Source organism: Saccostrea echinata, unplaced genomic scaffold (assembly GCF_033153115.1).
Source record: "Saccostrea echinata isolate AGI-Se365-2 ecotype Australia unplaced genomic scaffold, CSIRO_AGI_Sech_v1 ptg000003l, whole genome shotgun sequence".
Classification (NCBI taxonomy): Eukaryota; Metazoa; Mollusca; class Bivalvia; order Ostreida; family Ostreidae; genus Saccostrea; species Saccostrea echinata.
Window position 1 is genome coordinate 6,361,371 of NW_026889752.1, and position 72,089 is coordinate 6,433,459.

Genomic DNA, 72,089 nt, shown 5'->3' on the forward strand with positions numbered 1-72,089 from the left:
TAGATGTGTACCACCTTGGTAAAATGTTCAGTTTCTGAAAATATAACAAACTCTTACATCATCTTTTCCAATTTTTTCTTCTACCACTCCTTAGAAGCAAATTGTGCTGTAAGGCACAATATATTTGAAGTAGGGGACAAAATAAAAGTTATTTTATGTTTATTGTAGAACAACACAGTATACATTTAAAATTTTAAGTTCATGGAAGCAATAAAAACAATATTCCCACTGTCTAAAAATTGCAATTCATTTATAGTCAGTGCCAATTCAACTTAACCAAATTATAATTGATAATAAATGGAATCACAAAATGTCCCATAACAACTTTCAGAATTTTTTGAAATGGTGTAATGATGGAATAATCAGATTAATAGTTTTACAATTCATGTCCCATATTCACTGCCTTTTCACTTGTTTGATAAATTTATGTCCACAAAGTCAACTAAATAGAATGGTGTTTGCATGAAAAAGTGAAGCTTTTTTCTTGACCACCAGCAAAGTTTCTTTCAACAAGTTCACTTTCTTGAAAAACTGTTTTTTTGTAAGTTTTCACCATTACATTATACTGTCCATGCCCTCTACTTTTAGGAATCAAGAACATTTCTCTTTTTTTATAAAAAAAAAAAAATCATTTTCCAAACAGAATTTTCTTTGAATCATCATTCTCGGACATCACCGTAGATTGCCCCAGTCCTTTGGATGAGACCATATAAACCCAGTTCCAGTGTCGCAGAAGGTGCTGGCACGAAAAAGATTTCTCCCTGCTTAAAGGCCTAAGTGTCGCGTACAGGTCTAAATTTGCAGCCCTTCACCGGCAAGTGTTGGTGTCTCCATATGAATAAAAGATTCGCATGTGGGGTGTTGAAACAACAAACTGCAGACTGTTCATAGCACTCCATTTCTATGAAGTACCCTCATGTTCTTCCACAAAGAGCTATAATAAAGATAAAAGTACATTATACAAAGAAGCTAAGATTTATTCATTGATCATCTTATTTTTTTCTTTTTTAAATCCTGCAAAACTTAATTTGGGAAAAACACAGATAATGATTTATAGACTTCTGTTGATAAAATCTGGTGTATTTAATTGAATTGAGATCTTATTTGCAAGGGTATTAATGGATTCAAGTACTTAAAATAAAATTCTACATACCATGACAATTATACAAATTAGTTTACACAAATTTGTACCACTATGATGAATAATGCAATTCATCAAACAATGAAAAGAATATGTAGTGTAAAAGTTTTAAAATGAATGTATTTTCATGCATAGATCCTCTCCCATATATGCTATTGTGTTATGTATGATAATTATTTTTTAGCTACTTGAAAGTGAAATTTTTTCTGGTACATACACAAATTTATCTGCACATGTTTTTATAAAATTTAAGAACCTCCGCATTAAAAATATTTAATCCAGATTCGTTTAATGCTGTGAATAATAGAAAATCAATTATTTGGTTTAATTATTAGGTTTTGTTCAATACACCTCTATGATTATTTTATCAAAGGCACTGCGACTTTTATTTCTGGCTTCCGTCAATTTAGAGGAAATTCGGATTGTGAATTACTTTAATAGTACGTGTATGCACATAAAACCCAATAAAAATCATAGTAAATAGTTACACCAAACATCATACTTTTATTGTATTATAAAACTTATTTTTCTTGACCAAGTTTACTACTTACCCCTTTATCACCAATTTCAATAACATCAAGCCGTGGCGAGGCCTCAGCAGTGGACTTCATTATCCAGAGGACGTTTGGTGATAAGCTGATTCAGATTGAAAAATATCGCGGGATTATTGCTATTAAATTAATTTAATATTTATCTTAAGATTGTATTGAATAATTTAACCGCAAGAAATACATTATTCGTATTTGTTCCCGACTGAAAAAAGAATAGCTACCTGCTGTTTCGTTTTGTGAAAAACGAATCTGTATTATTAGTAAACCAGCATAATCCTGATTTTAAGTAGGTCAATGCTGGTTTTTAAATCTAGGTCAATGCTAGCTATGCTAATTCTATCCTTTGCTTGCTGATTCTGAACCTGGTAATGCTGTTTTTTTAAATGTTGATGCTAGCTCGATCCTGATGCTACTAATACTTATGCTGATGCTGGTTTATGTAACAAAATTAGTTCCCTGCACTGTACGAAAATTGGATCATTATTTTTCATCATTTGAAAAAATTTATTTCTTTTTTATGCAACAAATTAGAAATTCGAAAATCATATTGAATTTGTTGAATTGTAATTTTTAATAATGAAAAAAAATTAGATTTAGACATATATTTTATAGCTCATAATCACAATTCAACGTTAAAGTAAACAAGTTAAAGATATTGGAGCATTTAACCATTATCAATTCGACGTACTTGATTAATCTTATCACAATAAGAACAACAGAAACGCATTTAAAGATGTGAATAATGTTATTAAATTGTTGAAAAGCTAATGAAAAGCCGATGAAAAAATCGGTGAATTACGACCGAAAGGTAATTGAAAGACGACGGAAAGGTCACATAAAGATGATTAAAAGGTCACTGAAAGACGACTGAAATGTATTTGATGAATAATGACTGAAATATATCTGAATTGTGCCGAACAGGTAACTGAAAGGTCACTGAAACGTACCTGCCATTCAGTAACTGAATGGCCTCTAAAAAGTAACTGAAAACCGTCTTTCCGCTTTAACTAAAAGGTCCTGTTTCTTCCTGTGCTTGTCTTCAACATGTTCAATGTACATAAAACTACCTCTGGTAGCTGTTTTCTTTCTTTCTTTTCTTGGCGCTGATCCTGCTTGCCATTTTTCTTCAAAAACCGATTTTTTTTTAGAATTGGTATACAAACAAGTATTTTTTTTTAAATAAAGCTTGTAGTCTTTAGCAACTACCTTAAACAGTAAACTGGCATTCGAATATCAGGCTGCATTATTTCTAAATAGTTCTTGGCTTTGTGTATCGTCAACAATTTTTTTAAAGGGAACAGCAATTGATACAGGCACAATGGGGGGGGGGGGGGGATGCTGGCAGAATTCAGAAATAAATATCCTGTCCTCAAATATGTTGAAAATGAATAATCTGTCTTTGACTAACAAAAAATGAAGAAAATGAATAAACTGCACCCTCCTCACATGAAATAGAGTTTTGGAGTTTATTTTCCTTTCTTTCCTTCTTACCATAGAAAAGACAGAGCAGAAACAAAGAAAAAAAGAATAAATATAAATTCTAATGTTTGCATTCAATTTCTGTTAACCATGAAAATTAAGAAACACTTTTTAATACCTGCTTTAAAAAATAAAAGTGTCATTTTCCTATTCCCTTTCGTTCGTTTTGTCATTTTTTTTAAAGATAGAAAACTTGAGAATATAATGTCTTATGAAAAATACATCACCAAAAAATTATCTCCCTTGCCTTGAACAACATTTCAACCAATGAAATAATTGAACATTTTCACTTTATGCATTTAGATATTTCAATTGACACTCAGTCATTCTGTCAAAAGTATTGATACTCGTTAGGTGTAAATGCCTCAGGGCCTGTTAATATTATATTACGCAGCTCTGTTAAGGCTGCATAAAGGGGGCGGGGCCTAATTTATATGGGAAAAGTGTACTGTGACATCACACAAATATAGCAATTCCTCACAATAACATAAAATGAAATAATCTGCGAATCTAAACTGCATAAGAGTAATGAAATACATCAAAACTTACCACTGCATTCATTTTTGTTGCTAGTTAAATCCCACACAGCAAGATATAAACAAGTCACTGATCGTAATGCACTTGTCGACATGACGTCATCGTGGTAAAGTTTGACGCATTTTATGTGCAGTGAGAGGCGGATCAAGTAATTTTTTCACAGTGAAAAATGCATTTTATTATTAAACAGACTATTAGTTGCAAATCTTAGGTAGACCATTAATACAAATCTGAAACGTGTGTTTAGTGCCATTACTTAAAAAATATCGAGAGAATGTATTGTATTAATTCTACCGTGTTTTTGTCTACAGGGTGTGCATGTTTCACGCCGAGGTGCCTCATTAATAGCCATTCTCTGTGAGCATTTAAACTCTTATATAGGGAGTGTGGCACGCTAGGTCTTGGATTTTTATGAAACTTGGCACACATTCCTATAATGATGTATGAAACTAAAATTCATAATAAAATGGTTGCTATGGTCCATGGTTACCATGGCAACCAACATACATTTTTCATGGCCTAAAAAATGCTAAATTTTGATGAAAAATGACCATTTTTGACTAATTAAAAGTCTTTAATACAACAAGATATTTACATGACTTTATCTTTTTGTCAAAATACATTATTTTTATAGTTCTTTAGATAATTTCTAGTATTTGAATAACTTAACCTCATAGAAAAAATATCCCCCCTTTTTAAGTATGATTTTTCTAAGGAAAAATTGTAGATTTTAGGCTCTTTTGAAAAGCCTGGTATAAATTTTTGCGGACATACTGGAAAAAATAAATACATTGGTTTGAAAGTCCATATATAGTTGTAATATAAACTGCAAAGAACCACTTGGTATTCATATCTTGTTTTCATGTTACCATGGTTACAAACTAATGCTTTTTTTAAGAATTCCAGACAAGGGCAATAGGTATCTACTATCAGTTTCCATATAAATACCTGAGTATTTTAAAATGGATTAAAACCAAATTTGTACATGTAGTACACAATAGCAAAAACAAAGAAAAAAATCGATTTTCATAACAAAAGGTCAAAGGTCAAGGTCAAAATGGCTCGATTTAGATGGAAAAGTAAGGAAACTAAGCACATTTTTTCAATGCCATAACTAATACTTGTGTTTTAAACAACATAATTATGAATAAACAAAATTACAGTTCTGGTTGACAATACATGTAACTAGCATCACATGAATTGGTAAATACGGACAGAAGGTCAAAGTTCAAGGACACAATGGTATATAAAATTTGCCTTTTTGTCCCCTGCTTTCACTTAAAGTGGGGGATATTTATTTAGGTCTGTCTGACGTCTATCCGTCTGTCAGTCTATCATTCTGCAACACTTTCGTTTCTGCACGATGTCTCGTGAAGCCTTTGAGTCTTTGCAATGAAAGTTTATATAACAACTCCCTGTGGCCTAAGGAAGATCCCCATTGATTTTAAGGTCAAAGGTAAAGGTCATGAATTCATAAATTCTGTCTGTTTTAACACTTTATTTCCGCGCAATATCTCAAAAACTTCGAGCTTTTGCAATGAAATTTTACACTGAAACTCCTTATGGCCTAAAGAAGACCACTATTGATTTCGAGTTCAAAAGGTCAAAAATTTATACATTCTGTTTGTGTGTAAAATTTTCATTTCCGTGCGATATCTCAAGAAGCTTTTAAGCTTTTGCAATGAAATTTTATATCACAACTCCCTTTGGTCCCGCCTGCAACTCTTAAAGTATCCCGTCCCCCCAACCGCACCATCCTCCGACCCCACCCCTCAAGATCCGTACATGCTATTTTTTCCTTAAGCAGGGGACACAGCTTCTCCGAATTAGCTTTTTAGTATAGCATTTAACTTTGAGTCCTTGAAAATATTGAAAATAATTTGTCCCTGCCTTCTTCCTATGGTTTTCATTTTTTAAAATGAACATGATAAAGTAACCAATGACCAGGACTTACTCTATCCCTTCCAGGAACCATGTAAAAACACTTACCCCACATAAATTGGTAAGAGTCATAATTGTAAGAAAAACACGGATGATTGACAGATTCCTTGTGAAACATTAAGCGTATATATATATATATATATATATATATATATATATATATATATATATATATATATATATATATATATATATATGTATATGTATATGTATATATATATATATATATATATATATATATATATATATATATATATATATATATATATATATATGTATATATATATATATATATATATATATATATATATATGAAAGAAAGCGGTTCATTCATAAGTGATTAACCCAACCCGCCCCCATTCCCGAGTTTAGATTTTTTGTGTTTAATTTTATGATCTTTTTTCTTTGGGTAGAAAGGGGTGGGGGGCTTGTCGAAATTTATTTATGTTTTCATTATCAATAAAATTCAGCTACACAGATTTACTATTAATTTTACTGCTGCAAGGTTCAATCTACATTTTTCTTAGTCTAGAGAAATGATAAACTTGATAAAAATGATAACTTTAAATATGATTCAGACAATTTGTATTTCTATGCAAACACCCCCCCCCCCCCCTTTAAAAAAAATTGAAAGTATAATTTTCACTGGTCGAAAGGAATCAATTACAAAACAAAACATTTTCATTACTGACCTTAACAATTTTTTTTAATTCTTTTTTTTTTTGGATAAAGACCATTAATTCCCTTAAAGAAAATACTTGGATCAGGAACATTATCAATTTCTTTGTAAATATTTTCAAAGTCATTAAATAAAAAGTTCAAATCTGAAATATACACAGATAACTTTTCTCTCTTTTTTTCTGAATCAGATACAGATTAGGGCAAACAGTAGTATTAAAAAGATTGAGTTTTCTGTTACATCCCTCACTAAAACAGGGTTTTTAGGTGTGGATTGTTTTCTACATGTAGCCTTTAAATAGAGATAAAATATACTTTTACGTTCTTTAATTTTAGGGTGAGGGTGTAAAGAGTATCAGTTTATATTTTAAATGTAGCAAATCCTATCAAGTGAAAACACTCATCATATAAAAATTGTAAATTACGAATGACATAAATTCTGTTTAAAACTGCATAATATAACTGCGTTGACTATTGGTTAAGGGAAGACCATTTGATTCAGAAGGGGGGGGGGGGGCGGAAAATTTTTTTCCGAGTCAGATTATTTATTTTCATGGAATTGAAGGACAGATTATTTATTTCCAATATGATCCAGGACAGATTATGCATTTTTTGCTTCACTGAAAAAAGTCTGAAAATAAAATAAACAATCGACCCCGCCCCAAGGGAATGGGGGGGGGGGGGGGCGTAGGCATTTGTTTCGGGAATAATTTTTTTTATTATTTTTTTATAATAATAATACTTATTATAATACGGGTTAAAAATTATTACCGAAACAAGTGCCTTTGGGTTGGAGGTTGTAGCACTTATCAAAGATGGATTATTTATTTTCCTGCCAGTTGAGGACAGATTATTTATTTCCAACATTTTCAAGAACGGACTTTAGTTTCTAAAATCTGTAACCCCCCCCCCCCCCCCCCGCATCAAATGGTCATCCCTTTAATGACAGACATCAACTTACATACATCATTCAATATTCAACTTCAACTTCCAGTTCTGTACAAACATGTAAATGTAGCTTGACTTTAATTATTTAGGTAAAATCAATAGCCTAGTTCTCTCACATTATAATTCAGTTTTTTTTTTCACATTTGTTTTAAAAAGGCACTGACTTTCCAAGGCTGTATTCATTATAATATATCACTCTGACTGAGACATTGTACCTCTTCTTACAACCAATTCAATATAATTCTGATATCTCAAGTTTATCTTTTATCTCCATTTTAAAACTCCTAAGACCTTGAGGCTTAGGCTTCAATATCATGAATGAATCAGAGCTGATTTCCTGTACCATGTGGGTTTTTTTACATTTCGCCACTGTTCACTCATCAAAATTATTCTTTTGCATGCAGGAAATAAACAAAGAGGTTAAAATTTGTATGCACATTAAATAAACAGAAAAAAACACTTGATTTTACTTGAAATCCAGGATACATGTTGATAATGTAAACAACTTCCAGTCAGTTTTGTCCAATGATTTTTTTATCTCTCGCACTAAAGAGCTCACAATTATCAAAGGGAGATAATTCAATTTTTAAATGAATGTCTGCTATTTTAATCATAGATTTCTTATATTTATAGACTGAATACCAACAATGTTTTTAAATGCCTTTTAAAATCAGATGTCATACTTTTTATTTCTGTGAGTAACATGAATTGAAGTAGCCGCATTTCATTGATTGACATTCCCAAAAATTGCATTTTTTCAGAAAAAATCAACTTTAGACACCGTTTCCATGGTAACTACTCAACATTCATATGATCTAACAATATTTTTTGGAGTAGTTTATGAGGTGGTAAATTCTAGCCAAATTTGAAAAAAATCTGTGACTATGCATGCCACAAAAGTTTAAGTGGTTACAGAGAATGGCTATTAAATCGCCTTTTCGCAAGGGCATACACTTAATAGATCTTGACCATTTTTTGAATACACATAACGGAAATATTCCTTAACTTGAAAAGTGCTGCTGCTTTCCTGAAGTCGATAGCATAGCTTAATAAATACATAAAATACTTGGTGAAGGTCACACATATTTCGACATTAGCAAGATAACTTGAAATTTAAACTAATAAAATGCGAATTCTATTTAAAGCAGCAGCACTTTCCATAAACTACAAGTTATGTAGAAACAATCTATTACTTTAATTTTCAATTTTAAGTAGGGTATGCCCTTGCGATATTGAAATTTGTTTGTGACCTACATACAGTACACATTACATGCATTTATCACGTGACTATCAAATAACGTGACCAAACCAAATTCAGTACAGAGCGGGGTATACAATGTTATTTCAGGAAATGTTAAAGTCATAAGATAATATAGTACCTTTACAAAATTAAAATTCATTTTAAAAAGGTATGTATTTATACAGGTTTATATTCTGTTGATTTCTTCGAAGTACGCCTTAACAGTGCTGCGTAATAACTTTGTTTATATAATTATTTAGCAACGTCTTTTATGTTCATTCTATCAAAGAAACACACCTGTCCATCAATCAATTCAGCCAGTGTCATAATTCAATTATTGCTTACTCTCTATCTAACAAAAAGCTATGTCCATTATACCTTCTTCCTTATATCTTTGGAATCCCGATGCTCAATCGGCCACATCCAACTCGGTTAAGACCTAATTTTGACTCGTTAAGCTATTGTTGAAATTCATGTCGATTGTTATTCGTGTTACACATGTGTTACACATGTGTCCTATTATCTCTGTTCTTTAATAATATATATAAATGAATTATTTTATTCATATGCCTAAGATGTCACGGGAATGATATCATATTGTAGTGTCTATATGTTAACTTGTATTTATCATTTACTATACTTTTACAATGCAATCTCGAATGCAATCTCGAATTTCCTCGATGAAACGAACTCATTTACAATCATCCGTACTATAAACGGAGAAGACCCTGAAGCAGACTCACCTTAAAGTTACCAAGACATCATTCTTTGACTTTATTTCAACATATGGTGTATGCACAACCTTATAATTACTCCTAAACACTACTTTTGTGCGAGTGTAAACTTTCTGCACTGCAACTCAAACATGGCGCCAATGCGTGCGGTACCGTACGTTTCGCGCGTGGTATAATTCGCATCTACCAACTCAATGGTATAAAACAGGCGAACAAACAGACAAACGACAGTAGTGTTTCGCTGCTCAACCATGTATGGAGCCACAAAACCCCATCAGAATGGTAATCATCCCATTATACATTTTGTGCTCTCCATTTAAGGTTGGGTAAGTCTTATGCCATTTTATACCCAGTGCTTTTGGGTCCCCATCAATTTTCCTAAGTATAGTTTCATGGGTCAAATACCCATAGCAAAGTTCTTCAGTTTTACTGTTTATATTTGCCCATATCATAATAAATTTATGATTGTTTAATTATTTTATTTAATTCAAATAAATTTATAAAGAGACCCACAAACAATATTTGTAACGTAATCCATCAAGCGGGTAAAAGAATATCCAAAAACAACAGCTATACCAAAAAAAAAAAAAAACAAAAACAAAAAAACGTTACTATCGTCTATAATAAAATCGGAAATCTGATTACCAGTTCTTGTATTTTATATTGGAAGACCATAGGGAATACGGCACCTTCCCCATTTTCTTTGTATTACGGCCCACAGCGCCGCTACTTTATTACTCACCAACATTCCTTCGTCCCCGTTTGCGCTAAAACAGTGGATAGAGTCCAATAATTTCTTTAATAACTATAACTAAAATCTGACGGGTAATAATTGGTGAAAGAATCGTTCTCATTTGTGTTGTATTTTTCACTACGCCAGCGAGGTATTCTACCCATAAGTTTAATTTCCTCAAATATCAACGATAGTATTTATTTTCGACCAGCATAGACATCAACAAATTCTATATGGCTGTAACAAACCTTCTACAAACTTTCCGCCATCAGTGTGTTTGATCTGTGGACAGTAAGGACATTAAACCAAAAAGAGCCAAGGTCCTGCTAAAAAGTCAAAATGAACAAAATTACGTGGTGCACGCAGAACTTAGCTTTTCTCCAACCAAAAACAATGTCTTAGAGAGCTGTCATTCCATAGTCTTAAAGAAGCTGCTTTTCACAAATGTGTGGACGTAACTTCATCCCTCCGCTGTGAAATTTCAAGGACAAAACAACGGCTTAAAAACTCAAATATCCGGATCAAAGAACTGCTTCAGAGACTGCAAACCACCGAGCAAAACTTGTAATCAGCAGAGAAACAGCTCGAATCTGTCCAACAACCCTGTTCTTTTAAAGTTTCACAAGTAGAAACGAACCTTCAGACCGTACAGAAAGCCACACAAGAATTACAACGAGAAATATTTGACCTTCGCATTGACCTGAACAACGCCAATAAGAACAATACACTGGCCCCAGACCGTGTATTAGTACTTTCTACCAAGAACCAAAAGCAATCCGAGGAATTCCAGAATCTGACAACACAGCTTCACGCCACAGACCAGAACATGTCAAGGCAACAGACCAGAACATGTCAAGGCAACAGACCGGAACATGTCAAGGCAAAGGGATCGGATAACGAACAAGACACAGAAATCAGATGTCTCCGCTTCAAAATTGATACTCAAGATCTAGAAATCAATTCCTTTTGATTCGCAATCAAATCTCATTTTCCAGAGACTGAAAATCTACGCAATCAAGTCGAAGACCAGAACCAAGAAATCGAAAGTTTAGAGTACACTTTTGAATGCGAGAGACAAAACGGACATGGTCCTTACCCCATTGCCATGTACAACAACTTCCACGGACGGTACCAATATCAACAGTTCTCGTCATCTTAATTTATTAGATCTTCCTTTCTTAAAGACGAGGACACGAGGACGTGTTTTTTCCCGAAGGCAAAAGATATTATCACCGACCTAAATAAACATTTTTGAATCAAAATAATTTTTTTATATATAACACTAAATTTGGACGTTTATCTGTGAAATTCTTCATCTGTTTTTATTATGTGCTTCTTACTCAATTAATTGTGTCAAACTATATTTATCTCACTCCGTTCAAGCAGAATTAAGAAATTCCAATTGACACCCAGTCACTCTTTCAAAAGTATTGATACTCGTTACATGTAAATGCCCCAGGACCTGTTAACCTAATATCAATTACTTTGTTTATATAACTATTAAGCAATGTCTTTTAAGTCCATTCTATCAAAGAAACACACCTGTCCATCTATTAATTCAGCCAGTATCATAATTCAATTATTCTTTACTCTCTATCTAACAAAAAGGTATGCCCATTATACCTTCTTCAGTTTGGAGGCCCGATGCTCTACCGGCCACATCGAACTCGGTTAAGACTAATCTTGACTCGTTAAGCTATTGTTGAAATCCATTTCGATTGTTTTTTACCATCATCTATGATAAATTCGGAAACGTGATTTTACCAATTCTTTGACTTTATATTGGAAGACCATAGGGAACACGACACCTTCCCCATTTTCTTTGCATTATGGCCCACAGGGCCACTACTTTTATATTACCTGCCAACATCCCTTCTTCCCTGTTTCCGCAGCGGATATAGTCCAAGAATTACTTTAATAACTTTAACCAAAATCTGACTTGTAATAAATACTTCAACTCTGTATACCATCTTCCAAAGAAAACGGTTTACATCTGATAAGGCTGCTTTGACAACTTTAGTGAAAAGTACAATGCATTGGCCCCACCAGTCGTTTACATTCCAAGCTTGTTAGATTGTTTCGATATATGTTTTTTGTTTGGGTTAGTTGGGTTAGTTGGCAACTATGAATCAATATGGTTTCACATATTTGTTTTTGGAAGAAATGATCAAGAATTCACCATGGATCAGACAAATGGTAAATTGAATCGGGAAAATATTTCATCTTTATAGCGGTGGCCTTAAAACACACAAAATAATTATAAATGAGTGACATGAACGTATTTTTATGCTTCATTTAAAATTTTAGCTACCTTTTTTTGATTTCATTAACTTTATTGATCAATCAAATATATTTTATATGTATCATATCGCTTTGGATAGGCCTTACGATTTCTTTGTTCATGAGGATTATTTTCGTCCAAAGCAAGGCATACATGTATGTTTTGAGCATGGTTAACTCATATTATATATAATGCAATTTCTTATCTCTCTCTCTCTCTCTCTTTAAATATCGTTTAATAAAAGTTGGATACATATACATGAGGATGATTACAGAAAGGTAATATAGAAAATTATATAAATAGCATTTTTTTTTAGGGTAACAGTTGAAATTGAAACCCCAAGGGAAACCATTGTCCACCGACGCGTCAGTTATTATACTGAATGTCTACTGATTTAGGAAGTCAGCATAAAAAAATCGGAGATAGTCTTTAAGTTCACGTTTAGAAAGCTTTCAAACTCCTTATTTCATGCACAGTCATAAAAATGGATGAAATGTGTTTCACCAACAAGTCTATGTTATATCAGAATCTTAATAATTGGCCATAAAGTATAATGATACCTGTAATGAGCGTATTACACTGTAATGCTCGAAAGTCTCATGAAACAGTACAAATTTTAAACAGAGCAAGGCATGGATTTCTAAAAAAAAAAAAAAAAAATCAGAGGGAGGTCAGATGCCATGGAGGACTGAGCATCCTCCTCTCACTACTCCTGTGGGCCTTAGTTCTTCGGTAAGTGAAAAAATCTAGTCAATTCAGTATTAAATTAATGGGCTTACACTTACATTGAAAGTTAAGCGTCCAAATTCGACCAAACGGCATACTGTTATGGCAAACAAGGTAAACATATCTTGCAAATTGTTGGCGTCTAACGTGGCGTAAGGGATTCTACGTTGCGAGTCATCTTAGAAGTAAAGACAACATATGCAGCTGATTATGGTTTAATTATATATACTGCTAAATTGATTATTTGATTGAATTTTTGATTAGGAAAGTTGAACGGTAGAAAATTTGAAGTCATTATGTTTATCAAAAAGATACTTATTTGTCGTCCATGTCTTTCTCATTTGAATTAACGGATATGAAACAAAACCAGGGTGATTCTTTCGACTTCAAAAGGACATATCAAATTAAAATTAAAAAAAAAATGAATAAAGCTATTATTTATGAATAATACGTCATTGATATAAGTATTTACGGAGTTGAAGGCCACAGCAAGAGATTTGATCTTTTCACATAAAAATTGAGTAAAGTTTGCTACCAGGTCCAGGACTGCTAACAATTGGACAAAATTACAGACTATGAAAACTCCAAAGAATATTTTGTAAATCTGGTCTCCAGAAAATACATCCTGATTGTCAAGTTCAGAGTACTTGTACAAAGTAATAAAAAGATGTTTTTGAAAAATAGGTATGCAGATAATCAATGACAAGATAAGGGAATTTGCTTGATCTGTTCCTCTTGGGAAAAATACAACCTTTTATGTCAAATTCCTAGTCTTTAGTTATTGTTGGCAGTGGTTGCATAAAGTGTTACACAGTCATGCCTTTTGATGAATTTTTTTTTTATTTTTGTAATATTTTGTGATTCCCACAATGAAAGAAACACAGTTCCTATGTATTCCACAACCAACATTTATTATGTAATTCTTTTCCAATATTTATTGATAGATATTGAACGATACATCTAGGGATGGACACTACCACACTTGCTTCGGATGCTTGATCTGACCTAGATTTTCCACAGGAGTGAAAAGATTTTAGAGCAGGTCCATTCCCAAGTAACTATAAGCCCTACCTTGACCAAACTTTCATGAATGATGCATCTAGGGATGTACACTAACCAACCTGCTTCGGTTCCTGGATCCGATCTAGATTTTCCACATGAGTAAATTTTAGTCATATTTTAACGTAATTAGCATGGATGATTTATCTAGGGATAGACACATTTAGACTTGCTTTGGATTCTGAATCTGACCTCTATCTTCCAGATGAGTGACCAGGGTATTTTTTTTTTGAGTAGCTTTATAATATTGTCGTCTTATGATTAAACTTGCATGAAAACTCCCAAGCTAGCTTTGGATGTTTGAACTGACCAAAGTTTTCTTAAGTAGTAAACAGGTTAAAAGTTTTTTTTTTTGAGTAGGTCTATTTTCAAGTAACTATAAGTCCTACTTAAACCAAACTTGGATGGACATTGATCCACTAACTTGAAAAAAAATAATATGATGTGAAAATTGCATTACTTATAGATAACATTCGTAATCTTTGATTACCTATGTTTTTCAATAATGATGGGATGAAAGGTGAAGGGTCACAATCAATATTAAATCTACTGAACACAGAAAAAATCTAATTCTTTGAATCATTGGGGTTCTTTGCGAAAAAAAAGAAAAGAAAATACGTGGTCAACATTTGATGTTCTTTTCGCCCGATTAGGTTGGATAACTTACAAAAATATTTTTTTCTTAATGTTTAAAATATAAGTATGCTGAATGATATGACAGAACCTTTAATAAATTTCATGGAAATGTAATTCCTCTGAAAATATAATTGAATATTGATTTGAAAATATAGTTTACCATTACAATTATTTGTTCTGTAGAGTGCATTTTCTGTAAATTTGAATCTTAATATAATTTTTGTAAAGACTAAAGCTAAGAATTTTTAAAACATTTTTATTTAGTTTAAAGGATACGCGGCTAGGATAAGGCTGTCCGATAAAAATCACAGTGCACCAGCCGTTGTTACCTGTACGTCTCAGAACTACCAAGATATGACGTCATAATAGAATATCACGTCGTCACTGAAAACTTGAGTAGTCATGACTGGGAAAGTGTCATAAATTTTACATTCCTTCCCATGGCATGTAGATTTTATTTCGACGTTGATGTTTAAATCAGGTGCGCGGCTAGGATAAGGCTATCCGTAACATATCAAACTGTTCCAACTGTAGTAACTTCTCTGAACTACCAAGATATGACGTCATAATTAAGGAATGTTTTTAAGTTTAGTGTGAATTATTGGTGTGTAAATCACACAGACTTGTCACGTAGGCATATTTCATGAAGCGCGCGTTAAAAACATTCCTTAATTATGACGTCATATCTTGGTAGTTCAGAAACATTCCTTATATTTACATTTTACACGACTAAAAGCATCAAAAATATACTCATTGTTTGAATTATTCGCTGCCCTATATCGTTACATTTTTATTAACGTCTCTGTAGCCTCATTGTGACGTCACTTAAGCGCGAGTTTCACCGTGTATTTCTACGCGTGAGTATACACAAAAATGACTTTCAAATCAATTTCACAGTTGGCTTAGTAGAAAAACACAGCAAATGTAAATATTAGCATATGACGTCAAGTCACTACATACTTGAGCTGACATGACGGGGAAAGTGTCATAACTTTTACATTCCTTTCACATAACATGTAAAGATTTTAAGCTTTGTTGTTTGATTCAAGCGTCTGGATTGTTCTTTAAGCCTAAGTTTGCTGTTAAGATGTTGAACATTTGCAATTTAATATCGTTATTCCTTTAACTTGTCCGATATACATATATTCAAGCAATAACAATAGTTTGACTGAGAAACGCTCCCACTTTAAAGGACAGAAATCATAAATCGTGTACATATTTGACCGGTACAAGTGATTGATAAGGATAAATTGAAGATATTCTGTGTGAATCTACTAGAGAAGTATGTCCTGTAAATGAATTTTGCTGGGGGATTATATGTAATTTATCCTATTTTATATAATATAAATTGCGATAAAGATTGGAAAATGACCCCTTGTATATGGGTAAGTTGAATTTCTCGTTGAATATTTTCTAAAGAAATAAAATTCAGACGTGCCCCCAGCACTTTCTATGTACCAAAGATCACAATGAATTGACTTATGTGACAATTTTTTTCTCAATAATGTTGTTTTGCTCTTGTGCCGATGCGATTTTTGTGCAACATTAAGGATTTTAACAGTGTCCGTCACGTGATCAACAAAGTCATGTGACATCACAGAAATGCACTATTATACGAGGGGCGTTCAATAAATAATGTCACCAATCAGAATCCGTAAAACACGGTGCTCAATTTATCTTTAGATTTTTTTTTTTCAGGCATGATTTGGTTCATAATCTATTTATGGCCGTTTATCTGACCACGTTTCATCATCGAATACTCCCTTGGGATACTGATATATAACCCCTACTCGAGACACTGTATGAAAATATGACTGGTAAGTCATCTTCCAATAAGGCTGAAATTAGAGGCTACATTTAAGCATGTGTTGGACTGGGTAAAGACTCAAAGGAAATTTTCAAAGAATTACGTGATGTGTATGGTAACAAGTGTATGTCACTGAGACAAGTTTACAGGTGGGTGAGCAAATTTAAAAACGGCCAAACAGACCTAAAGGATAAGCAACGTCCTGGACCACCTTGAACGGCATCAACTGATGCAATACTTGCAAAAATAACCAATATCATCACTAATGATGGCCGATTAACCATTAAACAGATAGCAAATTTAGTAGGAATTTCATCGGGGACAGTCTTTTCAATTTTAAAGAAACACCTTGGCCTCCGAAAGGTTAGTGCACGATGGATACCCCATCTTTTAACAGAAAAACAAAAACAATTGCGTGTTGAAATGTCTAAGAAATTACTTAAGGTATGTCACTCGTCAGCCTTTTAGAAAAGTTCAGTCAGAACCTCTTACTTAAAAACTATTTATCACAATTCAATCTTTATAACATATTTCAATTAAACAATCTAATATGTTCAACATTCAATTAAAAAACTGCTCAAAAATTCATAAAGAAGCAAGATTTGTAAGGGACTATTTCTTGTGATGGAAGGATATTAAGCAGAAAATTCTGCAAATCTACACATTTATTAAATTTAATATCTTGGAACTTTAGCATCACATACTTTAACTCAGGGAATATTTTCCGTTATGATATGCCTGGAATATTAAATATAGGTCTCAATTTATATTTTTATAACAAAATTTACACCTTCGCTCAACAAACTTTGCCAAAAAATGAAGATATATTAAAGAAGCCGAGATAAAATTTACACAGTTTTTTGCCAGAAAATCCATATTTTGACCAATATTTCAAAATTTACATCACTGACCCCAACTTTTTCTTTCATTATTTTAAACTACTCGATGCTTTTGACCGATCAGCACTTAAGTCGTAAAAAGTTTGATACAAGAAAATATTCTATTGCCTATTTAGATTTTTAATACCCCAAAAATGAGACTTTTTTAGTGCAAAAAGGTCACACAATAATTTACGCGCATTAATTTGCATGATTTGTTCAATGATAAATATTATTCAAACTATTTTATGTAAAATAAGATTATGTTTATTGCCATGGTTACATCTGATAAAATATGATAACGGTTAAAGTGATTAACCAACGAGTTACAATTTAAGTGCAAAAAGGTCAACTTAATTGTACCGTAGCTCAGTTAGATGCACACTGACCCCCTATTTTCTCAGCGATTTTGAGTCATACTATATGAGTAATTATCCAAAATATACTTCTCAAAAAAACCTTGATATAACAAATTTCACGAGTGACATACCTTAAAATCTACAAAAACTGCGATGACGACGTTTTTCGGAAATAGTTACAGGTGATGAAACATGGATACATTATTTTGAACCTCAGAGGAAAATTGATAACAAGATGTGGTTAACTAAAAAGGCAAAACGCCCTGTTATCGCAAAACGATGTCAAAGTACTAAGAAAGTATTACATGCAATTTTCTTTAATAGTGAAGGTCATGTAGTTCAGGTTGCTGTTCCAAAAGGCAGGTCAATCACTGGACAAGTATATAAAAATCATGTGCTAAAGAAAGTTAAGAAATACTTCGAAAGGAAGAGACCAAAGTCTGGAATTCGCAACATTCGACTTCTTCATGACAACGCCCCAGCACATAAATCCCACATTGTGAGATCATTTTTGGAAAAAGAAAAGGTTCAGGTTTTACCCCCACCCTCCCTATTCACCCAATTTGTCTCCCTGTGGCTTTTTTCTTTTTCCCAAATTGAAAAAGCACTTGTCAGGAAGAAGATATGCTTCAAAAAATGCTTTTAGTTCTGCTATTTATCAGTTCATGAATACCATACCCCCCCCCCCCCCAAAAAAAAAAAACAAAAAAAAAAACATTATATGAATGCATTCAAAGCCTGGATAAAACGGTTGAAATTATGTGTGTTTGTCAATGGAGAGTATTTTGAAGGGAACCATTAAAAAAATATGAAAAAATATTTTTTGTGTTATTTTTTTTTTTAACAGCGGTGACATTATTTATTGAACGCCCCTCGTAACACCTGATTACACTCTCATCACAAGTTGACTGCAAATTCATGCATAGATTACAAATTGAAAATAAAATCTAACTCAAAATAAAATGTATATCTTAATGCATATTAAGCCTTCGGACAGCCTTAACATAGCTGCGTGTCTGAATTGTTGGTTTAAGTTTCTATGTGCTGTTATGATGATGGTGATTATTTGCAATACAATATCGTTATTCCTTTCTCTTTATGATAATGTACGTTTTCAAACAATAACAAAAAATGAATATGAAACGCTCCCCCTTACACGTTAGAATTTATAAATAATGCATATATTAGACTGGCACAAGTGATTAATAGATAAACTGAAGATGTTCTATGTGAATCTACTAGAGAAGTGTGTCTTCTAACTGAATTTTGCTGAGGAATCGTGTGTAATTTATCCTATTTTGTATAAATTGCGATGAAGAGTGGAAAATGTCCCCTTGTATGTGGGCAAGTTGAATTTCTCTTGAAATATTTTCTTCAGAAGTAAAACTCAAGACTTGCCCCCAGCACTTTATATATACCCAAGAATACGTTTAATTGACTTTTGTAACAAACTGTTCTCAATAATTTTGTTTTTCACTTGTGCTGATGGGAATTCTGTGCAACAATTAGGAAAAATTACAAGTGTCCGTCTCGTGATCAACAGAGTCATGTGACATCGCAGCTAGGTTAAGGACGCCCATGAAATATACGCCGTAATATATTCAGGGAAAATGAATACAATTTTAATATTTTTTTAAACAGCATTAGTTTTGATAAATGTGATTTGTGGTGTTTGCACTTGTATATATCGGGTTTCTGCTGAGTGCGGTCAAAGTGACATCGCTTACATCAGCTGTTTGTCACGTGACAGTTTTAAAATTAGAACATATATGCACTACTTTAAAGATCGTAAAAGTTCAACGATATACGGTCATTTTTCGGCTATAAAATTTATTCTGTTTTCTTTAAGACAAATTCCTTAACACGAAAAGTGCTGGGAGCAACTTCCTCATGCTCGGGAATCGTTTAAAATTTAGCCGTCTTTCTATAAACTCCAGTCAAAAATGTAATTCGCATTGGAATAATGGTACATTACGGAATAAATCAACAATGCACAACCAGCTCCCAGCACTTTTCAGAATAGTAGGAATAATAGCTACAAGTGTTTAAAAAATCAGAATTTATAGTGAAGCGGATATCGTTGAACTTTTGATATTTTCGAGGGGCTGGACCTGTCATTCTAGCACGTTACTGCACAAATTTGCTCCCTGTGACTTTATATAAAGTCTACACATTATCAATTTAGTTTAAAGATGAAATGTGGATTAATATATTTCAGAATATGTCTCTCTGTTGGTCCGAATACGCGTGTTTCGTATTTATTTTTATTTTTACAAGCTACGATAAAAGCTTGATCCACGCCTCAAGTACAGAGAAACTGCGTGTCAAACTAAGAAATGACGTCATCTAAATAAGTACAGCGAGATCAAGCTGGCTTTCATTCTACCTACGCTAAGTGCTATTATGGCAAGATAAGCTGCACATCCATTTATCTTTATAATATTTATGATAAACGAAAGTATTTAGTGTGTTTTAAAAAGAACATATAGTATTTATTCATCGAGATTCATTTGTATTGTTTTAACGTGACGTCATAATACCTTTACCGAACCTCTGCATAGGCTGACGTATATATGGGAGTCCTTAACCTAGCTGCGATCATAGATTTGCTTTTTCACAATTATACCTTATTAAACTCTCTTCACAAATTTACTGCACATGTATACATAGATTATAAATTGAAATCCAAATCTAGCTCAAAAGATAATAGCGTATTTCTATTTTTTGAATATATATAAAGGGAATATTCCTTAGCTTGAAAAATTCTGCTGCTTTCTTGAAATCGAAAAATGACTTATCAAATTCATAAGATACTTTGTAAAGGTCACACGTATTTCAACATTAGCCCAAATACTTGAAATTTTAACTAGTAAAATGCTGGTTCTATTTATAGTAGCAGCACGTTCTAGAAAGTACAAAATATGAAGAGACAATTAATCACTGAAATTTTAAATTTGAACTACGGTATGTCCCTTGCGATATTGAAATTTGTTTATGACCTCCATGCAATACACATTATATGCATTCATCCCTTGACTGTCCTATGATGGGACTGATCTTAATTCAATACAGAGTGGGGTATATTATGTTATTTCAATAAGTATTAAATTCATATGATAATAGAACAGCTTTACAAGAATAAATTCAGTTTAAAAAGGTCGCGTTTTTTGCTCGTCTATATCCCGTTGATTTCTTCATAGTAGGCCTTAACAGTGCTGCGCGCGTTTTCTTGGACAACCTCGTATGTGTATTCAAATGATGACATTATTTTGATCTATATTTTTTTTCCAGAGAGAGAGAGAGAATGAAAGAGAAAGAGCTAACATGTAGAAACTTGATGTTGAAGGTTCCGAGTTTGTTATAGTACAGTAAATCAATGTGAATTACATCAACATTAAAGTGATCGTTGAGTATAATTCTAAGCACAATGAAGTGCCGACAAAGAAAAGAAAGTTTAATAAGTGATTGATTGCTTTAAGGGTTTAGAGCTCGAAAGAAAAAGTGTACATAAAACCAAAATTTTAAGGCCAATGTAAACGCATCCTAAAAATTCTACTTAGACCATTTCTACCTTTTTTGTCTCATTTGATATCTCTTTAATTTAAAAAAAAAAATAATTTGTCCGCTTTTCCGTTGAGAATCACATACAATATTTATTTCAGATCCATGCAAATGTCATCCTTTTTCTTCTGTATTGATTACATCACGTCGCTGGAAACTTCAAATATTTAGAGCACGCAAATTTTGTAAACAGTGAACGATAACCTTATATTACATCATTTAGCATCCACATACATGGGGAAATGAGCTTTAAAAAATTACTTCGTGCCTTCATATTTTTGCTGATATATGATTAAATACTTATAAAAAAACCAAGTAATTGCAAGGGTATTTTTTATTCTATATATGGTACTGATTATATATATTGAGCTTGGATATTAATTAGTACTAAGACTAAAATCAACTCATTTATCAACTTACAGCTTTGTTTAATTCGGAATTCAAAAGGGCATAATAACGGATACTGAAAACATGGGACACCTACCTTGCAGTTGCTCAAAATATATGAACGTTTCTATTAAAATACGTCCTTGAAAATATGTGCGAAATGCACCGAAATGAAATAAGAGGAAGACGGATATTTTCCAATGGCAATAATCACATAATGATGAAATTTGGATAAATTTTTGCAATGATATTATTTCCATGTGACTTTAGACGTGATAGAAGATAGGGCGGGTAAGAGATTGGCAAAGTATGAATTCATCTTTTGTGATTGATATAAATGAAAGGATAAAATATGTATAAAAGGATATGAAACTTCCATTTTTCCAGAGAGTAGTTTGTCGACAAATAGAATAAGATGAGAAAAAAAATTGAAACAGTAAGGGAAATTTGTTTTTGATTTGTTTTGAGCAAAATTACTTATAAATCATAAATTATTAGGAAAAGAAGAGGCTTGTCCATATTCAAAGCAATATTAAACGTCATTTCCAGCCCAACACAATAAACATTAATAACTTTGGTAGAAATAAACATTTTTTAAATGCTAATGAAATTTAAGCTCATATTTGAATTAATAGATTGATGTGACAATTCGCATTTACTTTTCCAAATGCCCAACCTCCAACCCCCCCAACCCCCCCCCCCCCCGAAAAAAAAATACGTTTTTGAAAGATAGATGAAAGGGGACTTTTTAAATCCCATTTGCTCTCCTATAATCTGACCCTGTCGACCTCTGAATATATACTTTTTAAACTACACTTTAGGGATGTTTTGAACACTTATCTAGCTAATTTTGTTTCCTATCATAAATATATAACGATTAATTGAGAACTCCACCCATTAAACAAAGGAAACATTTTTTCTTTGGATTAAGAAGAAACAATTATATAGGATATAAGATACAAGAACAAAAAAAAAAAAAAAAAAACAGTAATGAGATGACAAATTAAAAAAAAAAAAAAAAGCTGGAGGTAGGCCTACTGTGAGCATTGAGCTCACAAAATGATACCCCTGCCTCCCATATGATTATGATGGCGAAGTCCATGTTTTGCTCATGGAGATCTGAAATAGGTATCAGATCAAAAAGAAAAAAATAAGAGGTGCATTATGTTATAAAGAATCTATGAAAGTATCATTAAATTTTATTCAGTGGTATAGGAGGAGTTGCGGATAAGAGATGAGTACCCCTCAGTATTATAGAGAGAATGGCAGTGTTCATATATATATATATATATATATATATATATATATATCCGATCAAAAGGTAAAATAGGAGATGCACAATGACAGTATGTAACAAAGATTCTGTGAAAGTCTCATTAAATTTCATTCAGGGGTATAAGAGGCGTTGCGGATAAAGAGATGGGTACCCCAAAGCGTAACAGACGGACGGACAGAAGGACAGACGGACGTACAGACAGACCGATGTACAGACAGATGGACGGATGCACGGACACCCCCATCACTATATACCCCCTCTTTTTCGAACGGGAAGTATGATGAATAGAACTTTATATTCATTTTTTTTTATTCATTGCTAAGACTTTTAAAAACTTGCTGTAAAGCAATACAGGCATATATATATATATATATATATATATATATATATATATATATATATATATATATATATATATATATATATATATTCTTTAAAAGTAAATATGCAATCAGTATTAAGATACTCATAAAAATACATGTATGAATCATACTTACAAATTGGTATAAGATAAAAGAAACGTTTTATTAGTTACATGTGTATTATTTCTATTTACAAAAAGAAGATCGTAGCCAAAGTTGTGTCGGAAATGGTGAATTTTATAAAAAGTAATTGTAAAAAAGTGCATTTCAGAAATATCCATAAAGAAATTACTCGTCATGAAATCAAATTTTAAATCATATTTTAAAAAGTATTATTTTGAATTTGCTCATAAAACATTGATAAAATTCTTGTGAAATGTTCGTCGCACGGCTGTGTATCATATATATTTATACACATTGCAGGTTTATTTTTAGGTTACTTTCATGTTGAGGAACACGCTTGCCTATTTTTAGGAGTAGTTCGATTGTAGGGCATGCTCTTTACTATCAAATAAACTTGGAAATATAAACTCCAATCCATATGCCTTTCATTTTAAATATCCCAACACAATTTTGCTAATGTAAAAAAAATATACAGTTTGCCGCATTGTTATTTGTTTCAATTTTCCCTGTATGCAGATTTTTTTTTATTCTTCTATCGCAATTTTGTGACGACCCTTTAAAACGATTATATGCATAAACATGAAATACATTTGATACCTGATCAAGAACTTTATATTCGGTAGAAAAATACTTCCAACACTTTTTAGATACTAGTATTCCGATAGAATTGATATATTACACGATTAAAATAGGGTTCTCGTTTAAAATGCATCTTTTCCGATTGAAAAAGGGGCTTCTAAATATTTTTGTTCCTGTAAATAACAATGGAATAAAACATAGCTAAATGAAATTTTGTCTTTAACATATCTATGACAAAAAGTATGTCATTGTTTCTTTTATCTTACACAAAATACCAAGAGACTAATCACTTAAAATATTTAGATGTAGTACCTAATTCGACTTATAAAAATGTTACAGATTTACAAACACTTTGCACAACATAAAAAGTCAAACTATATTCAAATTTCCACCTTTGCCTGTACATATCTGCATAACCGAAACATTAGAATTTATTTTTAAAAAACACAATCTATTACAATCATGTATTATCACGAACTATTTTTGTTATTATCTTTAAAATTCAACAGAACTTCCATTAACAAATATCATATCGACAAAAACTCTGTTTTATGCATACATCAGTTGTCCTTTTTTACAATACATAAGCAATAAAATTGAGAAGAAAATGTTAATGTAAACACAGTTTGACGTAATTGAAAAACATTTGAAGAAAACATCAAGCAAATAAATAAATAATAAAAAAAATCTATTTTTAACACATCGAAAATTCTTTGACAACAAATTATTCAAGCTTGTTTATATACTATTGAAACTTCCACAGAAAACGTATAAACGCAGGTCGCACGACGACGGACGAAAACAGATAGCAATAGGCCACCTGAGTAAACTCAGGTGATCTAATGAAGTTCGTTAAAATAATTTTTTTTATATTTTTTTCAAAAGTTTTTTTATGAATCCATCGAAATACTTAAGTTCATTACAACAATTGTTTATGAATAATTTTAAAAAAGCAAATGATACATGTACATTGAAGGCATGGTAACGTTCAATAAGTGATGATCTACGGCGTTCTGAATGTGAATTTAAGCACACTTAAAAATGAATGATACTAAAATTCAGATGTATATCAGGTGGCTTACTAATGAGATTTCACAGGATGAAAAGCCAGGTTTCCCAAATTTGGAAACCCGATGGAAACATATGGGAATCGTGACATCAGTAGTTTCCATATAGTTTCCATTTTATGGAAACCACATAGTGGTTTCCACGTATATTCCCGATATGGAAACAATCAACCTATGGTTTCCCGTAAGTTTCCCAATATGGGAAACCGTGGAAACATGCAGTAGTTGTTTCCATGTAGATTCCCGATATGGAAGTAATCAACCTGTAGTTTCCAGCATGTTTCCCAGATATGGGAAACACGTACATGTATGCTGTGGTTTACACCTATTTTCCCGATAATAGACATTTTGGAAACGTGTATCAAAAGAATAATTTTAAAAAACTCTTTGTGTAATTCTGTGTAATAAAATTGAGAATTCTGTCACCGTAAACCCAAATTAAATAATTTTTAACATTTTAGTCTCGGTAAAACTCATTAAGACACGTGGATTGGAATTAATAGAGAAAATTTAATACAACATTTATTTTAAATTTGAAAAATCAGTGTAAACTGGTCAGATAAAATTCAATCATTGCGCTGACCCTTGTAATCGCGGGCACCTGTTCTCACGTGCCACAGGTGGAGACACGTGTCGCGAAGACACCTGCGACTGTATATTTCTTGTATATTCTATGTTATTTGAGAGGATTTTTTACCTAAGGGGAACAATAGGTTGTGGTCAAGCATGTACATACACATAGTCTCCGCAAACTCAGTTTAAATCTAGGTGATAATTGTTGGCCATTGATTTGATTTCAAAAAAATAATTTAAATTATCAATGAGATCACAAAATATTGATAAAATAAGCTACATTAACTTTAAGATGTTCAATGAGAGAAGGAAAAAAAGAATTGTATTTCAATTTTCATTACTGATTAAAAAAGAAAATTTCCTAACCGTTTAAAAATCATATTATACTTTTCTATCGGTCTAGAATAAATCTAAATTCTCGTTATGTGTTAAATAATAATTCTTTTTTAAAGAAATTTGTAAGTGAATAGATAAATGAAATTAATTTTTTTAATCGGTAATTAACGATCGTCCTTGTTTGACATCAATGTAAACTTCAGATATTGAAAACATAGAAAGAATGATTAATTATCAATTTTAATGTGTTGCCTGTAAGAAATTGATAAGATAAAACAGCAGAATAATATTAATGAGTGTTAACTAAATAACTTATATTTTTTATATCTGTACACAGACCCTGATGTAGTAAATGTCTTCTTCGCATGAAATAACAATAATGTTGGTCTTAAATGCATACATGCACGTATATTTAATTTAGCCATTTTGTACACAAAGACCAATGCTGGCTCTAAATGAAGAAAATTCTATGATATTTATTTAAATGATTGAATAACGTCTTCTGAAGAACTGCATGCTAAGGCAATTCATTGAAGAAAACCCCCCCAATAATTTATTAATTGTTTTACGCGTAGATGCTTAGCGAAAATATTCTTTTAAATCGTGTTAAGCAGAAGGTTACCCCTACAAATTTAAGCCCCCTCCCCTTCTTCAAAAAATGGAGAGAAAATAGTTTCTTTCGATATATAGGTATTATATACTGATGTGGTGATTGTCAATACTACTACGTGTACAAACATTTCTTTATATACGCCGTCCATTTCTTGATTTTTATACGCCGACATGTAACATTACTTATTTAAAGAAAAAAAAAACCTGCACTTAAAACTGTCTAATCAATAATTCTGGGCTTATTTTTATCATGTGTTTCAAGTCTGTAGCAACAGGTTTCAGGTCTGTAGCAACAGTTTCAAAATGGGTGGTGGGGGGGGGGTGGACTTCCAAAAAAATCTGACGAGCCCCCCCAAAAATCATTCAATTTCACCCCCTGCCCCCCCCCCCCTCGCATTCTACGGGCCGGTGTTTTTCAAATTAAAATACTGCAAGTTTTCCCTACCTTTGCTTAGATATTGGTTCGTTTTTTTCACCTTGTGTTTACTCTCCTTTTTTATAAATCAGTTTTCAAATTAAATGTGAAAAATTCTGGTACATTAAAACGGTGTGCTCGTGAGAAATTTTTTAACTAAAGGCAAAGATGTTTCAAGTAAAATATAGCAAATAGGAAAAAGTCCAGCAATTTGTCCACTGATTCTTATTGATAACTGAGTGAGGCTCAAAATCGAAACCAAAAAAGGAAGGGGTTCAATAAAGTATCTAATTAAAAGCCGAACAAGAGAAAAAAAATCAAATCTTTATTATTCTTGAACCGTCCTTGGAGGTAATTAAATTATTTTATCTTCATTTTCACAAGTGTATACTAGTCTAACATACCCTAATTCCTTTTACTAAACAGCAATTTTTGACGCCGAACTTTTCCATCATCACTAAAAATAAAATAGTGTTCTGTATACATGTCATGTAGTTCATTTGCATGCCAAATGCCCATCGAAATTTACGGCAGACTTCAAAGGACAACACATTCTTGTCACAATATAATAAACAGCTGATAAAGAGTCATATTATGTTTATTTTGAGGGTCACAACAGGAAATAAGCTTTGTTTCCTATACTGCAAAAAATATGATTAGGGACGTATGGCACGTCCACAATGCGCCCCCCCCCCCCATTTTCCACGGTCCTCAACAATTATTCATTTTCTGACGGTAGTTCCTTCAAGGGTTCCTGTTGAAACTTCCAATTTTAAAACATGTATACATGTATAAAGGTTTAACATCTTCCGTTGTGACATTATATACATTAATCAGAAAAATGAATAATTTAATGAAAAAGTAGTGTGGGAGGGGAGAGGGCAAGCTGACATTTTCTGTTTGGATGGGCACTACGTTCCAAGCCCCCACCCCACCCCCAAGTTCATATAATTTGAGGGGTCACACCAGACACATAAACTTTCTCTGGTCACCTTCAGATAAACGCTTCGTTTTCTATAGTATACTAATTATCAGCAAATTTATTGAGGAGCACCCCCCTTTCTATGAACAGAGAAGAACTTCATTAAGGATAAGAACTCATAATTACCGTCACAGGGAAATTATATTATATATAAAAACTTTACCCTCTAACATAATTAAAATAAATAGGTTCTGTTTCCCATAATGCATCGCTCTGCAGAGGCTTTATTCATTGGTCAATTTTCACAAGGCGCCATTTTTGGAGTTGAGCAAGACGGAGAAGAACTCGGGTGTAAGGTGCAAATGTGAAAAGTTAATGATGTTTTCGCCACCCAGTGTCTTTAAAACTGTGAAAAATGCAATGATCAACAACCAAGGATTAGTGTACGTATATTTTTATATACTTTTTTACGGTAAATAATAGTAATAATGGGCAGAACAAATCTTTCCCATCGAAGACCACATTCGTTTTGACGCCATTTTGAAATGTTTGATATCTAAGTTTTAAATATTTTAGTTTACGCATTGCAAAAACGAAAAGAGGAACTTGAATTATACAATATTTAGTGTTTTACGATCAAAGATGCATAGATAGTAGACTTTTGTATAGCTAGACCCTATGGCATAACATTTGTCTTTTTCCATGCTGTACGTTTTGCATTTTTAGATCATTTTTTCAGTGAAAATGAATGCCTTCTGTAATAGTTCTCTCTCTGTGTATATAAATGAAAAGTGTATGAATTTTTTTTCGCTGTTAAATCGGATAATAATGTTTGTAACGAATATGGTTTCCTTGTTAATACAGACAAAACATATATCCGGTTTGAATACCTGTGTTCTCGGATCGTCAACTTCATGAACTTGTTAGACTTTTGGAACTTTTTATGATGTAACGACAAGGTATAAATGAATTATTTCTGCTACTAAATTACGATTAAGTCATTAATATTTAAACAAAAGGTGTCCGCAATCTCAACTTATCAGATTATTCACGAAGGACATCATCATCAATGGAAATTTAAAAGACAGCTGAAAGAGAGAGTTCTGACTATTGTAATCCGACACAGATAAAACGCATTAATGTGGCAGATATAATTACAAATTATGAAGAGTCATAAGAACAAGTTAAATAGATTGTCTGTAACTAGAGTACATATACATCTTACAAAGCCATAGCACAACCCTTATTGATATGCATAGTGATGATTTGTATAGGGAAAATGTATTGGTTTTAAAGTACACTGTCTATAATAATAACTGTTTAACAAACAAGTGATAGATTGTAAATTGAAACAGTTTACTGTTCAAAAGACAAAATTTCTCATGTGTGACCTGCTGAGAGATTTACTGAAAATGTTAAAAATAATAAGCCTACATGATGTATTAATATTGATAATTTTTTATAGTATTTCAAGTAATGCAAACGAATCATCTAAATTACAATCATCAGTTATTGATGGCGGTCGCAACATGTAGAAGCATAATGATAAAAATAAGTGAATCTGCATTTGTTTGAAATTTTTGTTTGTTTATTTTTTTCCTCCCTGGTAGTTGTTGAAGTCTAGGCCATTATTAAAAATACTTTTGTTTGATGTACTCCGACCCACATTTTGCAAAATGAGTAGGTAGGTAGATTTTTTTGGCAGTATCTAACAAATTGATTTTTGTCATACAAAAACACAGAATTAGAAATTTATTGATGTTTCATTACGTACACTGGACAGCTAGACAGATTTAATATTTATTTCTCCATAAAACAAGTGTCTTGGAGAAATTATAAACCTCAACTTTGTAATGAAACAAAATTTATTTCAATGAAACCAAAAAAAAAAAAAAATTGAAATAAAATTTCAATACTAAAAAAATGATTGGGTAGGGGTGATTTTGATGGGTTATTTGGAGTACATCAAACAAATCATTTTTAGCACATAGAGTCAAAGGCTCAAGTGAACTTTTCTGATCGAAATTTGTCTGTCGCCGTCGTTTTCGTAATTTTTTCACATTTCAATCTTCTCAAGAACCACTGGGCCAATTTCAACCAAACTTGCTATAAAGTATCCTTGGGTAAAGGGGATTCAAGTTTGTTCAAATAAAGGGCCATATCTTCTTCTAAAGGGAAATAATTACAAATAAATGAAAAATTAATGGCATCATTTAAAAATCTTCTTTTCTGGAACCACAGGACAATGAAAGATTCCAATTTATTTGGAAGCATCATCAGGTAGTGTAAATTCAAATTTGTTCAAATCATGACCCCCAGTGTAAGGCGGGCCATAATGGATGATCAATTTTACATAGGAATACATAGGAAAAAATCTTTTTAAATCTTCTTCATTAGAACCACTGTATCAGGAAAGATGACACTTATGTTGAAACATCATCAGCTAGTATAAATTCAAGTTTGTTCAAATCATGACCTCCGGGGTAGGACGGGGCCACGACGAACGATCAAAGTACATAGGAAAAATCTTAGAAATTCATCTTTTCAAGAACAACAAAGCCATGATTGGTCATATTTATATACACGGGCGATGAAGTAATGTAGATATAATTTATTTAAATCATGACCCCCCCCCCCCCCAGGAGAATAGAGGGGCCATAACAGGGGATGATAGTCATACAAAGGATTAAAAAGGATGCTAATATGTGTCATATTAATTCAAAAGCATCCTTAGAAAGTGTAGAATTCCCTCTCTCCCCCCCCCCCCCCCCAAACCACTTTTATATCTAAACTTTTCAATACTGAACTGATTTATATTTTTTCCTACCGAAAGTGCTTAGGTGAGCAATGTGGCCCCTGGGACACTTGTTTATTGTTGGTATTATAAGTGAAATCAGAATGCAATAGTAATTGTACATAATATATTCTTTCAGAGAGAAGAAAACTTACATTAAAGAACCAGCAAGATGTATGATGAATCAAGATGTGATCATGTGGTAAGTGGTAATTAATTCAGTCATAAATAGGCATGTATAACAATTGCATGAAAAGAAAAGAACTTGAGTTTAATTGGAATGTTGAAATACCAATTGCAAACTACAAGAGGTAATGTAAAATTATGACTTGGAGTCTTCTTTTTCATTCCTCTATAAAATTTTCTGTCTGGATGATATACACCATGCAGTGAGGAATTTAGTTCACCCGAGCTAAAAACTCATGTGAACTTCTCTGATCACCTTTTGTTTTGTGTTTTGTCCATCAAACTGTCTATCCATCTGTGAGCTTTTCACATCTTTAACTTCTTCCCAAGAACCACTAATTTTAACCAAGGTTGACACAAAGTAAGGATATTCTAAATTGTACAGAGGAAGCCCCCCCCCCCCCCCCCCCCAGGGGAAATGATTAACTCTCTTAAATATTATTGATATGATCATTGTTGAGCAACTTATAATTTTGTAACCTGTAGACTTTATTGTAAGAATAATGAATATTTTTTTAAGAGTCCTTTTGCCATGGTTCAAAGTTCAATTCAATCATTGAAAATATTTTGAGATATTTGAGGATTCAAGATATCAGGAGTAAAATGCTTAAAGAATACTTCCAAATTACTTCAACATACATGTATCTATGATATTCGAAATGCCAGAGTTCAACTGTATGGCTATGATAAAGTAGTAAATATTATAACTTACTAAAACTTTTTAACATTGAAACATGTTAAATGAAACAATACAAGAATGAAAAATAAGGACATGCACCTTTACTGATTTCTGGCTGGTCAGTATTTTGATGACTGTAATTTCTAAAATATTCAGTGAAACACATTGAAACTTTAAATGTAGGTATATGTTAACTAAATATACTATAAGGTAGTATTTATAAATGGGAAGTCTTGAACAAACATTACAAGATGCATGTAATGCCATGTATGTAAATTGGGGCTAAAATTGGTTAATGGCTATCGCCTTAATTTTCAGTGACATAAAACAAGATTTAGAATGCAGGTAAATAATACTAGTATGTGTCTGTACATATGGTATAGCATATAGAACTTGCACTGAATGTTGATTAACTAAATCTTGAATGGCTGTTATGTTGGTCGTCTTTGATGAAATTCCAGATTATTTGTATGTAAACTGAGTGTACATGCAATTTGAAATTATTCATAAGGTATTAAACATGATTAAAGCATGTGTATGCAATGCAATTAATGATGAATTCATATTGACTTATATGGATATAGCTTTACATATATATGCGTTGATTTTTTAGGGTCCTGTTCTGTGGATGCCATGAGATGATCTGTCTGTCCATCTGATATCACTGAGTATATTTTCTCTCCTCATAGCCCAATCTCACTCAAATTTAACTCGTAGAGTGTCTGTGGATGGAGGGTAAAAAGTGACCTTGGACCAATTATCTAGGTCAAAGGTCAGTATCAAAATACACTATATATCTTTATTTAAAGTCCTTGTCCAGTGCATAATTTTTCTCCCTTGGTATGATCTGGATTGTGTGTTTTGGAATGAAGGGTGTGTAGTGATCTTTAACCAATTTTCTAGGTCTAATATCAATTAATAAGAAAAAAAGATTTGTAATATCCTTGTCCAGAGCACATTTCTCTCCAATTGACCCAACTAAAAGCAGTGTTCTATGAAATGGTCATATTCTCAATCATACCTGCTTTGATATTTATCTGGCTTAAAACATTGCATGTACTATGTAATGTTCATTATTCTGATTACATGGTCATTAAATGTAAAGACTGAAACTAATCACTGATATTGGTACAATAAAGGACATTGAGTGATCTTGTCAGATTTCTAAATAATATTCAAGCATACAATTCTTACAAAAAATAATTTTTTATGAAAATAGATTGCAGATCACAGATGATGGAAAGAAAATACAAGGGAAGCTGATGTTGAAAGAAGTACTGAGTATTTAATCAAGTTTATGAATGGACTTAGATGTGAAAGACTACTACATTGTTTACCTAAGATATATGATTTTATTTATTTTGATATAATTTTAAAATAATGTTTTTGTACATCAAATGAATTATTATACATATGATTTAATAGTGCTTTTTCTTCTTTATACATTTTTTTAATAGATTTTGAAAAGAAAACACAGTTTACCAAGGAAATTAATAAATTAAATATATAATATTTTGATTTAAAACTGCTGTTCTCTTTTCACATTCTAGAAAAAAAAGATTTACCATGGAAAATACAGGGATCCTTGAGCTTCCAGTTGCCTGTCAATCATTTCCCAAAATTGAAATGCTCAACCTACCCTGTAGTTTCCATGGTATGGAAACTATTACACTACAATTCCACATTGCTTCTCGTCTCAGAAAAATAAGGGGATCTTGAAGTTTCCCTGTAATTTCCTTTTATAGGACACCAGATAATTCCACCAAGTTTCCATAACACGGAAACCGCTACGCTCCAATTCCATGTAGTTTCCTGAATCATGGAAACTTGAGGAATCATGAGGTTTCCTCTAGTTTCCGTTCATGGGAAACCTGAGGATTCCATCCAGTTTCCCAGTTCCATGGAAACCACTACGCTCCGATTCCACGTAGTTTCCTAATTATGGAAACCAGTGGAATCTTCAGGTTTCCCATTACGGGAAACTACATGGAAGCTTGGGAAGCTTCAGGTTTCCCGAGGTTTCCGTGGTTCGGGATACCTAATGGAATCGGAGCGTAGTAGTTTCCGTGCCACGGAAACTTGACGGAATAACCTGGCATCCGCTGCGGAAACCACTGGGAAACATGTTGTAAACTTGAGGTTTCCATGTGGTTTCCGTATAGTTTCCCATGATGGGAAACTGCTTATTTCACCCAGTGTTTCTTATTTTTTTTGTCCACATTTCACACATCTAGGAAGCATTATTAAATTTCGCTATCTCCACACCTCATAGTGAAATATCATATCAAGTCGACAATTGTGTCTTTGAGGCTCACAGAGCAAACCGCATTGTGTAAAGATTACACATTTGGACAATATACACTTATGGAATTAAAAGGAGGAGGACAATTTCCTCTATTTTAGCTTTCATTTTCTTAATCTTAATGTGCTAATGTTAGAACATGGTATACGTAATCTTTACTTTTCGTGTATCCGTTCCAGTTTTGAAGATTCTGGATGAGGTAAAAAATGGCGAAAATGTCGAAACGGCGAATGTTGCGTACATTTCTTGATCGATACTACTTTAAGTATTATAATTAATACTTTTTTTTTATCATTTTCAGATTTGTTGTATTAGGATTTATTCAGAGAAATTCATAAAACTATTCATTTACACAATAAATGATCGATACACAGGATGTCATTTTCCCTTTAAATAGGGCTTTATTAATAATTTTAAAATATTGTATGGAAATATCATATAAAGCAGCCCCCTCCACTTTCATTTTTTTTTTCTGAAAAGAATCTGTTTATATTAATGATGTATAAAAAAGTTTCTAAGGTTCCCGTCTGCTACACAAGTATATGGTGTGAACGCCACATGAATATATCAAACACAATTCTGTTGAAATATAAAAAGTGAAACTGGAATCTGACCCATCCTCCTCGTTACAAATACACACGATACAAGAAGTAAATGTTTGAAAACTATCATGACAAAAGATTACAAAATTACAAATTTGGACAAAAAAATTCAAGTTTTAATAATACCTTATTATATCTGGAATATTTTGTGTTATGATCAGGGGGAAAATTCACGAGATGAAGTTTGTGAGGTACTGCTGAAATACGTCACATCTGGTTGTAGAATTCTCTAAATTGGTTTCTTGAAGAATTCGACATTGCAAAGTTTGACTTAGGACCCCACATATCCTGTGGCTTTGTTCCAAATAGGTTGTGCTTATGGCCTCTCCAATCTCCTTTTCTTCTCTAAAACAAGACATGTATAGCTTTTACTAATTATTCATATAAGTACATTTATATACATTTTTTCAATTGTGATTTATATTTATGACCAAAAAGCATTTTTTCATGCTATATGGTCTGAATTTATTCTTTCTTTGTGAGCACTCTATGTAGTTTCCAAATTTATTTATTGTAAATGTAACAAAAATCGTGAAACCACATGTATCAAACCGATCTTTAAAAAAAATCACTATATACATTCCATTATACAAATCTGTAAAGAGGGTATAAAACACAGACCCCTGGAAATCCCAGAGGTGAAAAAAGAGATGATATTGAAAATGGTTTTATGAAGTCACAATTCAATGGCATTTGAAAAACTAAAATGACCATTCAATTGATCTCTTCCAAACTGTATCACAGGTTTTATTTATATCACAATTAGTTGTGTATACATCTGCGTTACCCTTTGGTTTTAAGGATCGTTAGACTATATTTTCGGCATAATGTCATGAATTAATACGCAGCTAGGTTAAGGACGCCCATAAAAAATACGCCTTAAAATATTCCGAGAAAATAAATATAGTGTTAATATTTTTTATCAGCATGAGTTTTGATTAATGGGAATTCTACTATGTGCATATGAATTTGGGGTCTGTTGCAACGCGAAAGGTAATAACAACGCAAAATGTCATAAACCGGGATAATTGCATTTTGCGTTATTAAATTTTGCGTCGAGATCAACGCAGAATGTAATAACACAAAATGTAGCCGCAGACTTTTTAGGATTATTACATTTGGTGTTATTATATTTTGCATAGAGATCAAAAAATGTAATAACGCAAATGTAATAACACTATTTTTTCATTATTACATTTTGCATTGTTACATTTTGCGTCGAGATTTAGCAAAAAGGCAAGAAGGCAAAATGTAATAACACACTTTTTGGTCAGTCAGGTTGAGAATTATTTTCAATAGAGTAGTGGATGAAGAAAAGAAACGAAAAGAAAATAAAAATATGCTTATTCTTTCATAAGATGGGATTTTATAATATGCTTGATTTCATTTGCTATTAAAAATCAGTTTAATACTCAAATCATAAGTGTTTCAAATTAGAAACGTGTTTGCGGGGGTGGTGGATGGGGTGGGATGGGGTTAAATTCGTTTATCAGTGTGCTTTTTGATAGACACATGCATTGAATTAAAAAAAAAAAAAATCTGATTTGCCTTAGCAGGTATAAATATAGCAAAGCAGGGGGGGGGGGGTATTGACAATTACGATTTCATACAGTTTTACAAATCACGTACATTGCAGACCAGTTAAAATCTCTCTCTCTCTCTCTCTCTCTCTCTCTCTCTCTCTCTCTCTCTCTCTCTAACAGAGAATGGATGGTTTCTGCATGCATATGTGCGTAGAAATTCAATTACCAACATACAAAGTAAAAACCCCAACACCATGCCTGCCTCTCCTCGCCAGACACAGAAACACTTCTAAAATGCTAACCAAAGCACACATGCACACACGTGCATGCATATCAACAGCTTTTAATGGACCCATGGTCAATCTTTGGTATTTAAAAATGTCATTGATTGCATGTATAATACAGACTGATTTATAAATAGACACGTCAATCAAAGTTAAGTTAATGTTTTATAAGTATTCAATAAAAATGTAAGAAACAGAATTAGAGAAAAGATACACTTAGATTTACTAATGTCTGTAAAAGCCGTAACGTTTGCTTCATAGCTTTAGTTCTATCTGTCTATATATTTTTACATATTTATATGTTTAAATGAATTTAAGGAATAACTGTCTTATTTTTTGGATTCATGATGTGATCAATCGAGTGGCTTGCGTGATAATTTGCATAAACGCCGAAGGCGTTTATGCATAAAATTATCACGCAAGCCAATCGATTGATCATCGTCATGAATCCAAAAAATCTGACAGTTATTCCTTATATTTACATGCTCCTGATTCTGCAAATTCCCGTGCTAATAGCCCCGCTTCTGTCTCTATTTGTCCCGCCCCGCACGTGATTTTTTTTAACCGCGCCTATCGATGAACCAGTTGATTTATGTAGAAATAAAGTAATTTTACAATTTGTAATTTTATCTCGGACAAAGACATTGGAAATGTAAATATTGTGTGATGTTTTGCGTTGAACCCAATCAAAAAAAATTGTTATAGTTTGTTTTATTACATTTTGCGTTGTCCTATAAACAAAAATTAAATAACTCAAACTGTAACAACGAAAAAGTACGTTATTTCATTTTGCGTTAGTCCCAATGCAAAATGTAATAACGCAAAATGTAATATTCTAAAGATTGTGTTATTACATTTTGCGTTATAACATTCTGTGTAGATCTCGACACGAAATGTAATAACGTAAAATGTAATGATCTCAGTTTATTACATTTCGCGTTGTAACAGATATATCTGCCGAGTTCGGCCAAAGCAACTTCACTTACATCAGCTGTTTGTCACGTGACATGTATAAAATTAGAAAAAAATAAGTACGGCTACAAAGATCGTAAAAGTTTATTTAAGACAAATTCCCTAACTTGAAAAGTGCTGGGAGCAACTTCCCCATGTCCGGGATTTATGTAAAATTTAGCCGTCTTTTGATAAACTTCGTACATTGACATATGCATTGAAATAATGTTAAAATACGGAAAAAAGTAACAGCGCACAACCAGCTCCAAGCACTTTTCAAAAAAGTATGGATTATAGCTAAATGTGTCTAAATATCATAATTTATAGCTTAGCGCATATCGTTGAATTTTTAAGATTTTTTAGGTGCTGTGCCTGTGACTGTAGTACGTTTATGTATAAATGTGCCTTACTGCGGCTTTATACGAGGTCTATTCATTTTCAATTTAATAAGACTATAAAATATTGACTAATACATTCAAGAATATGACTCAATTTATGTCAGATCACGCTTTTTTCATTTTATTATTCATATGTACAACCTACAATAATAGTTTGATCTTCGCCTCAAGTACAGAGAAACTGCGTGTCAAACCAGTCCGTGACGTCATCTCAGTCAGGACAGCGGGATGGTGGTTTTAATTCTACGTTCAAATAGTGTTATCATGACAAGATTTGATACCCATCGATTTATGTTTACAACATTTATGAGAAATTACTGTATGTAAGTGAGTATGAAAAAGAACGTTTTTATCTATTCGCCGAGATTTATTTGTACAGTTTTAACCTGACGCCATAATCGATTTCCCAAAGCTCTGCATAGGCTGATGTAAGTATGGGAATCCTTAACCTAGCTGCGTAAATGCTTATAGACATAGACTTCCTTTTAGCTGCAAAATGAAAAAAAAAAATCATCGTTAAAACGAAATGATTTACTAGTATTGCTCTAGCGCATTATGTTTTGACTAAAAGTTTATTTCAATATCCGGTTTGGTAAGCGTCTTGTCTGTCGCGTCGTTTAAGGGGGACCGACACTCTGATAAGAGAGATAACTTTCCAGGTAAAATATCCTAGTATTACTCATAGTTTACTTTATCAGAGTTTAATTATCGAGACCTTTGAGCAGTCAATTCGATCAAACTTAACATATGATGGAAACATTACCTTATATTTCCTTTGACTGTACTTTTCAAATTGTTTTATTATGTTTGACAAAAAAACATTTAAATCCAATTTTAAAACCCTTAAAAATTGAATAAGTTCTATCTTTTATCATTTTAAAAATGGTTTAATGTATCAAGCACCAAATATAGATTTTTTATTAGTATTACATTTTATTTCCAATGAAAAACTATTTATAAGAAAGATAACTCTTGCTAACAGATATATTGTTTTCTTAAATCCACATATAACATTGTGATATTCTGACTTAGGAAGCAGAGCTTCATTATGATTTCTAATATGAATTTAGTAGGTATGACACTAAATATTATTTTCATATACACCGCATATTTCTAATTTTATGTTGTGATAATAAATTATTATTCTTCCTAATCTCTGTGTTAAAACTTCTTCATATTATGATCTGACATAAAAATTATTTCTGAAAAAAATAAGCAGCGCTTCATACCTCATACTATTTTTCATTTGATTTTGATGCTATAACTCTTGATGAAAATCAGTGTTGGAAAGTTTGAAAAAAAAAATCGTGAAATTTGGAGCAGAGGGTCATTAGTCCTTAAGCTAGGTTAATGGCTTTTGATTTAAAAAAAATGCAAAAGCAACAGCGACAGAAGTGAGGTCTTTTCTTACAAAACTGTGTAATTAAACTTACCTTAAAATGGCCCATTCATTGTTACTTCATCCATTCTCGTCAAAACCGGCGCGGATACACGAAAGTGATTTTAGTGGGATATAAAGTAACTTTATTTGTGTTACTTTTTGAGGATAGTTTTGTTATATGTTTTGTAAATGATAGTCTTTTTCTATCTAAATTCCAAAAGTTTATGGCATGACTTAAGGTAAGCAATATAAGCGTAATATATTATATATAATTAACCTGATATACACATGAATTTTCACGGTACGAACGAACATGCACGCTGCGTAAACAATTCAGCGCCTTTAATTTGTCAGCAAGTGGAATATTTCAAAATTTATGTTAGGTAGACAAAAATCCTATAAAATTCACTTTGGTTTCAAAATTTAAATGAGTCAGTTTGTATCAAAGTTCCTTTTTTTTTTATTTTGACATAAATTGCAGGCAATTTTAAAAACATATGTTTAATGATGTTTGCAGAGGTGACATATTTATTAATTGTATCTAACAAAATCAATTTTTGAAGGCCTTCAGTAAAATCAAAATGTGAACATGTTTAAGCGCCCCATTTACTCCTTACTTTATTTTACAATTTCATTACGTCAAAATATTGTAGATTGGCAAATAATCTCGATGGTTTTTAAAAATTTGGAAATTAAACCAATTTTGAATGCTATCATTAGTTTTTAAAAACGCTTAAATGATTAAACCAAATTTTAATTATTTCCTTGCAGCATGAAATTAAAACCATCGCAATTGGTACTTTTTGAGAAACCGTGAAATTTTAACACCATGAAATTAAAACGACTTACAGTATTATTAATTATGCATGAAATTTACAACAAATACAATTTAAATAATTTTCAGGAGAAAGATAGTAAATAATTTCCAGTTGACTGAAAACGTTTTCGTTAGATCATGCAAACTCGTCAATAATAAAGCTTAGCTTTGATTATTGAAGTGCTTATATTACATCTGATTTGCAAATACACGCAAAAAACCCAAGTCACAAAAGTTGTTCACGCAAAAAGAAATGGTTATCAACATGTGAAATGTAGAATATTGATGTCCATACACTATTTTTAAGTGCTAAAAGTACATAAATTTGAAAAATAAATGAATAAATACTAATTTTACATAATGAGAAAATATAAATATCAAAATTCAAAATTTAATTTTGCACATTTGCAGAAAGGTTTCACATATCCTTTATAGTTAAAAGATAAGCGTGTTCATATAACTCATGAAACACAATTTCTTTTTATAAAGGCAAAGGTGGAAAATAAATCAAAGTGTTAAATTCAATAATAATTTTTAACCTACTACGAAAACAGACACAAATTCTTTACATGTACGTTCTACCAGTTTCATTTCAAAATGACAATGATATTAATTGAAGTAGTTCTATCCAACCATAAAAAAAAATAGTATTGTATTTAAATGAGTTAATAAAGGTATTTTCGTGTACATGAAACATTAAATAGTGTTAGTTTGAATGTTACTTACAAGTCATGTGATACCATAACAAATATGTTAATATGTAGCCGAGGAAACCCTCTATATGAATTGGAAGTATTTAAGTTCAATACTTATAAATTAAAACCAAAACCGACCTCGCAATGACATATTATGTTTTGAGCGCGTTTAAAAGCTTCCGGAAGCCTTAACATAGCTGCGATATAATAATAAGCTGCACAATGTTCTTATATTTTATGTACAATTGTACATAATAGTGGTATATGAGTGCTCCTATGTAAAAATAGGGAAAGGACAGAAATGATTACATGCAGTCTATAGAAAGTATTGTAGAATATGTCAGTGCCTGTCCTCGTAGTAGGTCTAATGCTATTCAAAAGTGTTTAACAAGGCTGATGTACATAATTGAAGAATTACTATGACGCAGATTTGGACCTTTGTGTTGACAATATATTCACTTCCATTACTCCCGCGTTGACTTTCAGGTCTGTAAAAAAAAAGGAAAAATGAAAAAAAAAATATATTCTTCACTGTATTTAATTTGTTTGTTTATACTTTTGTTCATAATTTATAAACAAATAAAGAGACCACGGCAACAAAAGCTGAAAATTAAGCAGTTTTTCTAGCAATTTTTATTAGATTAGCAGCTGTTTGGCAGTTTTAAGCTGTCCGCTTGATAGCAGTTTTCAAAGCTGTTGTGAAAGCATAAAAAATAGATAAGCTTGTACTCTTCATTCATTGTCAGTTTTTAAGCAGTTACTTTAGCTAGGATTTTTACAAAACTGCTTTTAAATAAACATTCCGTAAGCTGTTCACTTTTAACAGTTTTCCTTTATTTGATAAGGGTAGAAATAAAGAAGATCACAGTTAAAAAAGAATATTTAAGTTCATGATAAAAAAAGAGAGTGGCATGAAAACGGGAACCTTTTATCATAAAACTTACGTGTAGAATTGAATTGATAGCAAAAGATGTAAAAAGATATTTCCAGTAACTAGACTTTACAAGTGTCTTCGAAGGTTTGACTTTCTTAAGCTTCTGAGCTTCAGCTAGATCACAAAGGTAGAGCTGATCGTTTATCATGAATAAAAGTATGTGCATGTTTATATCTTACAAATCTCCTTCATCTCTCAAGTATACGGATTTATTTCAATACTGTGTGTATTAAAGGCAGTAAACAAACAGTGTTGTACGAATTAGTAAACATCATAAACTCTCTGGATAATAATGAAGTAAAAAAAAAGTTATGATGATTACAAATTGTACTTTGACGAGTAGTTGATCGTGTGATGTGAATACTTATTAAAGTTAAATCATTTCAATTTTTAAGCAATTTTCATATTTAAAACATGACATTATTTCACAACAAAACTATTTCTTTGCGTGTTTAGTTGGGAATAAATGTTGCAGCTGTTGCATGAAAAATAAATAAATAAATAAATAAAAAAACACCTGGAACCCGCAAAAGCGTTTTTTTTTTCATACTGACGAACAAAGTCTGTCATTTTATTGTAAAAAAAAATAGCCGTCGAAAATTCGATGTGTGAATAATAGTCCAACAATTAATATGAAAAACGTCAGTCAGCATTAGACTTAATGAAAGATTGTATTTGCTGACAAGGTCATTGTATCGACCATAGAACCTACGGAATGATGACTTTAAACAAGACTTCAACTCATCAACTTGTTTGTCAATACATTACCTCGCTTTTGAAATTGTTCAGATTAAGTAGAGCATGCTCTTACGTATCGAATTAACTGAAAGATATAATCCACATATGCAGTTGACAAGGATATATTGCTTCATAGATTAGGAGAGTTGACGATCGAAAGGTTAAAGTCATCACGTTTACCATAAAGCTTGGTTGCTAAATTACCATTAACGTCTTTTTCTAGTAAAATTTCCACAAACAGATGTGTCAGATTCTGTGGTATCTTTTATTTCAAGGTCACTGGGATATAACGTGTCAACCAATGAATGGCAAGAATAATTGTTAATTGATAATACGTCTATATATCCAGATGTCGAGTTGAAGGCCACAGCAAGTGTTTTCTTCTTCTCATGTATGGTATTTTGAATAAATTTTGCCTCAAATAAATACAAAAATAGGTCTACTAATAACGGGGTGCAATTGAGAATTCCAACAGATTTTTGAAAGGTCTGGTCTCCAAATACAACATAGATTTTGTAAATCAGAAATTCAACCATCTTTTTAATATCAACTTAATTCAGAGCACGTGTGTATACATTTAACAAAATAATTTTGTAAGTTACCAATTAAATTACCAAGTAAATTTACATGTACGAGTTACATTTTTACTGATAAAAGGCAGCCGTCTATGATGTCAAAAAGCCTGGACTTTAACTTATCTTGGGAAATAGTGGTACATTAGAGTGTTGAAAAGTCGTACGTCATGATGTTATTGATTTTGGTAAAATTTTGTAATTTCAAATTTTCTTAAAGTTCCTTGGAGATTTTAAGTATTCATATCTAATTTACACTACTTCTCGAATATATTGCTGCACATTACTCATTATTTTTTTTTTCTTCACTGTTGTTTATATTCTAGTGAGGAATAAAGAAAGAGGCTTAGTAGAAATTTCCTGGAGCCTGCTATGTATCTTTGTTTGCAAGGATATGGATAGATATGGTAATTTGAATTCATTTTGGTTGTTGTGAATATTAAAAATATTCAAAACTGATAAATGCTTTTGAAAACATTTTCCTTAGAAAGGAAGCTATGGGCATAAGCTGGATTACCACTTGTAAAATTAAATCTCAGTTTCTCTAAAATACAATCAAAATAATGAGCCTTACAAACAAAACAATTGTGTTACCTGCTTTTTCAGCTAGGACCAGTATATACTTGTGCTGATGGTGTAATCTATCTAACAGGTTGGGGGAAACGTATATTCCGCTATAATAGTGGAATATCACTATTATAGTAAGATTGCGTTATATTTTTAGCCGTACTTACCCCCCATTTTATCAAATAACATGCTTGCTGTTTAAAGCGCAAGTGATGGTGAGCATAAAATCCAACAATAATTGGCACCCTTACATATTATGAATTTTATTAAATCTTCTGCCGATGCGTTTAATAATGCGAATACACTTTTTAAAACGGAAGTTACACTTTTAATATAGCGATGATTACGGTTGTATTCAAGAAAGACCGAATCTTAATTTCTCTCATACATGTGCACAAATTAATGCTTGTAATAACTTTCAACCCGCATTAAAAAGGTTTGTCGATTTTACAGAAGAAAGGATGCTTTTTGTCTGTATGGGTATGGAGGCCCGTTAAGAAAAATGAGAAAGAAAACCTTATTACATGTATACTTTATTCTGATGGAACCGATTTAGCTGGAGGGAAGGATATCATTATCCTGCTATTTATATATATATATATATATATATATATATATATATATATATATATATATATATATATATATATATATATATTTCTTTACTTACCCAATTGAACGTAATGTGAACGCTTTTCTATAGCAAGATTGATCTGCAATATAAAAGTGTTGGTAAATAATAAATTTAACCTTATTTGAAATATTATATTTATTTCTTCACAGTTAAATGGAATTTAGAAAATATTCATTTCTTAAAGAAAAAAAATATCTAGTTCACAAAAAAAAAAAAAAAATAAATAAAATAAAAATAAAATATCAATGCACATGTACATGTATGCAGTATGTTTTTTTTAAAGGGATAGATACATATACCACATACCCTTGCAATGTTGAAAAAAAAATAGACTCATTATTAAAACCCTATGCTACAGACCCTACAACGTGTCATTATGCATGTAATACTAGCACGGTACGGTTGGTTTCACGCATTTCACAGTACATTTCGTTTTGTTAAAAATATATTTTATGTTGTAAAGCAGGGGTGTGCAATTAGCATCGCCCGACGCCCGGGGCTACTATTTTTTTGGGTCGGGCAAGTAGTTTTCTGCACAGAGGTAGCCCCTTGGGCTAGTAAAAATTAAAACTACCATTGTAATACATGAAAATTACTATCGGTATTTTCACTCACTATTTGCTATTAAATTCTCAAAAAATGAAAAAAAAATTGGCAGCATGTTCCTACTCTTCGTTAATCTCCATAATCGTATCCATTTTGCAGTGCTACCTGACTTATTTACTTCCAAAAACGATCGTTTTTATCTAATCCGAATTTCCTCTATTCCTCTGCTTATGGTAAACACACATGCAGATATCTCATTAAATTATTTACGATCACTCAGTCAACTGAAAGATAAGTGTTATGTGATTTACATAAAATATATTTCCAGCGTATTTAATGATTAATTAAATAATCATTAAATAATCAATTAATTAAGACGAGAAAATGATTTTCATTTCGTTGTAGATAAGATAAATTATTTGAATTCATTTTTATTTTCTATCATAATTATTAATTTATACATAATTTAATCTTACTAGTGAGAATTAAACTTTAATTTTTTAAAGAATTAATGACATTAAAACCCTGACTTTTCCAACAATAAACAGTTTTCTGTTATCCCCCCTTTTACATTTGGGCAGTAACTTTTTACTTGGGGCTAGTAACTTTATTGCTGCCACTAGCCCGTGGGCTAGTACTTAATTTTTTTAATTGCACACCCCTGTGTAAAGGTAAGGTTAGCTTTCTGAAAAAAAAAAAAATACGTTTCGTTTTTCTTGTACATCTTGCACGTTATGTTTCGTGAAGGGTACGACAAGCTTCTTACACGGTATGTTTTCGTTAAGGGCTTGAATTAATGATTTAATAATCAATTGTCTTTATTTCCATGTTCGTAAATCTCTTCATTTTAAGTAAATGACACGCCACTGAAGAAAGTTATTTTAAATAAAGTAGTCATGAGTATCATATTTTACATCTTAATTTCTCATTATCAACTAATATTGCTATTTTTTTTAAATTTCAGTTCTTGTTCTGTTTCAGCAGTTTCCTGTTGTTCATGCAGTTTAATCTGCCAAATTTATCAATTAATCTTGTATACGATAGCAAATGTATTACAAAGAGTTCATTTCAAATCAATATTGATCAACAATCGTGACGGTGAAAATGCCTTCTTCTCATTTTCTTTAAAAATAAATTAACAGTAGAAGTCTGCATAACTTAAGGATTGATTGATTGTATGTTGTTTTACGTCCTATTCGAGAATTTTTCACTCACCATATATCGGTGAATGGCTTCAAATTTTGACCTTTACTCGGCACTCTGGGCCATTGAGCAGTGAGGGATCTTTATCGTGCCAATGCCCAATTCGTGACACAAGGCCTCGGTTTTTAAGGTCTCATCCGAAGTACCTGCAACTTTCACTTGACAAAGTGCAGAGCGCTTCGCGAAGGAACAGTTTTTACCTGTCTGTTTTTTAACTTAGGTCAGTCGCGGCTAAAATCGAAAATCTACCGAGAACGGAGCGAGCGCTCTACTGACTGAGCCACCATTACGGTCAAAATTTTAGGAAAGAATGTTATAAAATTTGTTTTATTTGTGATTATATATATATATATATATTAGGGATGTCAACGAGTACCCGGTTAACCGGGTACTCGATCGAACGTCCGAGTATCGAATACTAAAAATGGTACTCGGTTACTCGGAAATATATTTTTCTTATTTCAAAGTATATATATTTCTTATTTCAAAGTAAATATTTTTATCAAAAAATAACTTAATTATGCATACGGTAAATAACGTGTCGTCATCTACACCTGTAAACACCCGTTATCGCCTGTGGCTGTGTTTATACAATTATTACTGACCAATCACCTGGTACACAGCTGTTCTCACCTATTGTTGTCCTTAATTTTGGAATGGCTTCAATGATTGTTTTCATTGTACATTGTTTAAGTATGGTCTATTATCTTCATTTTTAAATTATTAAGTTTATATACGGCATGCATAGAAATTCCGCTACCCACTTTAAAATCGGAGAAATATTTAGAAATAACGAAAGATTGAAAAAAAAATGTTGAAAATCAGTATGCGTAGTAGGTTTAGTGTATACCGTGGAAACGACCATCATATGAAAAAAAAATATTAGACTAGCGATCCCAACAACGCGTCCTTCCTTCTCTTTCCATAGTTTAATCATCACAAACCTCCGTAACAGATTGTCCTCCTTTTGCGTTGATCAAATAGATCCTAAACAAGAACTGTACACCAATTGTAATTTTTGATGTATTAATTGTGTCTTTTGTGTTCATTTGATAAATAAATTTAGTACCACAAAATCATTTCCGTTGGAATCTATATTAATATACGTTTATAAACGTGATAAAAACAGCTTTGGGGTTTGACCGAGCTTAACGTGGCTCAAGAAAATTAACAAACTTGTATTAATAAATTTTACATTTTTACCGAGTACCCGGGTACTCGATCGGAAAAACGTCCGAGTAATCGATTATGAAAAATTGACCGATCTGACATCCCTAATATATATATATATATATATATATATATATATATATATATATATATATATATATATATATATATATATATATATATATACATATATATATATATATATATATATATATATATATATATATATATATATATATATATATATATATATATATATTATATATATATATACAATGTTTATCAAATTATACTTATGATAATACAATAATTTACAAAAATACATCTCTCTGTATGTATTTCTGTATTTTGCATCTATGTGTGTGTAACTTTTTCATAGACAGCAGCAAGAAAACTAAACAGGCAGGTACATTGCATACTACCCCATGCCAAATAGGATTCCCGCCTTCATGATTCAAGTGGAAAAGGAGATCACTCTCTTATCTTAAACATATGTTAATTACAAACTTCAAAAACTCACATTTATAAGCTTCATTTGACATGTATGCGTCAGTGCATTCCACACAAGTTGGTATGTAATGTTCTTGTACTTTTCCTCCATCGTTATTGTATTCGGCACAATAACCTATAATGTGATATCAAATTAACAAATTTCTTGTATAAAACACATACCTTTTCTAAATCAAACATTATTTGATAATTTTCACAACACGTATTGTATTAGATCGATAATTCCATCAAATATACATACTAATTGCTTTGTAGACAAGTCTGTTGTACCTTTTATTTTAAACTCAAAACCAAAAGTATTGCCTTAGCAGTAAAAAATAATGTTGAAATTAGTGCATTTTGCTTTCAATGGGACCAGTTTTATATACATATTTCCGTCCAGGAATTGTTAATTATTCTTGGAAATATTATTAAAACAGTAAGAACTAAAAGGTAAAACCCTTGAATTAATTTAAACCAAATACAACGGAAAGAATTGGATTTGATAAAAGAACACTGGTAAATTATATAGCAAAATAAACTTAAAAAAAAAAAAAAAAAGAAGAGAGAACGTTCCAGATTATTATCCAACCTCACAAGAGAAAGCAAGAAATTCTAGGCAATAAATAGGCAGTTGCTTGTCTTTTACACGTTTTTTTAATATACCTGGAAGAATTTTGGCTACAGGAGCACATACTTCTACTGTCACATTCCCCCAAGGGTTTATAACACAATGATATTCCATCGTTTCTGTGCAACCCTGCGTATACTGGCATTTCTTTTTTTCTGCAGCATCCATCCATGATTTTTCATCTGTTGGACAAGATTCCACTTCATTTCTCGTCTTTTTTGAAAACTCACAGTATTCAGGATCAATCAAATACATACCATCTGCACTTACGAGGTCCTGTAAACATGGTGGATTTGTTTAAAATTTGGTATACATTCAATAAGTTCAATTTTTAAAATTAAAGCTTTTCCTGATCTTCTTTGATTTGAATTGTTCAGAATATAATGTGTTTTAATGTTTTTTATCCTAAAAGGATGGGTTTCCTGTTTTCTTCTAATTTACTGTTTGAAAGTATGATCTGTATTTTTGTAAAAACACATACTTTAAGGAAAACATAAATCTTGGGCAGATGGTTTGCTTGCCAAATTTCTCAATACTGTATCAAGTTTTGCTTTTTCCTAAGGCCAATATTGCGTATAGGTAAAACAATGACACGGTGTCAACTATGATAACTCAAAATCACCATGACGTGCGTAAAATAGGTGCATTATAATTACTAGTATACAGAAGTATATATATATATATATATATATATATATATATATATATATATATATATATATATATATATATATATATATATATATATATATATATTATTATTATTATTATTATTTTAAAGCTTGCCGTTTTAAAAAAAACAAAAACAGTAGACTGATATTCATCTATCAGGTCGTATTATTTTTTAGTTGTTCTTGGCTTTGTATTTCGTCAACAGATTTGTTACAGACAAACTTTTTTTCAGTGAAAAAGAAAATAAATAATCTTTTCTTGATCATCTTGAAAATAAATAATATCTCCTTGACTGGCATGAAAATAAATATTTTGACTAGAAAAATTTTGCCAGCACCCCCCTCCCTTCCGTCAGAATCAAATGGTCGTTGCCCTACCGTAGAACAAAACAAATTAAAAAAAAAAAAAGAATTAATGCAAATTTTAATGTTTGCACTCAATTTCTGTTAACCATTAAAATTTATGAAAAAAACCCCACTTTTTAATAGCTGCTATAAAAAATTAAAGTGACAGTTTCATTTATTGCATTTTTGTTCGTTTTGTCGATTTTTTTTAAAGATTGAAAATCTAGAAAAAATGTTAAGTCGTACGAAAATTAGATCGCCAGAAAATTATCTCCCTTAAACAGCATTTCAACCAATGAAATATGTGACAATTTTCACCTCATGTATTTTCTACCAATCACAAAGAGAGGAAGTGCAAAGTCCGAAGACTGTAAAATACTTCAAATCTGGATAGTACCGTCTTCCAAGGAAGACGGTAATAATTGATACTTACTATTTGTTCTGACCAAAGACCCAAAAGCAGTAGGGACATATTGAAAATGTCTAGGGCACTTCTTGAAGACAGTTTGACCATCGTATTGGAATACGCAATTCTACAGAAAAAAAGCATTTTTTTAAGTTAAATATGTAACAACTTGATATGATATGACTTAGAGTGAAAGACGGTATTAAGATAACGTATTAGGATAAACCCTCTTCATAAGTACATGATAAACCTATCAGGAAATCATTTTTGAATTTGTTATAAAGACTACACTTTTAAATATTAAGGAATGAAAATATGAGATAACAAATGGTACATGTAATTAAGCTCAAAATTCCTTTGAAACTATACAAAAAGAGAACACAGCAAACACAGACCTCTACATTAATCAGAGGTGGGATCAGGTGCCATCGAGAAGTAAGCATACTCTATCAACCGGTCACACCCGCCGTATGCGCGTCATGATCGGGTAAACGGGAAAATCCGTAGATAATCCAGTTTGAAATAATAGCCTAGGGTCAGTCAGTATTCGACTTAATAATAAAAGATCATTGTATCAACCATAGAATTTGCTTAATGGTGACTTCAAACGAAATGACATATATCCTTGTTTCAACATCTTGTTTGTATATAGCTTGCCTATTTTTTTAGAAATTGTTCGTGCATACAGCATGCGCAACAGATCAAAAACTGCATGTAAAAAATATTTGATTTTGTAATATTTTGATAAGATCAAAATCGCCATGATACTGCATTTGTTTCCATTAAAATGTATTCTTTAGCCATGTTTTCAAAAAAAAGTTCAGAATGAATTTCAAGACTTCGTTTTCGGAAAATGACAGTTTTATCAAATAACAATAATTATAATTATAAATTGTTTAATTTACTTTAAAGCAAGATCTCATTAAAACAGATTCTGAGACATATTCATTAATCAACGTAACAAAAAAGGCCAAATCTATCCAACAATATAAATTATTACCACATTTAGAGATTTTTTTTTTCATTAATTAATGACTTAAATTTCAGGATGATCCAAATCTAAGATACTGGACCGGAAAAGATTGTGAGACTGAAAAGACTAATAAAATGAAAGGAATAGGTCTGGTTCATCTAGGAAATTGTCTAAACACCAGGAATAATGCCCCACACTTGTTCGATTTCGCCTTGCATTGCTAGTGGTGGTTATGTCTGATTTAGTTGGTGTGTCTTCTTCCAAACTTTCTTCTATATTCTCAAACTGTATATAATATATGTACTTCATGTTTAAAGATCTCACCTTATGGTCATCCTAAGAACTAGTGCTGAAGTTCATACCAAATTCATTGAATGAATTTACAAGGACCAAAGCTATCATAGACTTTTTAGAGATTTTTATTTAAAAAACCCAGTGACCACTCTGTAATTTCTAGGACATACAGGAAATAAAAATAACACAATACCTTTTATTTCTAGAAAGTATTAGACCAACAGGTGCCTTTAACTTTGCCTAATAGATATGGGGAGAAAGCACACTAGAAACGAACTTTGACAAGAATTTCTAATATTATGTTTTACAGGTAGAAAATATAATGGCTGACCTTGGATTCATCATTCAATATTTACTCACATAGTGGCATACTTACCAGGTACTTATTCCCCTCTTACCCAAAGAAATTACCTAACATATCATTCGGTCAGATTTTAAAAGCGTCTAATTGTAAATATAAGAATCCATGTTGAGAGAGCATTTCACAACTTAAAATAAAAACAAGAGGCCCATGGGCCACGACGCTCACCTGAGTCAATATGGCCCTGCTGTTCTTTGTTAGCAGATTTCTTCTTCTATATATTCATACGTAAAGCTTTGATCAACTGTTCTAGGCATAACCTATCCCCATTTGCCATGTTTTGAATGAAATTGAATCTAAACTTTCTGAGGATGCTTCTATATTCATATAACTAATCATGGTTTTGCTGTTCTTGAAACAGAATTTTAAAGATGTCTGCCATCCTACCCTGGGGGGAAGGAAGGGAGGGGGGGGGGTTCAAGATTTGAACAAACTTGAATATACACTACCTAAGGATGCTTCCATATCAATATGACTAATTATGGCTTTGTTGTTCTTGAGAAGAAGATTTTTTAAGATATTTCTTATATATATTCTTTTGTTAAACTTTGATCCCCGATTATGGCCCCACCCTACTACTGGAGGATGCCTTGAACAAACTTGAATCTACAATACTTGGGGATGCTTCAATATCAAAATGACTAATCACGGCTTTCCTGTTCTTGAAAAGATTTTAAAAGATGTTTCCTATTTATTCCTATGTAAAACTTTGATCCCCCATTGTGGACCCACCCTACCCCCAGGGGTCTTGATTTCGACAAATTTGAATCTACACTACCTAAGGATGATTCCATATCAAAATGACTAATTGTGGCTTTGTTGTTCTTGAGAAAAAAATTTTTAAAGAATTTTCCTATATATTCCTATGTAAAACTTTGATCCCCCATCGTGGCTCCACCGTACCCCCGGGGGTCATGATTTGAACAAACTTGAATCTACATTACCTGAGGATGATTCTATATCAAAATGACTAATTGTGGCTTTGTTGTTCTTGAGAAAAAGATTTTTAAAGAATTTTCCTATATATTCCTATGTAAAACTTTGATTCCCTATTGTGGCCCCACCCTACCCCCGGGGGTCATGATTTGAACAAACTTGAATCTACATTACCTGAGGATGATTCCGTATCAAAATGACTAATTGTGGCTTTGTTGTTCTTGAGAAGAAGATTTTTAAAGAATTTTCCTATATATTCCTATGTAAAACTTTGATCCCCTATTGTGGCCCCACCCTACCCCCGGGGATCATGATTTGAACAAACTTAAATCTACACTACCTGAGGATGATTTCATATCAATATGACTAATTGTGGCTTTGTTGTTCTTGAGAAGAAGATTTTTAAAGAATTTTCCTATGTATTCCTATGTAAAACTTTGATCCTCCATTGTGGACCCACCCTACCCCCGGGGGTCATGATTTGAACAAACTTGAATCTACACTACCTGAGGATGATTTCATATCAATATGACTAATTGTGGCTTTGTTGTTCTTGAGAAAAAGATTTATAAAGAATTTTCCTATGTATTCCTATGTAAAACTTTGATCCCCCATTGTGGACCCACCCTACCCCCGGGGGTCATGATTTGAACAAACTTGAATCTACACTACCTGAGGATGATTTCATATCAATATGACAAATCATGGCTTTGCTGTTCTTGAGAAGAAGATTTTTAAAGAATTTTCCTATGTATTCCTATGTAAAACTTTGATCCCCCATTGTGGACCCACCCTACCCCCGGGGGTCATGATTTGAACAAACTTGAATCTACATTACCTGAGGATGATTTCATATCAATATGACTAATTGTGGCTTTGTCGTTCTTGAGAAGAAGATTTTTAAAGAATTTTCCTATATATTCCTATGTAAAACTTTGATCCCCCATTGTGGCCCCACCCTACCCCCGGGGGTCATGATTTGAACAAATTTAAATCTACACTACCTGAGGATGATTTCATATCAATATGACTAATTGTGGCTTTGTTGTTCTTGAGAAGAAGATTTTTAAAGAATTTTCCTATATATTCCTATGTAAAACTTTGATCCCCCATTGTGGCCCCACCCGACCCCCGGGGGTCATGATTTGAACAAACTTGAATCTACACTATGTAATGAAGGTTTCCAATAAGTTTCAACTTCTCTGGCCCAATGGTTCTTGAGAAGAAGATTTTTAAAAAAAGACACCAAATTTTAAATTATTCTTAATTATCTCCCCTTGGAAGAGGGCATGACCCTTCATTTGAACAAACTTGAACCCCCTCCCCCAAGGATGCTTTGTGGCAAGTTTGGTTGAAAATGGCCCAGTGGTTCTGGAGAAGAAGTCGAAAATGTGAAAAGTTTACAGACGGACGGACGGACGGACAGACGGACTATGGACAAAATGTGATCAGAAAAGCTCACTTGAGCTTTCAGCTCAGGTGAGCTAAAAATGGTCTTTGAATGATCTTCAGAATATTGATAGAAGTTTTGTTAGAGAGCTACACTTTTTCATGACAATGCCATATTGATAATTATATAGCTGCAGCAGAAACAACAGAACTTCCATACAATATAATTTTCTGTCGCATGATTCTCTATTCTGAACTTGTAATCGGAACCCATAACTGAAGTTGTTATTCAGCTTTTCCTGTATTTGTAACACATAGTTTTATCCGCTTGATCATGAATCATATTTTCATAATATATTATTCATTGCATCTTTTGAAATCAAGTTTTATTAGATAAAAATCATGTCATTTCCAGTTTGGCTTTATTTTGTAAAATCACATATAAAATTATTGAGATCTTTTTTTATGTCACCCCAGACGAAGTCGAGGATACATCTTGCTATTGTTCGACTAATAATGCGGTCTGCAAAATTTCTCAAAGATGGCTTTGCCAATTTTGATGCAATTCCACTGTCATACTATTCACTAACTTAAGATGTGTAATCTTTCTTCAATTTTTTTCAAAAGACCACTGCTGCCATAGAAACTGATAAAAAATGGTATTTTTTAAATCATCTTTCTAGAGTGTTTTTAATCAAATCATTTTGAAACCTTAGAGAAATGTTCCTTGCCTCCTGTCAAAAATATTTAGGGAGAAAAATTGGAGAAGGATGGAGGGAAAATACGATTAATGTAAGAAAAGCTGATGTCACGTGACCAATTTTGTGATAAATTGCTAGTGATTCCGTCCTGCAAGTTTCTCGAGAATGGCCAAACTTACTTAAACTTTATAGAAATGATGGTCACCAAATGTAGTTGTATTAAAGCCCTTTAAAATTTTCAGATTTGTCATTGTTGCCATCGCAACAGACAAAAGTAATATTTTTTTAAATTTCATTTCTTTCCGTATTTTTTTTTCCATAAAATCTGTTTTGTAACTGCATTGAGTTGTTAGTCGCATCCTATCAAAGTGCTTCCTTCAAAACAATGGAACAGAATGACCAAAAAGAGCAAATAATTTAAAATAAGATGCAGTCGAGTGATCGAATTCGCAATGTTTCCAAACATGGTTTTGTCCTTTAATGTTCTCCTAGACGGCTTTGACAATATTATTGAAACCTTCCACAGAAATAATAATCATTATTCGTAGTTTTGCAAAACCTTCTTTAAAATTTTCTCAAAAGTTGTCATTAGAATAGAAAAAATGATTTAAGTGCATTTTCCTGAAATGTGTGGCCAAAAACGTTGTGAAAACGTTTATGTTTCATCTTTTTCTTTTTTTTTATTTTGATTTATTCAATTTCTTTGTCTTCCTAGTTTCCTAGTTTCTTTTTCCGCAATAATCCTAGTGTACATAAAGGTCCGTCTATGAAACTTTATATATTATCAGTTTCTTGATATGATCAAAAAGAAAAATATTATCTTAGCATTTCGAAAAAAAAAACAAAAAAAAAAAAACAAGCAAACAAAAAAAAAAAAAAAAAAAAAAAAAAAAACGTTGAACCGACGTTTCTTAAACACTACAAACTATTCTGTTTATTGCCATTGATGTAGTTTACGGGGACGCTGTTAGAGTAATACACATACGAGGTAACAGGGGTGTGCAATTAAAAAAATTAAGTACTAGCCCACGGGCTAGTGGCAGCAATAAAGTTACTAGCCCCAAGTAAAAAGTTACTAGCCCAAATGTAAAAGGGGGGATAACAGAAAACTGTTTATTGTTGAAAAAGTCAGGGTTTTAATGTCATTAATTCTTAAAAAAAATAAAGTTTAATTCTCACTAGTAAGATTAAATTATGTATAAATTAATAATTATGATAGAAAATAAAAATGAATTCAAATAATTTATCTTATCTACAACGAAATGAAAATCATTTTCTCGTCTTAATTAATTGATTATTTAATGATTATTTAATTAATCATTAAATACGCTGGACATATATTTTATGTAAACCACATAACACTTATCTTTCAGTTGACTGAGTGATCGTAAATAATTTAATGAGATATCTGCATGTGTATTTACCATAAGCAGAGGAATAGAGGAAATTCGGATTAGATAAAAACGATCGTTTTTGGAAGTAAATAAGTCAGGTAGCACTGCAAAATGGATACGATTATGGAGATTAACGAAGAGTAGGAACATGCTGCCAAATTTTTTTTCATTTTTTGAGAATTTAATAGCAAATAGTGAGTGAAAATACCGATAGTAATTTTCATGTATTACAATGGTAGTTTTAATTTTTACTAGCCCAAGGGGCTACCTCTGTGCAGAAAACTACTTGCCCGACCCAAAAAAATAGTAGCCCCGGGCGTCGGGCGATGCTAATTGCACACCCCTGCAGGTAAATTAAAACTTCTCTTGTGATGGAGAAGAGACGGAAAGCCTTTCTATTTCCATAGCAAAAAAAATCGTGAATTAAAAGGATTGCTTATACGTCGTGTACGCATTTTATTTCCTTTTTTTTTTAATAAACAAGACGTAATAATTTAACCCCCCCTTTTTCTCTCTCTCTGTATCTTTTGTTTTATGTCTTAGATTATAAATAAAATGACCTTGACCTTCCTATCAAATGATGCTCTGTATAAGTAACCATAACATAAACAAACTAAAATAATCTTGAATGTAATTTATCTTCCTCTTTCATTTATAGCCCGTCGCCCGCGTGGCGCAGTGGTTAGAGCGTTTGCTCTAGAGTCGCGGTGTAAGGAGTTAATCCTTACGTCGCGGGTTCGGATCCCACTGCGGGACGTGGAGACCGGTCCTTCGGATAAGACCGTATAAACCGAGGTCCCGTGTCGCAGTAGGTGCTGGCACGAAAAAGAACCCTTACTGCTCAATGGCCATGAGTGCCGAGTATAGGTCAAAATTTGTAGCCCTCCACCGGCAAGTGGTGACGTCTCCATATGTGTGAAAAATTCTCAAGAGGGACTTAAACAACAAACAATCAATCAATCATTTATAGCTCATCTGAGCCGAAGGCTAAAGTGAGCTTTTCTGGACGCCGGACACTCTTTGATCAGATTGATTGATTGATTGTATGCTGTTTTACTTCCCATTCGAGAATTTTTCACTCATATAGAGACGTCACCATATACCGGTGGAGGGCTTCAAATTTTGACCTTTACTCGGCACTCAGGGCCATTGAGCAGTGAGGGATCTTTATCGTGCCAACGCCTGCCGTGACACGGGGCCTCGGTTTTTAAGGTCTCATCCAAAGGACCCTCAACTTTCACTTCAAAGTGCCGAGAGCATGGCGAAGGAACAGTTGCTACCCATTTTTTTGTCGACTTAGGTCAGTCGCGGCCGAGATTGGAACTCACGACCTCCTTCGTGATCAGGAAGTCGTGAGTTCGAATCTCGGCCGGTTTGCAACAAAGGGACATAGCATGCATAGCATAGCATGCAGAAAGCCTATAGTTTTAGATATATAAAAATCATAATTTCAATTTGTGAATTTAGCATTTAGAGTAAAGTTCTCATTATCGAAATTTATGAAATTATGATAAACAAAACTTTTCTGAGGAAAATTTTCTCAGCAAAATTTATTCTTTTATTTAAGAAATAATGTGGTATTTGTGGGGTTCGAACCCTCGCACTAAAAATCATGAGTATCATTTTCTTTCGAGGCTATAGCACGCTTTTTTGTCTTTCATTTGACTAGTACGCTAACCACTGGACTAAACAAGTCCTGATGAATAGTGGCATTTAAATCATGTTTTTGATATGACCCTTGACTTAATGGATTTCAAGTATTTCTCGAAAAGTCATAAAAGTATAATTTAATTTTGTTTGTATTCTAGCCTCTGATTGGTTAATATCCAAAAAGGAACACAAATTATTTCTGTATAACCTGGTTTGTTATGGGGACACACACCCCTGACAACCAGCTGAATCATCTGTATCCATACAATCCTCTCATTTCCTATCCTCGGGATTCATGGAAAATTCCAGATTTAATAAATGTACCTTTAACTTCAAACAATAAATCGATCTTACCACATGTAGACAAGCAACAAGGTTGCTAGGCCTATGTATCAGTTTTTACCTCCCCTCGCTTCCCATCACTTCCGTTACTTCCGTTACTACGGTTGTATTACTGAGCGGTAAATTTGAACTAATAAAAAGCAACGAAACTTTACACCCATAGTTATTAATGATTTTAAAATTAAATTATAAGGAAAGACTCTAATTCTTGGCCAAATTATTCGAGTATAACCTGGTTTGGGTCATTTTACGCTGTTTTAAAATCCCCTTTGCGGATTATAAAGCGTAAACTGGCCCAAACCAGATTATACTGGCCAAGAATTAGAGTCATTCCTGAAATATTTTTAAGTTATAGTGGGTCTTTGCTCCATATTTTTGGAAACCCAAAAATGTATATTTTTATAAAAACTTTGAGAATTAACTTTAAAAAAAAATGGAGCGAAGACCCACTCATATCGAAAAATAGTGTTACACGGTCATTCTACTAAAACATGACCAATTAAGAAATTTTTAATGTCGCTTACAAATTTGCCGTTGTAATATCTTACTATAAATTTAAAGGTCGATTTCAACTCTAAGACTTAACATACACACATGTTTTTGTAAGTATTCACCGATATAAATGCAGTTAATATAAAGTTTTGATATGAGCATAATGTAATGTTGAAAAACGTATTCCACTTCAAATCTTAATGTCGCTTTATTTATTTACAAATTTCAAGATGAAATTTTCAGCTGTAAAATCGTTCCGAATAGATTGCAATGAATGTTTAAATACAATGTATGTATTTTATCTTATATAAAAAGAAATCAAACCACTTCTCGCAAAGAAATGCATAGATCTCCTTTCATGGGAATTCATAAGCATGTCGCTTAAAATCGATTAACTTCCGTAACGATTTTGTTTCAAATTTCACGCATAGCATGCAGATTTCAAAAAGAACTGAAACGTATCTGAAAGTGACCACGGAACCTTATATTATCGATTCTAGTTGCGAGTCAGCTATTTTAGACGATTACATTTTCGACATAACAAAATGAATTAAACAAAAACAGTCGTCTCTCTTAAAAGTTTAACTTCCGTAACAGTAATTCAGGGAAGTTTTTGCATTAAAGGTATAAAATGTTTTATTATTTTGGGAGCGAAATGCTTCATACTTTTGCTTAACATCCTAAAACAAACTTTGATTTTACCCATTGAAGAAAATTTTAACTTTTATTGCTGGGAATTAACTTCCGTAACGATTAACTTCCGTAAAAATATTTTTCCCGAAAATTTAATTTAAATTCGGATTCATGCGAGACTTCATGAATCATACTTTAGCGTTCTTTACTGAACATCAGAAACGAAAAATTGGTCAAATTCAGCTTTATTTAAAAAATAATAAGGCTTGTTCAAGCATTAACTTCCTTACCTTAAAATCAAAGGTATCTTGAAATTGTTGTAAAAAGTTAACGATACCAGATTTGTGGACATTCTTTGTTTTCAAGTTCACTGATATGTCCTTTAGAGAATTATGATGTTCATTTTGCTATTTGAAACAATTATTTTTTTCTTGTTTTTTACTCTGAATTGGTCCATTTATCGTAGAATGACTGTACAGTGTGAGAAAATGTTTTTGCCCTCTTTACTGTGTGCATAATATTTCGTAAGCAAATAATTTCAATCTTTGTGGGATTTTTTGCAATTTGTAGAGATTTTACATAACGTATATTTTAATGTTATATGAAATATCAAGATTTTTTTTTTTTTATATATAATTAGACTTTGATTTTCACCTTCATGTTTGTCACACTATAAAAGGCTTTTCGCTCGTCATGTTCAACCATCTTCTTTCTTCTGTTTAAGAACAGCATAGCCTTGATTAATAATATTGGTAATTTGATATAGTAGCCTATGTACTCAGGTGAGCATCTCTAGCTCTCCTGCGGCTTCAAACACCAAATATCAAGTGTATTCTGTTATTACACAATAGCGCGGTACTTATTTCTTTTGTGTAAAAAAAGTTATCTCAAATTCTTATTTTTAATTTGTGGAGGCCTATATGATGTATATCAAAGGCTTTTTGTCTACCTAACAATGACCTAACATTTCTTTTTTTTATTATTATTTATTCTTAAATCACACAAATCACGAACACAAACTATAAAGATGATATTCGAGACAAAAGAAATGTGTGAAAGAAGTTTTAGAGATTGAGAAAAAGAGAAAGAAGGGAAAAAGAGAAGAAAAGGGAAGTTAGGTAGAGAAGGGACACCAAACTTTCAATTAACTGTTAATAAAGATGATTTTTTTTTTTTTTTTTTTTTTTTTACAGTTTTTCATAAATTTCCTGTTAATTTCTTGTTAATTTACAGTTTTTTTTAAACATAATAAACTTTTTAACACTTATTCAATCAGTAATTGTATGTTTTAAATATATATTAATTAGAACTGAGGTTCAGTCCTACCATGTCAGCATGTAACGAGTTACACAAGTATTACTCACCTGATTTAACTTTTCTAGGTACACCAGCACGAATTTCAATCAAAACGGCCTTTCTATTCTTAATTTTGTTAATAAAATTGATTATAATTGCTATAAATATCAAAATATGGATACACGTCATGAAAACTACAAAGCTACTTTCGTTTTCAAATTCTCGGAAACCGGATGTTTCGCGGTCATGACCGATTCGCTCCATATCTGTTTCGACCCCAATGTTTGCTCCTCATACATAAATGCTTTTTTTTTATAAAGTTATGTTATAATATTATTTTTTCTCTTTTGACGTAAATGTTATACATGTCTGTCAGTATATTAGGTCTCTACGAAATGTAGAAGTTCGGCTGTATTATAAACTGTACTCTCTCAAACGAACGATTATATATAATCCTGTCATGATTTAAATTCAGCTTCTCTAAATCTTTTATTTCTCCCCGTATGTTTTAAAGGAAATAATTTAATAATGTGTTTTAATTTTTCAAATTATAAAATGAAAATTCTTGTTCGTGCAACTCTGTAAAGAAGCATATGTTATGCGTATTTTATACATATTTACAAGTAACAATTTACATAGAACTAGTGCAAATTGAAAACAAATCTAGAAAAAAAGGTATTATGCTGGTTTTAAAAATTGAAATAATAAAAATGACCTTAGACTTAGATTTTCTTGATTTGAGTGTTATTCTAACACTCTCACGTATTATTCCGAGCATTTACTTTATAAAGGGTATTAACTGTCAATCTTTCTTGTCGATACACCTTTATACATGTACAACGGTTTTTTTTTTCATATGTTTTTTCAACATGTCTCTTTTTTCTAATTTCCGTTGCACACCAGTCGACTTGTGACCGATTGCATACTGACAAGGAAGCAATATATTGTAAACGCTTTTAAAATTGCACGTGCTGATTTTCATAACTTACGTAATTGATAAATTAGAAATTATTAAATCTTAAATCTAAAAAAACGTCTTTTATAATTTTTTTTTTACTATAAAGTCGGTAAAATCCTCGAATGGAAAACAGTAGTAATACATACACTGTATTAATTTTTAATAATTATTGAGATTTTTTTTTTAATTCATTTTTCCATTGTCTTTTTAACATACAAGTATGTCTTGTCTAGAATTATTAACAAGTTTTTCGTTTTGCAGAATTAATAACAAATCTTTATTGTCTTTTGCACAAATACAAAACTGTATACATGCATATAGAAAATTAGAAAAATACATGTACATGTATATTTATATACTGAAATTCATATTCAGTTGTGTGTAATATTTATTATCATTGTTCATATATATATATATATATATAGTTTCTTGTTAAATGTTCTGTCTTTATGATAGACTTTCACAGAATGTTTGTAATGATGAAAGGATTATCGTATTCAAGGGCAGAAATTTCCTAAAGCAGTATATTGCCAACAAGAAGGCACATAGATGAGAAGTGAAGGCCTGGGTGTTAGCCGAGTCGCACATCGGTTACACACATCATGTAAACGGGGAAGGTATGCATAGCTATTCTGGTTTTATATGAAAGATAACTCTTCACGATTGTGGAAAGTAATTTTAAAGATTAAGCTTGTAAGAGTTATTTCCCTTTATACATGTAAAGCGTATTAAATTCCATAGAGTAAAATATTTATTTATGACACTATCAGTATAATGATATCTATGTATATCTACTAATATATTTTATTGTGCTATAGTTCTAATGTTCTTGTGTGTTTTATATTAATTTCAGTGCCAGTTATGTTTGATATCTTGATCTGAAATGATGAATAGATAATGTTAAAAGAATATATTTCATGCCGGGATTCCCATTACATTATCTATTGCCGAGAATTTTAACTTCCGTAACGATATTTTCCCCGAAATTTTAACTTAAGTTTGGATTCATGCGAGACTTCATGAATCATTCTTAAGTGCTCTATACTGTATATTAGAAACGAAAAATTGGTCAAATTCAGCTTTATTTAAAAAATAATAAGACTTGATCAAGCATTAGTTTCTGTAACATTACCTTAAAATCAATGGTATATTGAAATTGTTGTGAAAAAAAAAATTAACGAAATATCAGATTTGTGGACAATTCTTTTTTTTTTAAGTTCATTGATATATAATTTAGTGAATTATGATGTTCATTTTGCTATTTGAAACATTTTATTTTTTATGTTTTATACCCTGAATTGGTCCATTTCTCATCGTAGAAGGACTGAGATCGACATATTATATTTCTCAATCATTTTAATATTTTTTTTTTAAATGGAAGGGGTGTGCATGTAAACTGTTATTATTTTGAGTTAATTAAAATTACTATAAAATAAGTTATCAATAGACATTTTTTTTTTAAATCGTATTTGAATTACAAATTGTAATGCTTCATTATCGGGGAAGCCAAATATACTCAAATATACACAATATTTGAAATATTTTCTTTCTTTTTTTTTAATATTTATTTTCATAACCGTTCTATCACAAACAAATACAATTGGGTAGTTTCTACGTTGTTTTAACTGAGTCGATATGTAAAGCGTTGGAAAAAGTCACTTATTTTTCTATTTAGCGTGTACTAGAGAGAAATCGGAATTTCTGAAAGACTTCCCAATGTTGAACAAGGTCAAAAGTCTTTAAAATTTCCTTTTCATGTATACACAATTTTCTCTTTATCTAACACCTCTTCTTACTTTTTCTTTTTATGTATATTTTTAATTTTTCTAAACGCAATGGGGAATCCGTATCCCCAATTCCGGATCCTCAACTGTATATTATATACATATATTAAATACAGTATACATGTATAATCCATTCGAAGAAATGATTTGTTTATAGGAAACCCCAAAATCGATTATTTGTAATCTTTACAAAACTCTATAATCATGATGTTTTTTTTTTATTATTGTCTTTTTTTCATTTCTAACAGATGTTCATAATACTCTGTAAACACGTTAAGTAAGTTTGAAAACGTATGTCTATACGCTCCCCGCAAGTCGTCTTCTGTTTGCAGTCCACTGCATGTCCGCAGTACGATGTCTGATTCCGAAAATATTCAGCATGATCATTAGAAATCAATGGAAAACGGGAAATATATTTACCCCCCCCCCCACCTCCCGTGGAACAAAAATTCCTTTTCATAGTTATTATGATTTAATTGTTATTCCACAAATTCATACCAAAACTTTTGTTGTTTCACGGCGGGAAGGGGGGGGGGGGGTATGGATTTTTTAAAATTTTTATACTAATTTCAAATGAGATTCTAAATCTTAAAATAATGTACTTTCTTCTACTTTGCATTTTACATAAGTAAAAGACATGGACATTTTATTACCATTTTCAAATGAGATTTTAAATTTTAGGCTAGAACTGTCCAAAATGGACAAATACCCCCCCCCCCCCAAGGGGTGGGGAGTTTTAAAGAAGGTGCCAAGTCACTAATGCTAATATTTGATGGATCTAAAAGGTGTTCGCAATTTGTTTCAACATTTAGAGTGAAAATTTACCGTTAATTGCTCATTATATTTCTTTAAAGAACGAAACTAAAACCCAGTCTCATAAAACAGCAATACTAAAAATACCAAATTTTTTTTATTGCATTGAAAAAATAAATGAGAAATTTTGAAGTATTTCTCTATTGGAATGTATGGATGCATTATTTATCCATTTTTTTTTCTACAGTGACTATAGGTCAAGATCATGACACATTCTCAGGTCATAAGCAATCTTTTAGTAAAATGGGAACTCACCAAGTTTAGCCATAAGAAAGATATGGACCGGACACGAATTATGAACTTTTTTATTGACCTTGAACTTAAATGCCCAAATGACCCTGGGTCAAGGTTATGACACACCCTATGGTCATGAACAATCTTTGTGTGAAGTAGTAGATTCTAATGTTCCTCCGTAAGAAAGATAAGGATCAGAGACGTTTGCACAGACAGAGAAACGGACAGCTAGAGAGACGGAAGGACAGACGGACAAAATTTACTATATACCCTTATATACCCCCGAAACTTTGCGGGGAGTACAAATATTTACTTTATCGATCTTCTAGTTTGCATTTTACATAGGTTAAACAAACAAAAACATTTAAGGATCATATATTCATCTCCATGCATATTTTAAAATCTGGAGATTCTTCAAAGCCCGGTTTCAATGTTCAAATTTTCTACCCCCCCCCCCCTCCCCCCATTAAAACAGTTGTAAAAAAAAAATGACAACGGTTTCAGAATTATTAATTTATTACTAATGATATGAAGTCTTCTTTGCATTCAATAAAGTTTTAATGCATGGTCAAAATGTCATTCATATTGAGTTAAAATGGGTGTAAACAAGAGTTAGCGTGCGTTGTTCTTAGTAAAGGCTGTTTGAACTTTTCATTAGCAAGTCACATTTACTGGTTTTACTGTCTCTTCTCATGCCCCTATACTCATCTTCTCCATTTACTGCGTCTAACCTGATTGTGGGTTATCTACATGACCAGTGTCCTAACATTAGTTGCACCCTCTGTGCCACTGTTACTGGACTATTTTGATGTCAATTCATACGAACTATTTTCTAACAGTTTGTTTCTAACATCTACCCCGGAGTCTGGAACTACATTTGATCTTGTAGTCTAGGGCGTCGACTTCAGCCTATCTAATGTTTCTCTCAGTTTATCAATTGCACTGAGATCAGCGTACAGCTCAGCTTCTATATTCTCCATACTCATTCAATTATCACAAGAACTACGCCAATTCTAAATATTCACTGTTAAGCGCTTTATAAATTTTTACGACCTAGTGCCCTACACTTGACACACAATGCCCAGTATCAATAAATCTGATACCCCACACCCAATTACAACATACCTAGTACAAAGAATCCGGTATTATTGCCCCTAGTACCACTGCACTTGTTACACAACATCTTGGCTTTACACTGCACCGAGTTCTCAGCGCCCGGTATCAATAGCATGCCCCCGTTATCGCCAATTGGTTTCACAACACTTTGTAACACTGTACCGAGTTCACAGCACCTTGTGTATGTAATGTATACTAATTCTAAAGCACCCGGTATCACTTGTTCACTGTACCTGGTGTCAATACTTTCGAAAGTGTTAAAAAATTTAATACAAAGTAAATCAGACAACAATCAAAAATTAATCAGAAAACGTCTTGTACTCTATCCCTTGACCAGCTGCCACCAAACTGTAACTGCATAATTGGGTTTTTACAAGGGATATATAACTTGTTTTCCTCTTACTGTGTCTGCGTTAATGATTGCAATGATTAACAGGACCGCTCTGCCTTAGGGTAAATCACAGAGTATTAAAGAGGCTGGGGGGTTGTGGCCATTTTTAGACTATATTGATCTCCTTTAGAAGAAGAGCTCCATATGAAGATATAGAAAATGATCAAATTTTAAAACTGAAATTTTTGAAATTTTTCTTTGCCAAATGATAGTTGACAGCTTAAGATATCATATCTAAAAAATTAAGTTAAATCTGGTGGTTAATTTGTTGACCCCCCAGCCTCCTTAAAAAGATTTCTTATCTAGAGACGGTAATTGGGTATAGTTCTTGCACCGTGTTTCTCCCCTAGGTTCCTATTGATAGGAAAGAACTGGGTGTCTCAATCTTATTCAGATTTACTACATCCAGAACTTAACATCAATTCCCTAAGATTATCTGGCACTGGTGCTTATTCTGCTCCTACCCTTTTCTCTGGCAATTTTCTCAGCTCAGCCGCCAGATTCATCCGTCACCTTCTGAATTCCAGACTTTCCCTTAGCTTCGCTTTATATATCCTTGGGCTAGTCTATGTCAAGGATAGTCAGGTTATTCAATTATTTGAAGTTTTCAGTGCGTTTATATAAATGCTCCTTAACTATTACACAATTTTAAACCCTAACCACCTGCATGTTTGTATAGAATAGAATTATAGTTTATAGATTTCTCGACTCTTGAGTTATTGAGGTAATTTTGTAATTAAAATACATGTGTAGTTGAATTCCTAAATTTCTAAAGAAAGTCTTCTATAGTTTCTGAAACATTTACAAAATAAAATGAGCATGCAAATAATGAAAAATGTGACCTTTAAGTTTATGTATGCGCTACCTTTAACATCCACAGAAATGTTATTTCGGATCGAAAAAAAAAATCAGATACTGTAACTGTATTTATGTAGTATTTTCGTGACAGAAAATTAAGTTGAAAAGAAAATTTTCAAAAATTGAAGAAAAAAAGGCGAAAAACTAATTTATTCCCAAAAACTTTTTCCCAAATGTTCAATTTAGTTTGAAGCATGCTTTGTCTGAAAATTACAAGCATAAATCACAGACACTACGAAGTTCAAACAGGATTCGGAAACAAGTTTTAGAACTTAATTCCCCTTTTTTATGATTTGTTGAAATAACATATCCTTATCTTGGGTAGTAAGGAATAGTACTTTGGTAACGATTTACGATATAAGAAAATAGTTTTTAGCTACATTGTATGAATAATTACAGAAGAGAGAGAGAGAGAGATAATTCAATAACCTTCAAGTAGTGGGTGAAAATTAACATACTACTCGGCTCAATCCTCGTATTGATATCAAAAAAGCGATAGTGAGATATATAATATTATACACTTGAAACCAAAACTAATTTAAATTTCCATTTTCTGACACTTCCCCTTTCCTGAATCGAGTTTCGCCCGCAAACCTGCGATCATTCAGATATCTCATGCACGAAGTATCGTTTTTGAAAGTTGTGGGGACCATAAGGGGAAAATGACAATCTGCCTGAAAACAACTTTTAAAAAAATTGTTCAAACCAGAAAATTTCATTTTTTGGGGTAGGTTCTAACTTTCCTTCAACACCAAATTCTCTTCATATATTACCAAGATACCATGATTTAACTATGCTACATTAAAGAGTGAGAGACGGGTCAACCGGCCTTTCAATGAACATTTTCAATAGTAAAGTGTGTTTGGAAAAAAATTGGGGGGGGGGGCTGCCTCTATTTATGAGGGAACTTCAAACTTTCTGAATACTGAACGGAGAAAAACCATTATATGCAAGTGAATTAGGTATATATGGCCCGAGCGAAAAAAAAGAAATGATATTTACTTTATCTGACATTCTTTTCTGAGCTTTAATTATACACAGATATATTTGCTGTAATCTGAATAGCCAACATCTTAACAAAAAATAAAAAATAATCCTCAACATCCTCACAATGGCAGAGGTCCATATCACTCATGGCAATGGAACCATGGACACGAGTGAACCCATGATCCCTGGCATTGTGAAGATGGACATGGAAAAAAAATTCCTCACACGTTCGAATTCAGGCTTGCGATTTTGCCAATTCCCCTGAACAAAAGGAAATCTTAATGAAGTTAAAAGCGATCTTTTAGTGAACTTAGGTGGCATGAGATTTTTTTTTTCCTGGTGCCAAACATGTGCTGAGGGGGAAGGCGAATATATGATGCCATTAAAAGCGATTACATAAGGAAGGTTTTTAAAGCTTATTTAAAATTACACTTCTATGTCCATAACTTAAAAAAAACCCACAAATTAGCGTACCGAAATCGCCTTTGGCTCCTCCCCTGATTTTGGCTTGTTTTTCCAAGAATTGGGCCTCAGTCGTGCCCATACAGCCTATCATAATCCCGAGCGAGGGGGATAAATTATACAGTATTCTCTAGACCAATGCATGCCCAAATGAAATTTTATTGTTCTCTGACCATTCACCTTCCGTCTGATATACACAACTTCTTCTAAGCCGTACTGATCTGCAGCTAAATTTTCCCTGCAACTGACCATGTGTTTTAGTTTCACGTCTACAACACTGTATATGCTAAGCATCATAGTTGCACTTACATGTTGTACATCATTTTTCTCAGAAAGTACAGCTCTTAATTGGACATGTATCCGATAACTATTATATTCAATTTTCTGCATAAAAGATCACATATCAAACAGGGGTATCTCAGTTTCTTAAGAAATTTGACGAGTGTTTAGTACAAAAATATCCCCCGCCACCTTAAATATAGAAATTAACAATATCATTTCATATTTTGACCCAGAATGGTTTAAATCTGTTTTAAGTATTGGGGTGAAGGGAAACCAGAGATGCATGTATCAAAGAAGAACAATTTTCCAGTTGATTTCGATTATCACTCTTAATTGTAAAAAAAAAAAGAAAAAATTGTAAAAGCAATTACAGATTGAAGTGATACAGACAGAGTCTGTAGAATATATCCCACTTGTTTAACAAAAACAAATTCTCATTACAATACAACGAGATCTTGCATCAAAATAGCCATGGAGTGTCAGAAACTTAAAACAAAATACTTTGAATTAATAAGGTGGCATGTTTCCGGAATGCAAATATAAAACACTCATTTGTGGAAGGAACTAGACAGAAACAGGAAAAGAGACAGATAAGGAAGAAATAGTTTTGAAAATACTAGAAGAGTGGGATGTATAATAAACAATTTTAAATTAATTTGTATTTAATGACATTTCGTTCCCTTCAAATATAGTTTTGGGCCTTATAACTATCAAGGATCATTCATTCTGATTTGGAGCTATGTTGATTCTCAGGCATATCCTTTTATTCAGTTGCATTCATATCATTTCTGGACAATTTGGTCGATGCAGTGGGTATGTCCATTTTGAATTGTACGTTAAAGAATTTGTGTTGACTTTTCATAACTGACATTTTTGATGTTTTTTTCTGTTCTTTGGTTGCCGTATACTTAAAAGAAAAATATATATCAATCTTAATCTGTGTAAAATTTTGTTTGAGACATTTTCTAAAGCCCCAATAAGATAATTATAGGTATCATCTACAAGAGACAGTTGGAAAGCCTTTGCTCTTCTCATGGTCTCATGCTTCAAAGCTGATCTACCGTGTAAGCAACATGTTCCTGCAGAAGTGATATTTGTCTTGACTGTATTTCTAGATGAAACATTTCAAAAACATTTTATAATATATTTACTATTAAGAATCTCATTTACATGTCGCTTAGCATAATGAATACATTTTAAGGGTTCTTGATATAATTTTTATTAGTCTTAGCCTTGTGATTCATCTAATTTATTATAGACGTTTTAAATTCAGAAATTGCCTAGATATTGATCATGAAAAAAAGAGAGGAGACACAAGGGCCACAACGCTAACCTGAGCCATCTTGGTCCTACTTCTTTTCATCAGATTTTTTCCTCAATATTGCAATGCAATACAATATTGCAATGAAAAAAGTATTTTTTAAAAGACTTTTCTACTATGTATTCCAAAGTGAATCCGTGATTATCTGTTATTGCCTACTATATACAAAAAGCAATTAAAAATTGCCGAAATTACCTTAAGATTTTTTTAATATAATGTTTCATTGCCCTGCTTTTCATGAGAAGACAATCTTGAAGATTGTTTTCCCTTGTAAATTCTCTTTTAAGGTAGTACATAACAGATAAGCCAAATTTTCCCTCAAATTCATTTCAAAAAAATTACTTGCATGGATACTTTGTTCTAGTATACAACATCTCTCTTTATAATTAAGAGGCCCTGTCACGAATTATCAAGCTTACTCAGTGTAATTGATGGAAACTATAAAATTTAAAATTCCGGGATTTTTGCGTTAATAAACTTCTTTAACAGTTTTATCATTTGTGGTAAAATTTTACAATGATTAGCCAAATCGTTTTCATAGTAACCATATATCAAAGTAAGTAAAATACATGCTTTAGAAAAATTCAGATTTAGTCAATATGCAGTACTTTTGAATAGAACAACAAATAAAAAAATCAAGAAATACTAACAAAACTGATTAAAACTATTTTTAAATAACTAGTATTTTTATATTTTGTCTGCATCTGAACAAAAACTTTTAAATTTCTATTTGTTTTTCCACATGCACTTAGCCTATTTTTGACCCTAGCTGTTTCGATGACTGAATTCTCAAATCTACAACAAGAAAATAAATATCTGATGCTATTCTCATAAAGGTGAACATTATTATACTGTTTATATCAAAATTAAAATTGAGAAGCATTCTTAAGTGGGCTTAAATAGAAAATATGTTATATCATACTGATGGGTACTTTTCCCATCTATTCTTGTCATGGATTACCTGCCTTGGAAGCTCTTCTGTGATAGAAACATAAAAAAATGTCGACAAACTTCAGATGATCTGGAGAACTGACTCAAGGAAAATTCATGTTGTTTCAAGAAGGAAAAAGATTCATAAGCTTGGAATCTTGTCAACAACAAATACCTTATGACAAATCAGGTAATACAATGAAAAGTGATCGCTTTCTTCCTTATCCGATTTTCTCCATTCATCTGTTTACAGTAAACTGGTAATTAAATGCATGTAAAATCCAAATGAATTGGTTTCCTTTGTTTATTATCCAAAAAATCGCCACACTCATTACTTCAATTTATAAATGTTTTTCCTTTTTGCAGAAGTTTGCAGAAACAATTATATTAATTTGATGCAAATATTTTAATAACACAAATAATGCACAGCTGATGCAGTGGCAATCGAGACCGACACCTATCGAACTAGTACATGTATGGGTTTTCTCTATGTTTATTTGTTATTGAAATGTCTATCATATCTATGTGCATGTTATAATAACAGATTTTTTAATCATTATTTAAATTTATTAAACAGTTTAAAATGTTCTCAAAGTGAAACATTGATTTGTATAAATACATAAAAAAAAAACCCACACACATTGAAATTCAGGTTGTGGAGCAAAGACTTTTTTTTTTTTTTTTTTGCGCTGAATGGAGTGGGGGTGGGGTGTTTTTACATTAACATTAACAGATGCCAAACATACAAATTTTGACATGCAAAAAAAAAATAAAAAATAAAAAATCCCTGAAAAACCTTTTCAATTTCAGGATTTTTTTTTTTTTTGGGGGGGGGGGGGTGGTTATAAAAGATACTTTCTTAAGTCAATTCCTTCAGACGTATTACTATGCTAACAAATATAAGAGAGATCCTTGTTTCCTCGGCAAAGGTTATTTTACAGTTACTTTTACTATAAAATCCTGTAGATCAGATTTAGACATGAAAATTGCAAATTGCAATACATTAATTAATTTTGCAAGATAACAGTGTCAAACTGATTTGTTTTCAGATAAAAGATAAAGCATGAATATTTCTATATTGTTTCTTTCCTGCTTTACTCTACAAAAGCCAAGAAAAACTCTTGTTACATGTAACAGCAGTGCAGAACTTCGTGTAAATTATACAGGGTACATGTAGCTCTACATGCAGATACATGTACTCTACACTCTACAGATTCAACGGAATATTTTAAAAATGCTGCTAGCATCTAGAAAAAAAGACAATTTAGCCTTTTGCAGTTATTCACTGGTATTAGCAGTCATTTATTTTTAAGTAGAAAGACTTATTAAATAAGAACAGAAATATAATTCATTATCTATTTATTCGTTGTTTATGCCTCTGATCAAAAAGAAAACAAAAACTGTAAAATATATTTCTTCTTAATTTTGAGGGGTCAAATTTTCAAGGTTTGAGAAAAAATATTTAATTTCATGGTTGAAGAAGTGTGACATTGTTAAAATTTTAAAAACTCGATAAAATTAATGTTTCCACAGTACAATACTGCATTGTAATGTACATGCACATGAATGTAAAACCGTCCAAACATGTTGCGTAAATGTATTTTATTTCCTCCAATATTTCTCAGTTTTCAAGTTTAATTGATGTGTTTCATAACATTTTGACATTCACCGAAAAGTCAGTATAATAACAGGCATATTTTCAAGGTCAAGCCTATAATTATATATATATATATATATATATATATATATATATATATATATATATATATATATATATATATATATATATATATATATATATATATATATATATATATATATATATTTTACTTTTAGAAAGAGAATGAAGAAATTATCTATTGAAACCAGTATCAGTTATACTGGGCATAGATGGATCTTAAGACAATGTAAGTATATTATCATGTATAATATTTTTTTTTTTCATTTGCACCTTTTAGCTCACCTGAGCTGTAAGCTCAGGTGGTCACATTTGTTCAGTGTTCGTCTGTCTGTCCAATTGTAAACTTTTTGAC

The 72,089-nt window shown here is 32.0% G+C and overlaps 1 protein-coding gene and 1 long non-coding RNA gene across 2 annotated transcripts; one reads left to right on the forward strand and one right to left on the reverse strand.

Moving 5' to 3' along the window:
• Positions 1-28,823: 28,823 nt before the first annotated feature.
• On the forward strand, positions 28,824-32,947 carry LOC133178800 (uncharacterized). Its single transcript, XR_009720035.1, has 4 exons — positions 28,824-28,900; positions 30,875-30,937; positions 32,214-32,372; positions 32,820-32,947. It is a non-coding gene; the product is annotated as an uncharacterized LOC133178800 (long non-coding RNA).
• A 7,331-nt stretch (positions 32,948-40,278) lies between these two features.
• On the reverse strand, positions 40,279-60,049 carry LOC133178543 (uncharacterized). The gene is made up of 6 exons (XM_061313246.1): positions 59,989-60,049; positions 49,487-49,586; positions 48,073-48,313; positions 47,438-47,542; positions 44,035-44,077; positions 40,279-41,041 (listed from the first exon to the last, which is right to left on the reverse strand). The coding sequence occupies exons 2-6, from the start codon at positions 49,565-49,567 to the stop codon at positions 40,924-40,926; spliced, it is 588 nt and encodes a 195-aa protein (XP_061169230.1). The 5' UTR covers positions 49,568-49,586; positions 59,989-60,049; the 3' UTR covers positions 40,279-40,923.
• Between the last annotated feature and the right edge of the window lie 12,040 nt (positions 60,050-72,089).

Excerpts from the sequence above, each read along its gene's own strand:
- LOC133178543 (XM_061313246.1), bottom strand. The coding sequence starts at position 49,567 with ATGGTCAAACTGTCTTCAAGAAGTGCCCTAGACATTTTCAATATGTCC. Across the intron at positions 47,543-48,072 it reads TGTAGCCAAAATTCTTCCAG|GTTATTGTGCCGAATACAAT; the intron begins GTATATTAAAAA and ends ATCACATTATAG. Across the intron at positions 41,042-44,034 it reads TTCACATTACGTTCAATTGG|ACCTGAAAGTCAACGCGGGA; the intron begins GTAAGTAAAGAA and ends TTTTTTTTACAG.